The sequence below is a fragment of the Apium graveolens genome, chromosome 4 (genome assembly GCF_009905375.1).
Source record: "Apium graveolens cultivar Ventura chromosome 4, ASM990537v1, whole genome shotgun sequence".
In the NCBI taxonomy this organism is placed as follows: Eukaryota; Viridiplantae; Streptophyta; class Magnoliopsida; order Apiales; family Apiaceae; genus Apium; species Apium graveolens.
The window spans coordinates 88,581,023-88,653,111 of record NC_133650.1 but is presented as its reverse complement, the minus strand read 5'-3'; the positions used below and the strand labels follow the sequence as shown (position 1 = coordinate 88,653,111).

General features: G+C 36.6%; 1 non-coding gene across 1 annotated transcript; it reads left to right on the top strand.

The window, feature by feature from the left end:
* The first annotated feature begins 43,038 nt into the window (after positions 1-43,038).
* LOC141723018 (small nucleolar RNA R71) lies at positions 43,039-43,145 on the top strand. Its single transcript, XR_012576012.1, has one exon. It is a non-coding gene; the product is annotated as a small nucleolar RNA R71 (small nucleolar RNA).
* Positions 43,146-72,089: the final 28,944 nt, after the last annotated feature.

Sequence of the window (72,089 nt, the reverse complement as noted above, 5' to 3'; positions counted from 1 at the left end):
TTTCCACCATTAGTTAGAAATCTGAAACAAAATATCACGTATTCTTCTGCCAAGTACCCGTCTGTTATAGACCCTTCTAGTTTACTTCTATTTTGGACATATGACTTCAATTTACCTAGATATCTCTCAATACCAAACATCCATCTTAGATACACCGGTCCCCCAAATTCCACTTCCTTAAATAAGTGGACTGGAAGGTGAACCATGATGTCAAAACATGCAGGCGGGAAGTTAATTTCTAATTGTCAGAGTATTTCAATAACTTCCTCCTGCAAATTATGAACTTCTTCCAGCTCTAACACTTTTCCGCATATCCCCCAGAAAAATGCACCTAATATGACTAAAGGTATTACGACCTCTGGTTTTAAGTTCTTTATAACTGTAAATTGTAGTAGATACTGGAGTATAAAGTGCGCGTCATAACTTTTATACCCGACTATCTTTCTTTCAGCTACATTTACACATCGATTAATATTAGATGCAGTTCTGTAGGGCAACTTAGCATCCATGAATAATGTACAAAAGCTTTTTTTTTCTTTTTTCGTCATGTCGAAAGTTGTTGCCCTGATTTCATAGGAATTGCTATCTCCAATTTTAATGAGATGAAGAAGCTTTCGAATACCCATTTCTTACAAATCTTTTTGGGCACTGATATGGTCTTTCGTCTTGCTCCCAATATTCAACAAAGTCCCTTTTATTTTATCACAATTTTTTTTTCTATATGCATGACATCTAGATTATGTCTAATTAAATTATCTCTCCAATATGGTAATCGAAAGAATATAGACTTCTTTTTAAATGGAAAATCTGCACCCCTTTTCCTCTTCTTTGCATCTCATTTCCCAAAATAATTTTCATATCCATGCAATAATTCTTCAATATCCTTTCCAGATAATGGAGGGGGGCAAACATCAGTTTCAACCTTACCATTAAATCTTCTAGTATCAAACCTATGCTTATTGTCAGGAGGTAGGAATTTTCTATGGTTCTTATAACAGACTTTATGACAATGCTTGAAATACAAGGAAGTGGTACAGTAATGGCAATTCAGACAACCTAACTTACCATTCATGCTCCAGCCCAGTAATGTTACTCGAACGTAACATGAATGTTTCATCAACATAGGCATCATAGGTTTCTAAACCTACTTCCCATAATTCTTTCAACTCAGCGATGAGTGGCTGCATATGTACATCTATATCATTACCAGGGTACATGGGTCCAGGGACTAGGTTCGAAAGAATTAAGTTATCAGGTTTCATAATAAACCAATGAGGAAGATTATAATTCACTAGAACAATTGGCCAAGTGATGTGACTTATATTCATCGATCAATAAGGATTAATCCCATCTGCCGCTAAACCTAACCTGAGATTTCGAGGGTTCGCTGCAAAATTTTGATGGTTAGTATCCATCAACTTCCAGCCCTCTGTATCGGCCGAATGTCGTAGCTTTGCATCTTTTGTTCTTCCTAGTGCATGCCATATCATGAGTTTAGAGTAGTCTTTACACATGAATAAGCATTGTAGCCTTGGTTTCAACGTGAAACATCGTAAGACATTTGCAGGAACTTTCGACTTTTTTTCTTCTAAGTCAGAAGAAACGGGTGAAGGAGAAACATGTGCATCATTCCTCCTTCCATATTCAAGAAAATAAATCAACTTTTCACCAACTAGATTATTTACAATTTGAACTGATTTAATTTTATTCAAATCTTTAATCTTTGTGTTATCACCAATCTCTGTCAGATTTTTATGCTTCCTTAGAATCAAAGCTTCAGCAACAAAAGAATCATAATTTGAATATCCCAAGCCACTTGTTCTACTATCTCTTCTACACTGTAAATCTTCTTAATAGTCTCAGAAGAATCTCTTACTGGTGTTGGTGTCTTGCTTCCCCATAAAAGCTTCTTTTTTTCATCTAAAGATAATTCTGGCATATCAGAGTTTAAGTCCACTGAATCAGAATTTGTGATTTCTGCTTGCATTTTATTTGAAATTTCAACAACTTGAGTAGTATCAGAGGTTATGACCGGTTGAGCTCCAACATTTGTTCCTTCTACAACTTGAGCATTGTCAGAGGTTGTTATCAACTTCAATTTCTTGGCCCAATCAGCTCCAGGAATCATCTTTCTTCTTTTATGAGACTAATTGGCATTATCTTCTTGAGTCATTTGATCATCAACATCATCATGAGCTGCTACTACTGAATAGATTGAATCTATCAGTGTTTGTGATTTTGAACTTTTAGCTGTTGATTTCTTCTTGGACTTAGCTTTAAGCTTTGGCTTTATCTTCTCACCAATCTTTTCCTTTCCCTTATAACTCTTGTCAGCATTTAAAATTGCTTGAGACCTTAAAGGCCCTTCAACATCAGTTTTACTGACTTCCTTGATTACCACACCCTTGATAGGTCTGCTACCAGGAATATCTTCATAAGGTAAGATAGCATTAGTATTTTCTAACTTCAAAGATTTGTATTCTTCTTCCAAAATCCCTAGATGTTCCATATCAACTTTAGAATTTTCTCTTTCAAAAATTCTTCTACTTACCTCAGAATCAAAAATTTGAATCTTTGGATCCTTGTAGAATAAAGTTGTTTTCTTCCCTTTTACTTTCAGAGTCTGTAGATACTGACTTGCTTCAGCGCCATCTTCTATCTCCAGAAACTGTGGTTTTCAATAGCATTTATGACTTTCGGAGTTTAAGATTTAGCCACAGTCAGTTCTTTACTTTGCACAGTCTTTGAGACTTGCCTTCCGGATCTCCTCATTTCTCCACCTTGTCTAGATTGACTAGTGCTTTTAAATGTACCACTAGAACCAATTAGATCTCCACCTTATTTCTTCAAACCAAGCTCTTGCTTCTTACCATCACCACCAGGACCATCCTTGTCATCCGCATCTTTTAACTGGAGTTGTTTGCATTTAAATTTCAACACTTTTTCCCCCTTTTTGGCATCATCCCCAAGTATGAGAGAAACAATGAGCTCCATAGACTGTTATACCTCATCCAATTACCTAGAAATTTTATCTTGAGTAGTTTCCAACTTAACTTGGTTGGCTTCCAGTTTGTCCTGTCTAGCAAGAATGTGTGGCGCCCTCCAAACCCGGGTCAGAAATTTGGGGTCCACAACACACACACACCATATATATAAACCTGCTTATAACAATAATAAAGATAATAATATGCAGTGACCCTACTTACCTTCGTCCACGGATCGCAACAGGTTAAAGTATGCACACAAGCCATAAACACACACTTATATTACAAACGTCCAAATCCCAACTATTTAAACTTAAAACTGAATATTTAACATGTTTACAAACTTTCAAACATAGACTATCATAAAAGTCTTCAGCTAGCTTATTCCGCTCAACCTAGAATCCTAGCTCGCACACTTGATTGGGGATCCTTGCTACCAACAGGTTCCTTCTTAACTGGAAAAGAACATATACAGAATCGCACGAATGAGCTAACTAGCTCAGCAAGTCATATTTGACAATACTGAGATTAAACAGTGATCAAATGAAATGATTTAAGGTATCAAGTTTATGGATAAGCAATAATTAGAATTGGATATTTTTAATTTAAAAACCAAGGTTAGGATGCTGATCAGTCATGCACTAACCCCGAGCAAGGCACACGGCTCTGCTCTAATTACTGGATCCAAGGCACACATTGGCCTAACATAACCACCAATCTGGTCTGACCACGAATCTGGTCCACATTATATAAAACAATCCAATTCTATAAAAATAACAGAATAAACAATGTAAAACAATAAAAGAATCATAAACAACATTGGTTTTCAAGCATAAGGTGATTTGCAATCATTATAAGGGAACAACATGGTAAATACAAGGATTGGCTATCAGCCGGTAAAAGAATCAGATAAGAGAAGAATCAGAGTCTTGTGGTTATAAGGATTAGTCTTTGAATATATAAGGTATGAAGGTTTGTAGGTTAAACAATCCCGGTTCACTGATCGGTATTTAGTTTGTATGTATTTGTGAAGTAGTATCGTATATCGGTGGTTTGTATCTGGGTATTCAACAATCAATGGTTTACAAAGAATAAGGCCTACAACTCAAAGATCAATAACTGGAATCAAGATTTAGGATTCAGTGCTTCAAAGCACTTGCAATACAAAATATAACTATTCAATTACTCGTAATATATCATAAGAAGGTTCATAAATACTTGTCTTATCTTGTCTCGCTATCTCTTCACTGGCTTTCAATCACTAACTCTTATTCACCGACTGTTATGGATCAAAAACTAGGGTATATTAATTGTTGTATTTATTACTAGGGTTCGTGAGCTTTCAGGCTTGATTTGACTACTCTTGTGTCTCGTGACTCGATCTGCCTTAACAAGATGCCTACATACCTTGCTGATTGCCAAGGATCAAGTCAAAAAACGTAGTTCTGATTTGTGTGGTGAGGCCCCTTATATAGGTATTGGGAGTCCTTGAATTGGACTAGGGTTAGGAGAATTGGTGGACAAGTCTCAAAATTAGAATGGACTTTGGAGTTCTTGGAAGTAGGAGACTGAGTTCTTATCCTATAAGATCTCAGGGAGGCCAATCTCCAAAGAATTGTGTCCTTATTTGGACTTTATCATCAACTGATTTATCCCTTATTAATTAATTACGAAATTAATTAATATTCAGGGTTTTGGGTCTTTTCTAATGGGCTTAACTGTAAAACCAATTCTGGTAATATTAATCACACAATCAGGGTTTATTTTACTCCCTATCATTTTCACCCCAAATTTTGGGAAACCGTAAAAGATTTCGCAAAAGTTAAGTTTATTTGTTCGTTGATAGGGTATCGTTTTTGCGTAAAGTGTGGAGCGACCTACACATTTACAACGATTTGCCTTGTGCGTTGCTTCAGGGATATTTTAGAACCTCCCTACTACTCTTCTTTTGCTTTATTTCTATAATTTAGGAATTCTCTGGTATTTTTCCTTATTTCCAGGATTTTTCCATTAATTTCTGGGATTTTCCTTAATTTCCATGATTTTCCCATTAATTTCTGGGATTTTCCTTAATTTACATAAATTTTCCCTTAATTTCTGGGATATTTCCTTAATTTCTGAAAAATACTCATAATATTCAGGAATATTCCAAGGATTTACAAGATTTATTCCTAATTTCTAAAAAATATCCATAATTTTCAGGAATTTTCCAAGGAATTTCCTTAACTTACTAGAATTATTCAGGAATTTTATTCAAAATCCATTATTTTTTCTGAATTTTCTTGGAATTTATGCTCTCTCTTTTCTTCTTCTTCTTTTTTTTTTTTTAAATACCCCTTTTTCGACCAGGAATCCTTTCGACCAGGATCCTGGTCGAATAATGCTTCAATATGCTCTGGTCGACATCCATTTCGGTCAGGACCGTTTAACCAGGATTCCTGACCTATTTCGGTCAGGATTTTGACCCCAGTCCTTCAGTTCTGACTGACTTGCCCTCCTGTTTTTCCTGGTCGTGGCCTATTTCGACCAGGGTTGTTCGATCAGGATCCTGACCAAAATTTGGTCAGGATTTTGATGTTGATTCTTATTTTTCTGATCAAATAAAGGTCCCATAAAGTCTGCTCGTGCTCTGCTTTGATTAGGAGTATTCGACCAGAAATCCTGATCAAAATTCGGTCAGGACTCCTGATCAAAATTTGGTCAGGAATTGTCATGTTGACCTCAGTGTTGACGAAATTTTTTGATCAGGAATTGTCATGTTGACCTCAGTGTTGACGAAATTAAGGAGCCTTAAATCCTGATCGAAGCTTTATTCGACTAGGAGCTTTCAACCAAGATCTTGGTCCTAATTTTTGGTCAGAATTTCTTGTTTTTGACCGAATTAACGGCCAATCATTTCTAATCGAAGGTGATTTCAATTGGCACTATTAAATTAGAAACACTGACCTGTTTTAGTTCAGAAATTTTGATAATTAATATTATTTTGGCCCATTATTTTTTCGGGGTTTTTATTTTAGATCCATAAATGGGCCATATCACTGGGCTTAACTTGATCACGGGCCTCGTTGTGGGTTTATTTTTTGACAGGCTCATCAATTGGGCCTATAATACGGGCTTGTTATATTCCCAGGCCCAAAAAAAATGGGCTTCTTAGATTTTTCCAGAACTCTCTAGAACATAAACATATATACATATTTATATATGTTTTCTGTTTATTTTGTTCTGGATTTTTCCATGATTTGGGCTTTCTTATTGGGTCAGTCTTCATGGGTTTTAAAGCCCATGATCCAGCATATTCTAGAATCATCACAATACCACTGGAATTATTTGTATAATTCAATATATATATATATATATATATCCTCCAGAATTCTTTGGATCCTTCTAGAGTGTTCCAAGTTTTGGGCCCAATTGGGCTTTTGACCGGCTATAGCCGGTTAAACTTCCCTTTCTACCGGCCCAATGACCGGCTGGGAGTAGTATATATATGTAGGAGGGGAGTGTGATTATTTCACACTTCTGATTCACTCCATTTCTCATTTCTCATTTCCCCTCTCTAAAGCTCTCCCCTCTCTTCCAGTCTTCAATAATTTTCCGGTAAGGAAATAGCTCTTTTCCGGCATTCTTCTCCTCCTTTCAAGGTCTTCAAGTTCTTCTACAATCTTCATCAATGGCAGATAAGAGTTCTGAGAGGGTGGCTAAAATCGCTTCTGCTTCAAAATGAGGTAACGATATCGAAATCCGCTCTTCTTATATGTCCTTACTAGACATGATAAACACTACGAGGGATGAATACCCGTCTAATGCCCATCTAGATTCGTTTGATTACTACAATAAGTGGTACAACATAGATTTTGATATGCTTAACACACTTTATAATATTCGTCCCCCTCTTAGGCTAGTTCCCGCAGAAGGTGGTGATTGCACATGCCATTGGAAGCCCGACACTCTTTTCATTTATACATGATTTCATTCATGTCTTACTAGCAGACTTACAAATTAGCCCTTATCAGCTTCCCCCTAATGCTTGGAGAAATATTTTATATTTCATGGTCTTGTGTCATAGGAGCGGTTTCCCTTTGTCAGTAGCAGTCTTTAGGAAAATATTTCAAAGTTACAATATTTTTCAAAATACTTGTGGTTGGGTCTATATTAGACAAAGGCCCAAATGCAAACTCATCTTTAATGGTGCTTCCATCCCTGACAATAACCAACACTGGAGGTGCAGTTTTTTCGGGCTCAGGTGGGAGAATGGAGACTGGGGCACCCTCTTCAGATCTTCCTTCGGGAACACCTAACCCCCGAAGAGACTATTATTTATAATGAGCTCACCCGAGATGAAGGTTCCACCCCCAACTGGACTTTATTAGAGGAGTTTTCCCTGATCCATGTGGGGTTTTCCGCAGTTATTGCACATGGTATTTTTTCTTCCCTTCTTATTTTTACTTTCTTTGATGCATTATTGACACCACTTATTTTTGTTTCTCTTTTGTTTTTGCGGCTGCTAAAGAAATCAATGAAGATAACTTGCATGTCGTTGAAGACACATCGAGGATGAAAAAGGCCCAGCTCGCAAGGTTGGATACTCAGGGAAAGGTTTTGGAGCCTAGCTTCTTGAGGAAGCACAATGAGCCTATGGTTGAGGCTTCCTCAGGGGGAACTGAAGTCCCAGCTGCTCCTACTTCTGCTGTTGCTCCCACTTCTATCGCCACTGGTGCTTTCTAGTCTCTTTGGGGATTTCGGCGAGGGGACACCGTGGTTGGATCCACGAAGCATGCCTAGGATTGGTCCTACTACTGTGTGACCCCTAAGGACTTCACTGATATCGTGGCTGGTCCGGATTTGGAGAGGATAAAGCTCATGGGTGCTCAGTCTCTGGCCTCGGTATGAATTTTTCTTAAACTGCTTTTTCTAATATACTTGTAGCATTGTTTTGCCTTACATTTTTGTTTATTGTTTTGTTCCAGTCTAATACTTTTTTCCAAGCGGCTGTGAGGCAAGCCGAGTCGTGGAAGAAGGCTTCGGATAACACTGACAATGCCCTCCGGAGGCAGCAGATAAAGTACGCTTCTCTAGAGAGAAAGATGAAGCGCAAGGAGGAGGAGCTAGGATAGGCAAATACTGAGTTGGTCGTTCAGAGGGCTGAAAAGGACAGAGCGATTGATTCTTATCTGGACTCGGAGGAGTTTACTCAGTCCATGAGGGTGAGATACAACAGGGTGTTCCCTGGTTTTTTCAGGACTGGCTGGGACATGTCCCTTGGGACCGTGAACGAGGCTTGTCCTGATAATAACCCATCAGACTATGTGTGCCCTAATGACGAGGCTCTACTACAGAGGTTTCACACCCGTGTAACTGTCTCAGATCGTATCCCTCAGGACCCGCTTCTTCCTCCTCCCGAGTCATCTTCTAGGCCTATAGCAGATGATCACAGCTCTTCTTCCTCCGAGACCGGGACTGTTGAGACATCCAGTAAGAGCGGAGGGGATGATGACATGGATGCCGAGGGCACCTCCGCTCCTTAGAGTTTTACTAGCCATGCGTGGCTTATTTATCTTTATTTTATCCTTGATATTATATTAGTTTATTGAACTTTGTATCTCTTATTTGAACTCGATTTATTTATCAAACTTTACGCTTTTATTGGAATTCATGCATATTTGTCATGCCATATGGATTTTAACCATATTTCAGAAACTTTATAAATTTCATAAACTTTTTGGGGCTCATCTCTTACACAAGTCTTAATAAACCTCAAACTTGAAAGAGTAGTCTTATAAAACTAAAACATGAAATCCTATGCAAGCAAAGCTTCAAGGTGCTTTTCAACCTACTTGTCATTTTGACAAGTGAGAATCGTGCTCAACCATTTTACACATAGTAAATTTTCAGGTTCTGTGCGTGTCAGGTTCTTGGGACTTCAAACCATTTATAGTCTCCAACTTGTAGGATCCTCTTCCTTGAACACTTTTGACCTTGTATGGACCTTCCCAATTTTGAGGCAAGTTTTCCCTTCTGCCTAACGTCGGAAGCTTCCACCTTCCTCAGAACTAAGTCTCCTTGCTTCAAAAACCTTTCTTTTACCCTTAAGTTGAAGTAAAAAGAATCCTTTTTTATGATATTCCACTATATTGGCATGTGCCTCATCCCGTACTTCATCAATTAGATCCAGGGCTAGCCTTTGTCCTTCCTTATTTTCTTCAGCGTTGTATGCTTGGATCATGGGAGACCAGTGTGATATTTCCATAGGAACAACCGCTTCTGCCCCATATGCTAACATGAAGGGAGTTGCTCAAGTAGTGACTCTACAAGTAGTCCTATAAACCCAAAATATTGGGAGTATTTCATCCACCTAGTTATTCCTTGATTTCTCGATCCTCTTCTTCAGTCCATCCAGGATTATACGATTCGCCACTTCCACTTGCCCATGGGCTTGCGGGTGAGCTACGGAGGAAAACTGTAATTCAATCTCATTCTTATCGCAATACTTCTTGAATTCCTCATTGTTGAACTGTGTTCCATTATTAGTTACCGGGATACGGGGAATTCCATATCGGCACATGATATTTTCCCAAAGGATTTGTGCAACCTGCTTAGTTGTGATCTTAGCCAGAGGTTTGGCTTCAATCCACTTAGTGAAATAATCTATGGCTACAATCAAAAACTTCCTTTGAGCTGTGGCCATGGTAAAAGTCCCAAGTATATCCATTCCCCACATAGCAAAAGGGATGGGAGAATTAATGGAAGTTAGCATCTCAGGAGGTTGTCAAACAACTGGTGCATATTTCTGACAACGTTCACACTTCCTCACATAGTCTTTGGCATTGGCCATCATCTCTGGCCAATAAAAGCCTAAATGGGTTATCTTATGAGCCAGTGCCCTGCCCCCCAGGTGTTTTGCGCAGATACCTTCGTGTACTTCTTCAAGAGTCAAACGTGCCTCATCAGGTCTGAGACATCTTAAGTAAGGAACCACATAAGATCTTTTGTACAAAATCCCATCGATCAATGAGTATCTTAGTGCTCGAACAGTCAATTTTCGTGCTTCAGTCACATCATTTGGTAACCAACCATTTTGAATATGGACCTTAAAAAGATCTATCCATGATGTCCCCAGCCCTATAGGGGCTACAAGCTTAACATCAATGTTCCATGTTTTTAAAATGCGGAAGTATATCCTTCCTGAACTTTTCTCTATCTCTGATGAAGTGAACTTAGACAACGCATCCACCTTAGCATTTTCCTCCCTTGGAATGTGCTCAACGTGGTATTCATCGAACTGAATCATCACAGTCGTTACCAAGCGGACATACTTAGCCATTGTATCATCCCTTGCCTCAAACTCTCCCTTGACCCGGGATATGACCAGCTTCGAATCTCCACAGACTTTTAAGTTCTTGACCCTCAGTGTTCCTGCTAGGCCGAGGCCAGCTATCAGAGCTTCATATTATGCTTCATTATTCATAGTTGGGAAGTCTAGCTTCATAGCATATTCGATCAGGAACCCATCTGGGCTTCGTAAAACTAGCCCAACTCCGCTTGAAATTGTTTATAGTGCCCCATCAAAAGAAAGAACCTAATGTTCCTTTTCTTTAACGCCCTTTTCTTTGTCTCCTTTATCATCTTCTGTGTCTTGAGGTATAGTACCTTCCTGCCCTCGACTTCTTGGTTGGGTATGGTACATTCCAGCACGAAGTCAGCCAATGTATGGGCTTTTATTGTCGTTCGTGGCTTGTACTTGATATCAAATTCTCCTAATTTTATTTCCCACTTAATCAGCCTCCCAATAGATTTGGGACTATGAATGATATTTCTTAATGGCTGATTTGTTAGCACTTCAATTTTATGAGCCTGAAAGTAAGGACGCAACTTCCTTGAAGCCATCACCAAGGCTAAAGCATTCTCAATAGTTGAATAATATAACTCAGCTTCATGCAGAATTTTACTAACATAGTATACGGGTTTCTGGACTCTAAGTTCCTCCTTAACCAATACAGCACTCAAGGCATTTTCTGAAACGGCCAAATATAAGTACAAAGTTTCATTTAGAGCTGGCTTGGCCAACAACGGGGCTTGAGCCATATAGTTATTTAATCCTTCAAATGCCTCCTAGCTTTCCTTAGTCCATACAAAATCTTTAACCTTCTTGAGGGATTTAAAGAATGGCAAGCACTTGTCTCCAGATTTGGAGATGAAACGTCCTAGAGCTGCAACTTTTCCAGTGAGTTTCTGAACATCCTTTATGGAACGTGGTAGTTCCATATCTAGGATAGCCTTTATTTTATCAGGATTGGCTTCGTTTCCTCTCTTGGAGACCATCAGACCTAAAAACTTTCCAGATCCCACTCTGAAAGCACACTTTGCAGGATTTAGCATCATTTTGTGATATCTTAACACCTCAAAGGATTCCCTCAAATGGGTTATATGATCAACTTTTAACAAACTCTTGACTAACATGTCATCAACATAGACTTTCATAGTTTTGCCAATAATGTCCTTGAAAATCTTATTTACCAACCTTTGATAGGTGGCTCCTACATTCTTCAAACCAAATACCATTACAAGATAAAAAAACACCAAAGTCAGTAATGAATGATACCTTTGGGATGTCATCCTTATGCATCTTGATCTGATTGTATCCACTAAATCCATCCATGAAACTCAACATCTCATGACGAGCATGTAACACCCCCAAATCCGGAGTCGGGGATCGGGATTGTCACGAGTTCCATTTCCATTAATAACACCCAATCTTAATAAACAACCAACTACTGCGTATTGTGACCCCACAATAAACACACACACATCACTAGTTATAGTCTCAGAGATGAATACCAAAATAACACAAGTCATTTTATTCCACAATTATAAGTCATTACACCTCAAAAAGGGGTTCTGAATAAATTTACATTTCTTTGCCATTATTACAATTCATAATATACATAAGTCTGGTACATCAAAAGTTGAAAGCCTAGCCTATTGGTAGTTCCTACCTCAACTACAAAGGCATCAACGCCTACAAGAAACTGCGGAACATTTCCTATCCGCTCGTGAATTGGGACCTTGGTCTGTTCATCTTGTGTATCTATTGTTGTGTGATGAAAGAAGAAAGCAAGGGTGAGCAACAAGCCCACCGAAATAATATGTATAATAATTAACAATATATGAGTGTTCTCATAGTACTCATGAAAGTCTTGGTCAAGAAGAAATGAACTAAGTTTAATATCTTAAGACGAAGTTGCAAAATATTCAGTATATATATACATATATACTTTTCAAAATCTTTGAAATCCTCTATCATGCATAATATACACAGAGTTCCAGTTTATAACTGTATACAAATATCTTTGCAAGGTGATCTCATATATTTAACCTTGTCTCGACGTTTTTCTGAAAATCTTTGTCATACATAAGATAATAATTTACTAGATATAAGTTGAAAAGATGAAGTTACAAGATACTCCAATATACTTATATCTTTTACTAATACTTCTTGAACTACCACCGTTCAAGGTATAATCAGTTTCAAAGTTCATCATATATCGATGAACTTACAAGGTAAGACTTGTATATAACTCATTTTCGCAAATACTTTTGAGGGCTTTTATCCGCTCAAGGAAAATTAAATCTTTGATCCTTAAAAAAATATGAAGGTACGAGATACTTCAATTTATGGAAACATCATTTTGAAAACTCGACCCTGCCAACACTCAATAGTCGCCCAGCCGTAGCCTTTCAGTCGAAGAGCTATGGGTAGTGTTCCAGAAATATCCAAACTGGATGATGAACTCATTACGGGAGTTTGCCACGCCAGGAAGACCACTCGCGATGATCTGTCATAGTAATACAACCCCACCATTTTCTACATGTAGAGGAGAACATTCGAATTTACTTATCAACCGAACACTGGACTCCTAAGAAATGGACCATCTTAGCGGAACTTCTGGGCCATTTGGGCCAATATAATAAGGTTGGGTCGGCGCCACTCGACCACTTACGCCACTCCTAGTTCAGATGAAATCCATGACTCTGAAACGTAAAGTTCGTCCCCCCTTTCCCCAAGTAGAAACTTGTTGAAACGGCTCCACAAAGAAGTCGTATCTAGTTGGAAAGGAAAACTCTCCGATATTTCCCAGGCGATGCATGTTAATGGATTAACTTATTCCAAGAATTTTACTTCCCGAGTGTTGGGTAAGTAATCAAAAACTCTTTTATCAAAATAGCAACCTTGTTGTGACTATAAAAATACATCACGGAGCCGGATCCCTCAAATTTTTGAGCGAGTATTTAAATCCCCTTCGAAAGGAAGATCTTAAATTTAAAAACGAGTTTTGGGATCCGTTCTAACTTTCCAAAAATAATTTTGATAAAGTTTGAAAATAATCTCTGAAAATATTTAAAGTAGGAATGATTTGATAGTATCAAATATTTTCTGAATACTTGGTAAATATCGAAACATTATTCTTTAAGAAAATAAAGAATAGTATTTAATAAAATAAGCGGAGTCATAAGTCCTCGAATGAATATTCAAACTAATATTCATTTAATACAATAAGCGGAGTCATAAGTCCTCGAATGAATGTTCAAACTAATATTCATTTAATAAAATAAGATAGAATAAGTTTCATAAGTAAAAACTCTATCAAATACTTAAACTAGTCTTTGATCGTAATAGGAATCTTATATGAATATTCCAAAAATAATATTCACTTATAATATAAAACTATCGAATAAACCTTATTCGATTAATAGTTTTGAAAACAATATATATATATATATAAAATATACTCGGGAACATCGCCTCCCGATTTAGAAAAATGTTAACCTTTGGTTCCCCTATACTAAGGGTATACGCAACTACTGCTTATCTCTAGCATATGTATTATGCAGTTTATAAGCATTTGAATTGATAATAAAATATCAAGATTTCATAACATGCATATATATACCATATCAACATGCTCCAATATATCGCAAGATTTGCTAATAACAATCATGCACTTATCACAAGATAATGTATATATATATTTACATCACAACAACAGTATAACGGGTAGAAAACTTGTCTGAGTATTTCGGGGCAGACTTAAGCTTAGAGTGGGTCTGGTAACCTTTGAACAACAACATAAGTCGGAATTAGACCACGGTCGCTTAAGAAACTAGTCAAAACTCACTCATACCTTAACGGTCGCTTATACGCTTAACGATTTGCATTAATCGCTCGCGTACCCTCGGCTCCACTAATTTTAATAAATAACCATTACGAATTTTAAGGCGTCTATTTTGCAAATACTTTACCAAATTCCTAATCCACCTTACATAATTGTTTTATACTCCAATTAGTCATTTAAGGACCTTACCAAGGTTTCAAAGTAAAGCGAGGGGTAATGGTTCGCTCACGAAATGCTGTTACTTAAAACGGTCGTTTCTCCTAAACCGTACATCGGATCTAAGCGAACCACATACCAAAACAAATCTTACGACATGATCTAGCTAAACATGGCAAAGTTCAGAATCTTACAGTGATTTCACGGGTCCTAAAGTTAAGCACATAAACAGTTAAGGAAAATCGGGCATTACGGCGGGTATGTTTACGCGATTCCCAAAATAATTACCACTCTAAATCCTCATCAATTCACTCCCATCCTCCAACAATCAATAACACAACAAATACAACTTAAACCACTGAAAAATCAGTCCACACTCCAAGGTTTTACCAACTCATTCAATCACTACAAATTCACCATTCAAAATCAACACAACTTCACAAAAATCACTACTAAGCGTGGATCTAACTATACATTTACCAGTTCATCTAAAAACTCAAACAATCAAGCTTAGTACTAAAGGTCAAGAAGTTTTTATACCTTTATTTGTGAGTGAAAAGTTGCTAGGGATCCTTAAAACCTTGATCAATCCTTATACAAGCTTGGATCTCACAAACAATCAAGAAAACACAAGTTAGATTTTGAAGTTTCTAAAAGTATAATTTAAAGAACTGTAAATATAAAGGTCTTACCATGATTATTTGGACTGGACTTGTGAACAAGAGTTGTAGTCCATCTTAATACCTTTCCAACGAGCTATAGAACACAATGTTTGAGAGAGCATTGAAGGAGATATGGCAGTTTGAAGTTTCTGGTATCATTTTGGCCGAGAGCAAAATGATGAAATGAAAAAAATGAAAAAGCTTCTTTGATTTACTTGCATAAATATCTTCTCCCTTGATGACATCATCCATCATGCATCACTTTCTTGCCATATGTCAATCCCTCGTGGTTTGATGATGTCATAATCCTTGGCTTCTTGTACAAGGTTGTCTCTTGGTCGCTTATTTGTTTTACGGTTCGCTTAACTCTCGTTCTCGTTAATAGTTTGAGGGATCATATCTGGGATCTTATTACTTGGGCTTCCCTGAACCTTTATTAATATCTTATATTCCTTTAATGATCCTCTGCTATAATCCTTAAATAAAAATCTTTTTAATCATGTTACCTTATACTCAATTCTTTCGGTATCTGGTGGATTTTCCGGAAAAATCAAAGTGTACGGATTCGAATCATGACGACCTTTAACTACACTCATTTACTTTATGGACTACTAATACGATCTCAAAATTTCCATAACAGTACTCCTATATAGAGCGTGATCTGATAATTTTCCTTAATCAGCATAGTCAGAACAAAATTACTATTCATCAGGGTTTCAAAAATGTCCAAAAATTGGGATAATTACACAACAGTAGTATCTATCAATGTGTCTATCCTTGGAAATGGGAAACAATCCTTTTGGTATGCATCATTTAGATCAGTGAAATCTACACACATTCTCCATTTTTCATTGGCCTTCTTTACCATCACAGGGTTTTCTAACCATTCCGGGAACAGTATCTCCTCAATGAAAGCGGCTTCTAAGAGCTTCTCTACTTCTTGCTTAATAGCTTCTTGCCTTTCTGAAGCAAAGCTTCTTTTCTTTTGCTTCATAGTCTTTCAATTTGGATCCATGTTCAGCTTGTGAGTGATCAGTTTCGTGTCTATGCCTGGCATTTCAGCCGTCGACCATGCAAATATATCACTATTCTCTTGTAAAAACTTCACCAACTTCCCTTTAAGGGGCTCCTCTAGTGATGCTCCAATGAAAGTTACTTTCTCAGGATCCTCGGGAGCCAAAGGGATCGGAACCAAGTCTTCTGTTGGCTTCCCTCTTTTCTCATCATTCTCACGGATATCCAGATCTTCAATAGGCAGAACCTGCCCCCAACTCCATCAGCCCTAAGAGAGGCCATATAACAACTCTTTGCCATCTTTTGATCTCCTTTCTCTTCTCCAATCCCATTCCGGGTGGGAAACTTCATCACTGAATGGTAGGAAGAAGGGACTTCCTTGAAAGCATGTATTCCCGTTCTTCCCTGATTGCATTGTAAGTCGATCCAGCCTTTACCACTACAAAGTCCAACATATGTGTTGCTTGTCTTGGTTCCTGACCTATGGTCATTGGAAACTTAATTATCCCTTCCATGGGGCACTCCACTCCTGCGAATCCATATATCGGCATATCGGTCGGGGTTAATTGAGAATCATTATAACCCATCCTTAAAAACGTATCATAGAGCAAAATTTCCACCGAGGCACCATTATCTATAAGGACCCTCTTCACCGTGTTGTTCCCTATTACCGGTGTTATGATCAGCGGATCATCATGAGGAAATTTCACACCCTCCAAGTCAGAATCATCAAATGTCATTGCCACTCATGTCCTAGCCCTCTTCGGGGCTTCCCCAATGATATGCATAACTTCTCTAGTATATGCTTTCCTTGAGTTTTTGGATGAACTAGCAGCAGTTGGTCCTCCGAAGATTGTATTTATCACAGGCCCTCGGGGTCGTGGTCCCTCTTACAATCATCAAAATTCTTTCTTCCGTTGTTATTCTTATCTCCTCCATCTCCAGTGTACTTGCTCAACCTTCCTTTTCGAATGAGGAACTTTATTTCATCCTTCAATTATCTACACTCATCGGTATCATGGCCAGCATCCTTGTGAAATCTGCAATATTTGATATTATCCAGCTTGGTAGGATCAATCATTAGAGGCTTAGGCCAACGAACATCTCTGTCATTCACAATTTCCATCAAGACTCCTAGGAGCATTCAACTTAGCATATTCAGTGAACTTTTGTCCTGGTCCTCCCTTCTTCGGGGTTGAATCATTGTTTTGCTCAGTTTTAGGATACTTGTCCTTAGCAATATATTCCAGATCAGTTTTTTGCTTCTTGCCACCAGCGGGCTCGTTATTCACTACCGTCTTCCTCATGCTCTCCTCCACTTTTATGTACTTCCCAGCCCTATCTTGGAGCTGTAACATGCTTTCAGAGAGGCGCTTGGCTAATGACATCTTGAAGAACTCGTCCCCAGTTCCCTGTTGCAGTGCTATCATAGCTACCTTGTCATCAAGGTCTGGGACCTTCAAAGCTTCCTTGGTGAAATGATTCAGATAGTCTCTCAAGGACTCTTTTACTCCCTGCACAATGCTCATGAGGGATGCTGAACTTTTCTCATGCACTCTCCCACTGATGAATTGCTTAATAAAGGCTTGACTTAGCTCTTTGAAGGACCCAATAGAATTCGGAGGCAAACAGTTGTACCATCTTTGAGCCATTCTTGACAGGGTTTGAGGAATGGCTCGACACTTAATACCGTCATTCATGGGCTGCAGCAACAGTGCATTAGAGAATGTCCTGACATAATTAGCGGGGTCTCCGGTGCCATCATAAGCTTTGATGGTGGGCATCTTAAGCTTCCTTGAGATATGAGCATTCATTATCTCTTTAGTAAATGGGTGGAGTGGGATCGTCAAGATCTCCTAGGGGCAGAAGATCACTTGGATCAGCCTTTGGGACAACAACCCTTCTATGTTATGGACCATCCAGGTCTATGATTGGAGGAGGATTTCTCCTCCTTGGTGGTAGTCGAGGTCTGGGGGTCAGGTGCACTTCCAGGTCGCGCTTCAGCCTTTGAATCTCAGCCTCGTGAGCGCTGATTCTCTCATGCACTTCTTGGGGATTCGTCCCTCGGGTGCTCCTAGGATGCTGGCCACCATCAGGTATCAATTCTTTTCCAGCATGCCTCCTTCTTGGGGCCACATCATCATCCGAAAATTCAGAGTCTCTCTCAGTGTAATGGCCATAGAATTCTTGATCCTCCGGGATAAGAGCCAAACCACGTATATATTGGGGCATCTGCCCTTGTGCTTAACTCCGATTAGCATGTCCACTTCCTCCAATCTCGGGGTAAAGGGGCATCCCATAAGGGGGGTTAGTGGTCACAACATTTGAATACTCATACCCAACGGGTTAAGAATTCACGGGTTTATGTAACTGCTGAAGCTAGGAATTGATCCCTTGAGGAGCCAGGGGAATCGTCCCTTGTGGCTGAGGTTCAGTTGCCCCTACCAGGGTTCCTCCTTGGGCAGAGGCATAGGACAAATGTGGGGGTATCTCCACCGTTGATGAAATCTCTTGAGTTGTTGCAGTTGGAGTTCCTTCTGAGGCGCTATTTCCACTCTGTATTCTCGCCATGATTGTTGTTATGCTTTCCCATAGACGGTGCCAAATGTTATGGATTGAAAACTAGCGTATGTTAATTGTTGTATTTATTACTAGGGTTCGTGAACTTCGAGGCTCAATTTGACTGCTCTTGTGTCTCGTGACTCGATCTGCCTTAACAAAATGCCTACGTACCTTGCATATTGCCAAAGATCAAGTTAAAAAATGTAGTTCTGATTTATGGGGTGAGGCCCCTTATATAGGTATTGGGAGTACTTGAAATGGACTAGGGTTAGGAGACTTGGTGGACAACTCTCAGAATTAGAATGGACTTTGGAGTTCTAGAAAGTAGAAACTGGTTCCTTATCCTATAAGATCTCAGGGAGGCCAATCTCCAAGGAACTGTGTCCTTATTTCGACTTTATCATCAGCTGATTTATCTCTTATTAATTAATTACAAATTAATTAATATTCAGGGTTTTGGGCCTTTTCTAATGGGCTTAACTATCAAACCAATTCTGGTATAATTAATGCGATATTAATTACGCAATCAAGGTTTATTTTAATCCCTATGATCGACTACTTGCTTCCCTTCCCTATGCCTCACTTCTTCTGCTCAGACATCACAAGTCTATCAATACTTATTCTCACTTGATTCTATTCGTTATAAGCTTCTATCTACCCTTCATTTTACCCAAATCCGATTTACGGATTGAAAGTTACGTTTAAAACAGTCAAACGATACACATATGCGCATATAACAAATCAATCAGATCACATATAGCACATAACACGTAAGATATTTGATGAAAATACTTTTTTAAAGAAGATTCGGTGTTAAAATGATTTTTTGCATATTTAATACGAATTTTTAAACATTTTTCGAAATTAAAACGAGCTGTTGAATCATTTTAAAACAATAAACAGGGTTTGATTGCCCGAATATGGCTTTAAAATCATTTTATATTTAATTATCAAGCCTTGAAAACAATTTAAAATAATATTTTAAAGCTCGAAACTATTTTTCGGAATTTTTTAAATTAAAATAAATAATGAAATCTAATTAAATAATCAATTTGTTATGGATTAAAAACTAAGGTATATAATTGCTGTGTTTATTACTAAGGAACGTGAGTTTCGAGGCTCGATTTGACTGCTCTTGTGTTTCGTGACTCAATCTGCCTTAACAAGATGCATACGTACCTTGCTGATTGCCAAGGATCAAGTCAAAAAATGTAGTTTTGATTTGTGGGGTGAGGCCCCTTATATAGATGTTGGGAGTCCTTGAATTGGACTTTGTATAGGAGACTTGGTAGTCAATTCTCAGAATTAGAATGGACTTTGGAGTCCTAAGTGGTAGGAAACTGATTCCTTATCCTTCTAGGTCCCTTGGAGGCTAATCTGCAAGGATTTATGTCCTTATTGGGACTCTTCTTAATAGCTAATTTTTCCCGTATTAATTAATTACGAAATTAATTAATATTCAGGATTTTGGGCCTTCTTTGTTCCATTAGGCCTGATCTGATCCATCGGGCCTAATCAATTTGTTAACCTTTTTGGTTTGAATGTCATACATCTTCTTATTGGGCCTAGTAGCCCAAATCATGTGTAATTAATGTAATATCCTAATTATGTAATCATAATTTATTTATCCCTATCATTTTCCCCCCAATTTTTGGGAAATCGTATAAGATTTCGCAAAAGTTAAGTTCACTCATTCCCTTAGAGGGTATCGTTTTATGTAAAGTGTGGAGCGACCTACACATTTATAATGATTTACCTTGTACGTGGCTTCAGGGTTGTTTAAAAACTTCCCTATCATTTTCTTACCTTTTCATTCTTTTTTAGGAATTCTTTGGTATTTTTTAGGAATTTTCCCTTTACTTCCGAGATTTTCCAAATTTTCTGCAGTTTTTCAAAAACATTTTCTAATTTTCAGCCCTTTTTCGACCAAGTTTCTAGTCGAAAATTCGACCTGGATCCTAGTCGAATTTTGGGCCAACCTTTTAATCCTGGTCGAAGGATTTCGACTAGGTTCCACGACTGGATTTCGACCAGGATCCTAGTCGAACCTTCGACCTGGATTTTGGTCGAAATTTATGTCCTTGTTTGATTCCAGGTCGAAGGATTTCGACTAGGAATCACGACCAGGGTTTCGACCTGGATCCTAGTTGAACCTACGACCTGGATCTTAGTCGAAGGTTTGGTCCCTTTTTGACTCATATTCATAAGGTTTTGACTAAAAATCACGACCAGGGTTTCGACCTGGATCCTAGTTGAACCTACGACCTGGATCTTGGTACTCCTTCTCAAAAAGTTTCGTGCATGATTTATGACAAGAATTTTGACCTCAATCCTGGTTTTATTGATAAGTGCTTTTCTGGCTTCTGCTCAAAAGAATTCGAACTAGATCCACGACTTCAACTTTGACCTCCAACCTGGTCTTTTGAACCCGTATTTTTCAGGCGCCTGCTCGAAAGAATTCGAATAGGATATACGACCTCAAATTCGACCTCAATCCTAGTCTTTTTAACCCGTATTTTTCGGGCGCCTGTTCGAAAGAATTCAAATAGGATTTACGACCTAAATTTCGACCTTAATCCTGGTCTTTCTTTTCCTAATCCAACTTGGATTGGGCCTTTTTCCAAATTATTTTTGGATTCGGTCCTCGTTGGGGCCTTCACTTTTCCAAATCCTTTTTGGATTTGGGCCTTGTTTGGGCCTTCACTTTTCCAAATCCTTTCGGGATTTGGGCCTTCACTTTTCCAAATCCTTTTTGGATTTGGGCCTCGTTTGGGCCTGAAGATATTCTGGAAGGTTCCAGAACTTAATAACTCTAAAGATATTCTGTAACATTCCAGAATTTGGGCTTTTTCTTTGGGCTTTCAGCTTAATGGGCTTTTCTGCCTTCTCATCTTCCCTTTTCCGCCTTTATAAAGGAGTAACTAGGGTCACTCATTTCTCACTTTCTCATTTCTGAATTCCCTTCCTCTTTTCTTCTCCTAAAGATCTCAGAAAAATAATTGTAGGTCGGAGTTTTTAAGCCCTAAAACCTTCACTTAGTAAGCCAGCCCCGTTTTGCAGCGTTACTTCAGGTAAAATACCTTTCTCTCCTCTTTTCTTTTGCTCATTTTTGCATAGCTTGTGTTTTAAAATTGTCTTCTTTTGCGCCCTTTTTTCAGATGGCTGATAAGAGAATGACTCGTTTGGCCAAGATGAACGTGGCCAAAAAGTCTAATGAGTTCCCCCACTCGATCAAGGTACAGTTCCTTGATTGATATGATCAACACCCGAGGGAATGAGTACCCGTCTGACGTGCATCTGGACGCGCATGACCACATTAGTATCTTCTGGGATCCAAAGGAGCTGGACAAGTTGAGTACTTGTTTCAAAATCAAGGAACCCTTCAAGCTGGTTCTTGCGGGTCTGGCCGATAGGGCCTGTCAATGGAAGAAAGATACTTTATGCGTCTACAGGGACACTCTAAGGGCAGGTATCAGACTCCCCTTTCACCCATTTATCCCTGTTCTTCTAGCCGATGTGGGCATCAGCCCTTGCCAACTCCCTCCAAACTCTTGGAGGTTGATTCTTTGCTACTTGTCGCAATGCACCAAGCATAACGTCCCTACCTCGGTTGTTGTGTTCAGAAAGATCTTTCAGTTCAAGAACAACCCCGACAAGAATCCGGGATGGGTTTCTTTGAACCAACACCCCACTGTTCCCCATATAGTGAATGGGAAGTCCATCGCTGACAATAACTTGGGGTGGAAGAAGGATTTTCTATACATCCTTTGGGAGGGCGACGATTGAGGAACCCTCTTTCGTTCGTCTTTTGGGCTAGCTATGGATGGGAGCCCGAACGATATATTTTTATCTGAGAAGGAGACCAGAGCCTTCAACCTCCTTACTCAAGATAATGGGAATTCCCACTCTTGGGATCTTATCAGGGAGACCGTTCTTGTAGAACGTGGCCTTTCTCCCGTTCCTAAAAAAGTATGTTTCCTTCCTTCTCTAGTTGTCTTCATTTCTCCCACTTTTTACTTTTTCTAATTTCTTAATTCACTTATCTTATTCGTTGCAGTGGCTGAGAAGATCGAAGAGGCTACAAAGCCTAAAGACTTGGAAACGACCAGGATGAAACGTGCCGGGAAGATCTTCAAAGACCCGCACCTCGGGGATCGCTTCCCGGAGTTCCTACTCCAGGCGAAGGAAGCAGGCGAGGAAGGCCCTATCCAACCTTTACGTACAAAACAAAAACCAGGGGCTTTCTTCCAACCCGCATGGGGAATCCGGGGAAAGGATTCGATTTTTGGCAACACAGTGCTTGCTAAGGAATGGTCTATGCATTCCATTTCTCCTGTGGATTATCATGATCTTGTCCTTCAACAGAACTTGGAGGCTAACTAGCTTTTCGGAGCTCAGGCCTTGACTACGGTACGTCTTTTTCTTTTGATTTCTATAGCTTCCTGCCGTAATTTTTCTTGTTTCTCACTTTCCCTTTGTCTCTTGTAGGTGAACGTCCACTTCCAAGGGGCAATTCACCAAGCCAAGGCTTGGAAAGTTGGTCTGGAAGACACAAACAAGAAGCTGAAGGAGGCTAACCAGCGTATAGAGGCTCTTGAAGCCCAACTTGCCTCCTCAATTTCTGATCTTGAAACGACCAGGGCTGAGATTATTATTCTCAAGGCTCAAAAAGACAAAGCCTTTGACGGCTGGATGGATACTCAAGAATTCAAGGATTTATGGATACTCAAGAATTCAAGGATTTAATCTAATAGGTTAGATTAAGCCGAACGCTTTTTATTATGACTTGGTATTCTTGATACCTTACATGAGATGGGTTCAACCCTGATAAAATCTAAACATATCTTCTATTACTAAATACATAAAAATCCTAAGTAGTCAAAGCTTCAAGGTGCTTTTAAACTTACTTGTCACTCTGAAAAGTGAAAATCGTGCTTTAACTATTTTACACATAGTAAACCTTCAGGTTTTGCGCATGCCAAGTCCTCGGGACTTCATAACCATCCATAGTTTCAAGTTTATAGGTTCCTCTACCTTGAACACTCCTGACCTTGTATGGCCCTTCCCAATTTGGGGCAAGCTTCCCTTTCTGCCCTACACTAGAAGCTTCTACCTTTCTTAAGACTAAGTCACCCTGTTTGAAGAACCTTTCTTTAACCCTTAGTTGTAGTAGAATGAATCTTTTTTCTGATATTCCACTATCTTCACATGTGCCTCATCTTGCACTTCATCAATTAGATCCAGGGCTAACCTTTGCCTTAGCATTTTCCTCCCTCAGAATGTACTCAACATGGCATTCATCGAATTGGGTCATCACAGCCCTTACTAAGCGGACATACTTAGCCATCGTATCATCCCTTGCCTCAAACTTTCCCTTTACCTGGGATATGACCAGCTTCGAGTCTCCACAGACTTTTAAGTTCTTGACTCTAAGTGTCCCTACTAAGCCAAGACCAGCTCTCAGAGTTTCATATTGGAGCTACAAGCTTAACACCAATGCTTCGTGTCTTTAGAACGCGAAAGTATACACTTCCTGAGCTTTCCTCTATCTCAGATGAAGCAAACTTTGATAATGCATCTGCCTTAGCCTTTTCCTCCCTCGAAATGTGCTCAACATGGCATTCATCGAATTGGGTCATCACATCCCTTACTAGGCGGACATACTTAGCCATCGTATCATCCCTTGCCTCAAACTCTCCATTTACCTGGGATATGACCAGATTCGAGTCTCCACGGACTTTTAAGTTCTTGACTCTAAGTGTCCCTGCTAAGCCAAGACCAGCTATCAGAGCTTCATATTCTGCTTCATTGTTTGTGGTCGGGAAGTCTAACTTCATGGCATACTCAATCAAGAACCCATCAGGGCTTTATAAAACCAATCCTGCTCCACTTGAATTTATTTTTAATGCTCCATCAAAATAGAGCACCCAATATTCTTTCTCTTTATCATCATGTTCTTTGTCCCCCTTATCAACTTCCTTGTCTTGAGGTAAGGTATCTCCCTACCCCTCGACTTCTTGGTTGGGTATGGTACATTCCACCACAAAGTCAGCTAACGCCTGGGCTTTTATTGCCGTTCATGGTTTATACTTGATGTCGAATTCTCCCAGCTCTATTGCCCACTTGATCAACCTCCCACTAACCTTGAGACTGTGAATAATATTTCTCAAGGGCTGATTTGTTAGCACTTCAATCTTATGAGCCTGAAAGTAAGGACGCAACTTTCTCGAAGCCATTACCAAAGCTAAAGCAAACTTCTCAATAGTTGAATAATTCAGCTCATCTCCATGCAGAATTTTGCTGACATAGTATACGGGTTTCTGGATTTTCAGTTCCTCCTTAACCAATACAACGCTCAAGGAATTATCTGAAACAGCCAAGTATAAGTATAAAACTTCATTCAAAGTTGGTTTGGCCAACAACGGGGACTGGGCCATATATTTCTTTAATTCTTCAAATGCCTTCCGGCTTTCCACACTCCATTCAAAATCTTTGACCTTCTTTAAAGACTTGAAGATCGATGACCACTTGTCCCCTGACTTGGAGATGAATCGTCCCAGCGCATCAACCCTTCCTGTGAGCTTCTGAACATCTTTGATAGTTTTTGGTGGTTCCATGTCTAGGATTGCCTTTATTTTATCGGGATTGGCCTCGATTCCTCTCTTGGAGACCATTAATCCTAAAAACTTTCCAGACCCTACTCCGAAAGCACACTTCGTAGGATTTAACATCATCTTATGATACCCCAGGACCTCAAAAGCTTCCCTCAAATGGGTTATATGGTCAGTATTTACTAGACTCTTGACTAACATGTCATCAACATAGACTTCCATAGTCTTGCCAATAAGATCCTTAAAAATTTTATTTACCAACCTTTGATAGGTGGCTCTTGCATTCTTGAGACCAAATGCCATAACAAGATAACAATAAACACCAAAGTCAGTGATGAATTATACCTTTGGAATGTCGTCCTTGTGCATCTTGATCTGATTATATCCACTAAACCCATCCATAAAGCTCAACATCTCATGCCCAACAGTGGCATCAATCAAAGTATCAATCCTTGGTAACGGTAAATAGTCCTTAGGACAGGCATCATTCAGATCAGTGAAGTCTACACACATCCTCCATTTTCCATTGGCCTTCTTCACCATTACAGGGTTTGCTAACCATTCTGGAAATTGAATTTCCTCAATGAAACCAGCCTCTAAGAGCTTCTCTACATCCTATTTTATAGCTTCTTGCCTCTCTGGAGCAAAACTTCTTTTCTTTTGCTACACTGTCTTCTGATTTGGGTCCATATTCAGCTTGTGAGTAATCAGTTCCGGGTCTATGCCTGGCATATCAGCTGCTGACCATGCAAACACGTCACAATTTTTTGCAAAAATTTCACCAACTTCCCTCTAAGGGGCTCCTCGAGTGTGGCTTCAATAAAAGTCACCTTCTCAGGATCCTCGGGGGCTAAAGGAATCGAAACCAAGTCTTCTGCTGGCTTTCCTCTTTTCTCATCATTCTCTCAGATATCCAGATCTTCAATAGGAAGTACCTGCCGCCTAACTCCATCTGCCCTCAAAGAGGCCACATAACAAATTCTAGCCATTTTTTGATCTCCTCTCTCTTCTCCGATCCCATCCCGGGTGGGAAACTTCATAACTGAATGGTAGGAAGAAGGGACTGCCTTGAAGGCGTGTATCCCTGTTCTTCCCATGATAGCGTTGTAAGTTGAACTAGCCTTCACCATCACAAAGTCCAACATCTGAGTTTCTTGCCTTGGTTCATGTCATATTGTTGTTGGCAACTTGATTCTCCCTTCTACAGGGAACTCCACTCCCGCAAATCCATATATCGGCAAGTCAATTGGGGTAAAAAGGTGTCACGGAGCAAGATATCCACTGAAGCACCATTATCCACAAGGACCCTTCTCACCGGGTTGTTCCCTATTATCGAGGTTATGACCAGCGGGTTGTCATGGGCAAATTTTATACCCTCCAGATCAGAATCATCAAAAGACATTATTACTCCTGTCCTGGCCCTCTTCGGGACTTCCCCAATAATATGCATAACTTCTCGGGCATATGCTTTCCTGGAGTTCTTAGATAATCCAGCAGCAGTTGGTCCTCCAAAAATTGTGTTTATCACAGGCTTTCAGGGTCGCGGTCCTCCGAAGATTGTATTTATCACTGATCCCCTAGGTTGGGGATTTCTCCCCTGATCTTCTTGATCTCTTCTTCGATCATCAAAGTTTTTTCTCACGTTGTTGCTCCTGTCTCCTCCATCTCCAGTGTACTTGTTCAATCTCCCTTTTCTAATAAGGAACTCAATTTCCTCTTTCATCTTTCAGTTGCCTACACTCATCGGTGTCATGACCAACATCCTTGTGAAATCTACAATACTTGTTCTTTTCTAGCTTGGCAGGATCGGCCTTCAAGGGCTTAGGCCAACGAATATCTCGATCTTTCTCAATTTCCATTAAAATTTGGCTCCTTGGAGCATTCAGCTTAGCATACTCAGTGAACATTTATCCAGGTCCTCCTATCTTCGGAGTTGAGTCAGGGTTTTGCTCAGTTCTGGGATACTTGTCCTTAGCGATGTATTCCAGATCAGTCTTTTGTTTCTTGCCTCCAGCGGGCTCGTTGCTCACGACTGTCTTCCTCATACTCTCTTCCACTTTGATGTACTTCCATGCCCTATCTTGGAGCTACAACATGCTTTCAGGGGGGCGTTTGGCCAAGGACATCTTGAAAAATTCATCCCTAGTTCCCTGTTGCAGTGCTATCATGGCTACCTTGTCATCAAGGTCCGGAACTTTTAAAGCTTCCTTTGTGAAATGATTCAGGTAGTCTCGTAAGGATTCCTTCGCCCCCTGCACAATGCTCATGTGGGATGCTGAACTTTTCTCATGCACTCTCCCACTGATGAATTGCTTAATAAAATCCTGACTTAATTCTCTGAAGGACCCAATATAGTTTGGGGGTAAACGACTATACAACCTTTGAGCCATACCCGATAGGGTTTGAGGAAAGGCTCGACACTTAATAGCGTCATTCACGGGCTGTAGCAACAGTGCATTAGAGAATGTCCTGACATGATTGGAGGGATCTCCAGTGCCATCATAAGCTTTGATAGTGGGCATCTTGAACTTCCTTGAGATATGGACATTCATTATTTCTTCAGTGAATGGTGGGGTAGGATCATCAGGATCTTCGAGGGGAAGAAGATTGCTTGGATCAACGCTTGGGACAACAGCCCTTGTCTGTATCGGACCATCCAGGTCTATGATAGGGGGAGGATTCATCCCCCTTGGAGGTAATGGGGGTCTGGTGTTCTGGTGCGATTCCAAGTCGCGCTTCAGCCTTTGAATCTCAACCTCATGAGCCCTGATCCTTTCCTGCACTTCTTGGGAATTCGTCCCTTGGGTGCTCCTCGGACGTTGGCGACCATCAGCCATCGGCTCTTTTCCAGCATGCCTCCTTCTTGGGGCCACTTCATCATCTGAAGATTTGGAGTCTCTCTCAGTGTAAGGACCATAAAATTCCTGACCCTCAGGGATAGGAGCCAAACCTTGTATATAGGGGGCGATCGCCCTCGTGCTTCACTCCGCCCAGCATGTCCGCTTCCTTCAACCTCGGGGTAAAGGGGCATCCTACATGGGGGTTAGTAGTCACAATAGTCGAATATTCATACCCAATGGGTCGAGAATTCACATGTGCATGTAGTTGTTGAACTTGGGGATTAGTACCTTGAGTAGTTGAGGGAATCGTCCCTTATGGCTGAGATTCAGTTGCCCCTATCTGAGATTCTCCTTTTGTGGCTGCATAAGTTGAATGAGGAGGTACCTCCATGATTGACGAAATCACTTGGGCTGTCCCCGCTGGTGTTCCTCCTTCAAGGGCTCTAATTGTTCTCCATGTTCTTGCCATGATTGTTGTTGTGCTTTCCCACAGACGGTGCCAAATGTTATGGATTAAAAACTAAGGTATATAATTGCTGTGTTTATTACTAAGGATCGTGAGCTTTGAGGCTCGATTTGACTGCTCTTGTGTTTCGTGACTCAATCTGCCTTAATAAGATGCCTACGTACCTTGCTGATTGCCAAGGATCAAGTCAAAAAATGAAGTTCTGATTTGTGGGGTGAGGCCCTTATATAGATGTTCGGAGTCCTTGAATTGGACTTGGTATAGGAGACTTGGTAGTCAATTCTCAGAATTAGAATGGACTTTGAAGTCCTAAGTGGTAGGAAACTGATTCCTTATCCTTCTAGATCCCTTGGAGGCAAATCTGCAAGGATTTATGTCCTTATTGGGACTCTTGTTAATAGCTGATTTTTCCCTTATTAATTAATTATGAAATTAATTAATATTCAGGGTTTTGGGCCTTCTTTGTTCCATCAGGCCTGATCTGATCCATGGGGCCTGATCAATGTGTTAACCTTTTTGGTCTGAATGTCATACATCTTCTTATTGGGCCTAGCAGCCCAAATCATGTGTAATTAATGTAATATCCTAATTACATAATCTGGATTTATTTATCCCCTATCACAATTAAAATTAATTAGATCAATTAATATTTGAATTAATTGACCAATTAATAATTAATTATCAACTAAAATTAATTAACTAATTAATTCAGATTTATTTTTAAATTAAAAATAATTTTTGGAATTAAAATAATAATTTTTAGAATTTTGAATAATTAAAATCGAATTTCTTTAATTAAAATAAATAGAAAATATGATTTTTAAATAATTTTAAAACAGGAATCCAAAATATGTAAGTTTCTGAAACTATAGGGACTAAACTGTGTCTTCTTCAAAACTTCGGGGACGAATCTGCAATTTTTGCAGTGGTCGCTGTCGTTTTCGCATGAGGTCACCGGAAAACACGATTCCGGCCACCACATGCCACAAAACTCTCCAGAACTGATCTACTAGCTATCAGGAATTTGTACATGCTATCAAAACACAGAACCATTCACAGATTTGGCCGGAAAATGAACAAGAAACTAGCCGTCGCCGGTGAGTTTTATTTTCTTCGATTTGGTCGATCCAGGAATCGTCTGTTGTTAACCTATAAATGAATAGATTGCAAATTCTACCAGGAACATGATACAATAATCAAAAACAACTGATAACCCTCAGGGTAGAACGCCCAAATTCAATTGAAAATATTCATAGTTCATATAAACCCTAATTCATAATTTCGAAAATCAAACATCAATTTCAACATGTTATTAAACTCCAAATCAGTCATATAATATACCAAAATGACCAGGAAGAAAAGATCTACAAAATGCAAGCATCAAATCATGCAAACATCATCTCGAACTAAAATTCATAATTTAATTTAAAATAATTCAAAATTAAATAAAAATATAGAAAAATACCAGTTGTTTCTGCAGAAAAACAAGTCCTGGAATTTGAAAGTACTCTTCAAAACCTTTATTTTGTAAATACAGACTTGGTCTCAGCACTTTGGTTACACGTATTACGAGAAGATAATATAATAGTTTAATCAAAAGATCTCGTTTCTCGAAAGTACGGGTTTTATCAATTTACCGAAACTAATATTGTATCGAAAATTTTGCGCCGGGACCCGCACGGGGAAAACCGTACTCCGGATCGAAAACATCAAAACATGGAAATTGCTCGAAATATTGCAAATGGATTAGGAAGGAGTTTTCCCGAGACTTCTGGGTTGCAAAAATGTAAAAACGGTTGAAGTTGGTTGATTCTCGATTATACAAAATAGTTTATAAATACTCGGAAAAATAATTTATTAAATCCATAAATCTTTTATAAAATCATATAATAACATAAAAATTAATAGAAAAATATGACAATTATCTACACTTTATTTTGAACATATAAAATTTAAAATACTCAAATTTTATAATATTTAAATATCCAAATACATATACCACTTAACAAATAATTTGCAGAATAATCACAGGATAAATACAGAATATTATTTATTGACAAAAATAATTACACGATATATCCCAGATATTACATCATTCCCCCCTTGAAAGGATTCGGTCCTCAGAATCTCCTAAAAAAACAAATGAGGGTACTTTTCTCGCATATCTCTTTCTAACTCCTAGGTTGACTCTTCAACCTTTGGGTTTCTCCATAATACTCTTACTAACTTTACAACTTTATTCCTTAACGCTTTCTCTCTTTCTTCTAGAATCTCTATTGGACTCTCTACATAAGATAAATCTGCCTGAAGTTCTATTGGCTCGTACTCAATTATATGACTGGAATATGGATTATACTTCTTAAGCATCAATACGTGAAAAACATTATGAATGTGCTCCATGTGCGGGGGTAGTGCCAGTTCGTAGGTTACTTTGCGGACACGCTTCAAAATCTCAAAAGGTCCGATGTATCTAGGACTCTGCTTTTCTTTCTTTCTGAATCTCGTCAATCCTTTACACAGTGACACTTTCAACAATACTAAATCTCGTTCTTCAAATTCTATATCCTTTCTTGATTGATCTGTGTACTTTTTTTGACGGTCTTGGCCTGCAATTAACCTTTTCTGAATAACTTCAACAACTTCTTTTATCTGTTGCACCAATTCGGGTCCAAGTATCTTACGTTCTCCTATTTCATCCTAATATACTGGTGATCGACATTTACATCCGTAAAGAGCCTCATAGGGTGGCATCCCAATACTGGCATGGTAACTTTTATTGTAAGCAAATTCTACTAAAGGTAAATACTTGTTCCAACTTCCTTTGAAATCAATAGCACGAACGCGTAACATGTCATCAATTGTCTTAATCTTTCTTTCGCTTTGACCATCTGTTTGTGGATGGTAAGCTGTACTCATATTTAATCTGGTTCCCAAACATTCTTGAAAACTTCTCCAAAATCTCGAATTAAATCGTGGATCTCGATCAGATACGATAGATACAGGGACTCCATGACGAACTACTATCTCCTTCAGATACATATTAACCAACTTGTCTAGTGAAAACCTTTCATTTATAGGCGGAAAATGAGCTGACTTAGTAAGTTTTTCCACTATAAGCCAAATGGCATCGTGGTTTGCTTTTGTCCTTGGTAATCCAACTATAAAATCCATTGCAATATGCTCCCACTTCCATTCTAGAATCTCCAATGGCTGCAATAGTCCACTTGGTCTCTGGTGCTCTGTCTTGACCCTCTGACATGTATAACATTTGCTGACCCATTCCGTAATTTCTCTCTTCATATCTGGCCACCAATAATTTTTCTTTAAATCTCTGTACATCTTGGTACTTCCTGGATGGATTGAATACCTTGAATTATGAGCTTCCTGTACAATTTTATTCTTTAACCCTGTTACTGGTGGAATCCAAATTCTGGAAGAAAACCTGAGAATACCTTGATCATCCTTTTGAGTATACAATTCTTCACCTACAAACGATTGATGTCCTGATTCATTACTTCCTCTTGACACTTCTTCATCTTCTCTAACAATTCTTGTTGAAAGGTCATACTATACATTCTTTCTTTATCAAGCTTGCAAACTCTGATTTCCAATTCCAATTTATGAAATTCCTTGTATAATTCCTAGGTTACTGTCAACACATTCAACTTCTCTTTTCGACTCAACGCGTCTGCAACAACATTTACTTTACCTGGGTGATAATTAATCGTACAATCGTAGTCCTTGATCAACTCCAACCATCTTCTATGTCTTATGTTAAGTTCATTTTTTGTGAATATATACTTCAAACTTTTATGATCCATATAAATCTCACATTTTTCTCCATATAGGTAATGTCTCCAGATCTTCAAAGCGAATACTATGGCCGCTAGTTCCAAGTCATGAGTAGGATACTTCTGCTCATGAGGTTTCAGTTGTCTCGATGCATATGCAATAACCTTGGCGTGCTGCATCAGAACGCAACCTAATCCCTTATGAGAAACATCACTATAGATTACAAAATTTCCTTGATCATCTGGAAGTAACAAAACAGGTGCCGTGATTGGTCTCCTCTTCAATTCTTGAAAACTTTCTTCACACTTATCGTTCCATATAAACTTTTCATTCTTTCGGGTAAGCTTCGTCAAAGGCGTCACAATCTTCGAGAAATCTTGAACAAACTGTCGATAATATCCCGCTAATCCCGAGAAACTTCTCATTTTTGTTGGTGTTTTTTACCTTTCCCAATTTGTAATAGCTTCATTTGTCGGGTCCACTTTGATTGCTTCATTAATGACTATGTGCCCTAAAAATTGAACTTCCTCTAGCCAAAACTCACACTTTGAGAATTTAGCATACAACTTTTCCTTTCTCAAAATTTCCAAAGATATATTCAAATGCTCCGCATGGTCTTCTGCTAACCTCGAGTAAATCAAAATATCATCTATAAACACAATAACAAACTTATCCAAATACTCCTTAAAAATTCTATTCATCAAGTCCATAAACGTTGCTGGGGCATTGGTTAATTCAAAAGACATTACTAAGAATTCATAATGTACATACCTTGTTCTAAAAGCTGTCTTTGGTATATCTTCTGGTTTAATCTTCAATTGGTGATATCCCGATCTCAAATCAATCTTGTAGAAATACCTAGCTCCCTTCAACTGGTCGAATAAATAATCAATTCGAGGTAATGGGTACTTATTCATGATTGTAAGCTTATTGAGCTCCCGATAGTCGATGCATAATCCCATGCTTCCGTTTTTCTTCTTAACAAATAGTACGGGTGCACCCCATGGGGATACACTGGGTCTTATTACTCCTTTATCTAATAATTATTGCAACTGCTTTGATAACTCCTTTATTTCAATGGGCTCCATTCTATACGGGGCCTTGGATACTGGTTCCGTTCCAGGTGCTAAGTCGATTGCAAACTCAATTTCTCTATCTGGAGGAAGTCCTGGTAACTCATCAGGGAATACGTCTAGAAACTCACTAAATACTGGAATATCTTTAAGTTTTGCTGGCTCCTGATTTCTATCAATCACATAGGCAATAAAATGCTCACATCCTTGTCGTTGTAGATTCTTAGCTTGGATCATTGTTATGAACTTCTTCGCTTGCTTCTGACCTTTAAACATTACTACTTTCTCATCTGGCGTCTTCAAAATTACCTTCTTATCACGATAGTCTATCTGAGCATCGTGCTTAGATAACCAGTCCATTCCTAAAATAACTGCGAACTCTCCTAATTTAAATAGTATCAAATCCATACAAAACTTATTAACAGAAATCTCAATCTCACAGTTCACACAAACTCGATTAATAAATACATGTTCTTGATTTACTAATTCTACGATCATTATTTCATTTAACTATTCAACTGGACAATTTAACTTAACAAAGTCCTTAGAAATAAATGATCGAGTTGCTCCCAAATCGACGAATACTTTTGCATATAAAGAATTCACAATAAGCGTACCTGCCACAACATCAATGTCCTGGATAGCATCCTTCACAGACATGTCAAAAACTATGGCCCTTGGAGTCTCATTCACTACTGGAGTGGATCATATGATTCTCAATGCATTACTAACTAGGGCTGGCGTCTTGCAATCCCTTGCTACGTGTCCTAGCTTTTCACATTTAAAACATGTAAATCCAATTGCTTGAACTTTGACTACTGGATTCCGGATAGGCTGGTCCTTATTCACTGACTCTCTGGCTGGCTGGTTACGGCACTCCCTTGAATAGTGCCCTTCTGATTATACTAATAACATACCACATTCAACTTATTCCAAACACATCCATGTTTCTTCCCACATACTTGAGAATCTGGTAAAGTTAATCTCGGCTGATTTGGCCGGTTCATAGTGGTTGGACGGTTGCCTTGTCCCCCATCTCCTGCATTTTACTTCTTGAAATTAAAATTTCTCCCTGGCTGAAACTTGCCTTTCTTCTGATTAAAATTTGGAAACTTCCGTACGTGGTAAAACTTGCGAATTTTAATTTTTATATGTCTAAAATAAAGTATAGATTATTTTGATATTTTTCAGGCAATTTATATGACATTTTATGATTTTATAAATAATTTATAGATTTAATTAATTATTCTTCAAATTAAATATTAATTATTTTGAATAATCGAGAATCGTCCAACTTCAACAATTTTTACGTTTTTACTACCCGGAAGTCTCGGGAAAACTCCTTTCTAACCTAATTTGATTATTTTGAGCATTTTCCGTTTTTTGACTTTTTCGATCCAGAGTACGGTTTTACTTTTAAGATTCCCAGTACAAATTATACGATATTATTTTCATTTCTTTAAACTGATAAAACCCGTATTTTCAAAAAACGGGATATTTTGATTAAACTATTATATTATCTTCTCGTAATTCGTGTAACCAAAGCGCTGAGACCAAGACTATATTTGCAAAAAGCCCGGTTTTGATAATTATCCTAAAACCGGTACTGAATTGGATCAGTTTTATTAATATTTAATGATTATATATTTTATTTTTATATCAGATATGATCCAACAGAGTACCAATATTCCGTAAATATAAATAGCCAATACACTATCTTATTTTGTACAGATAAACACAAATAATCAGTATTATCTTATAATTATCCATAGAAAATACGTATAATCATCGTGTTCTTCATAATCAAACGAGGATTCGAAGGCATTATCGAACTCCGATTTGGGCGTGCAAGTAGTCAAATCGAAGCTCTTAACGAGTACAATCAAGTTCTACGATCTATACCACTGTAGAAACATCAAGTAATTTTCTATTTATTTTATTAAATTTGAATTTAATTGGTTTAAATTAGGGCTTTTTATTTTTCGATGTTGTTTATGTGATTTGATGATTGCATGTGGTAGAAAACTGAATTCTTGTCATTTTGATATATTATATGACTGATTTTGAGTTTCATAACATAAAGAAAATTGAGTTTAATTTTCGAATTTAAAAATTAGGGTTTGAATGTTCTTGAATATTCTTAATTGAAATTGGGATTTTAACTTCTGTTGATTATTTGATTGTTGTAATTATATGAATAGATTATAAGTGTTAAGGGCTTCATTTTGGTACCAGAAACGTTGAATATGGTTTAAAAACGATGAAAGTCGAAGGTTGGTCGGAGTTTCGCCAGCGTTGCTTCGATTTAGGACGGAGATGAAAGATTACGAGTTGGTTGTTGTTATTGATGTGTAAGGGTTTCTGGAGTAATTTAGAATAGAATACCGTTGAAAACAAAGCCGATTGATGCGTGTTTTTCCGGGAATAAGGTCGCCAGAAGTCGGTTGTACCGCTGGAATCTGGGAAATTACCAAAACCCGGCCGGATTCAACCCAACCCGATGCCTATTCTTGGTGACCCGCGTGGTGACCCGGGTATGACCCGCTTTTGATCTATTTTTCTCCAAAGATTCAATCTTAGTTCTGTTTCTGTGAATTATTTTTCAAAATAGTTCAAAAATTGTATCTTCAATTTCTAAAATTCATTTTTAATTTCTAAAATTCATTTTAATTATTTATAAATTCAGAAAAAAAAAATTGAATTATTTAATTAATTAACTTTAGTTAATAATTAATTTTTTAATTAGTCAATTAATTTAGATATTAATTGATTAATTAAATTAATTATTTATAAATTAATTTTAATTAATTATTTAATTGGATTTAATTATTCCTTTTTATTTAAAAATTATGAAAGATAGTTTTGAGCTTTAAAAAAATTATTTTCAAGGCTCGATAATTATTATTAAATTATTTTAAATCCAGTTTCGGGTATTTCAACCTTGTTATTTATTTGTAAAATGATTATGATACCCGTTTTAATGGAAAATGTTCAAAAATTCGTATTAAATACTAAAAAAATCATTTTAACCCAGAACCTTCTTTAAAAAATAATTTCTATCGAGTACCTTGCGTGATATGTGCTATGTGCTATCTGATTAATGTGTTATATGCCTATGTGTTTATTGTTTGATGATTTTAGTCTTAACTTTTAATCCGTACGTCGGATTTGGGTGAAATGAAGGGTAGAAAGAAGCTTGTAACATCTATGTGACGATTAGAAAAAGTTGAGAATTAGTATTAATAGATACTCGTAATGTCTAGCAGAGGAAGCGAGGCATAGAAAAGGAAAAAAGTGATCAGTGAATAGAATCGATAGACGAGTGCAAGTGAAGTGGAAGTCAATCGAGATAAGGCAAGTATTCCTTAGCCTTTTTGTGATTTGTTGTAAGTGTTCTGAAACTTTCTTGAGATATATCGTAAGTACCATAATCAGTTCATATTTTATATTACAAATTCTTTGAATATACCTGAAATATACCATATGTCAGCATGTGATAGTTGAGTTGCTTAACCCTAAACCCTGATCATATCATTTCTTACTTTAGCTGCAAGCCTTATTTCTTATAATTCCTCAATTGTTGATTTCCCAGATATTAAACCACACAAATACGATACTACTCCACAAATATATATACACCATACACCAAACACTAGGACAAAATTTCTTGAACATACATAGACTTATATATTCTCCAACACATTGTAACATCAAAGAACTAAACCCTGTACAACCATTGAACCATTGTTCATTTATTACCTGATTCTTCTACGGGCTTGAAGCCATTCTTTATACATACCTTGATATATCCTAGTGATACCCATGAATTACTTTATGATCTGAGACAAATGTTTTATCAATGTCAATTATGATTCTATTTTATTGAATTACAATGTTTATTATATTGAATTATTTTAGAATTGGATATTTTTTCTTAATGTGGACCATATTTATGGTCATATTAGGCCAATGTGTTCCTTGGATCCAGTATATAGAGTAGAGCTGTGTGCCTTGCTCTGGGTTAGCACGTGACTGATCAGCAGCCTGACCTTGGTGTTTCAAATTAAATGTGAATATCCAATTCTAATAATTTCTTAATAAAAAACTTGATTCATCTGAATCATTTTAATTAATCATTTTTTAACCCCAATTATTGATATTATGACTTTTATTTAACTAGTTAGCTCACTCTTGCGAATAAGTTTATGTTATTCAACAGTTAAAAATGAAATTGTTGGTAGCGAGGATCCCTAGTCCAGTGTGTGAGCTAGGATTCCAGGTTGAGTTGGATCGAGCTAGAAAGAGCTTTATATTGTAGTTTTGAGTTATGCAAGTTTGTAAGAATGATTTCATTATCAGTTGTAAGTTAAACTAGTTGGGATTTGGTATGATATAATAATAGTTTAGGTTGTAGCTTGTTTTCATACTTTAACCTGTTGCGATCCATGGTTGTGTAAATAAGGGTCATTGCATATATATTTCATATACAGGTTTATATATTTTGTGTGTGTGTATGTTGTGAACCCCAAACTTCTGACCCGGGTTTGGAGGGCATCACAGGTTTGGTAATAGAGCTACAGGTTATAAGTCACTAAAACAAGCCTAGATTTTCAGGATTGGGTAGAGGGTTCAGATTAGAGATAAGCGTTAGAAAGATAGAACGTCGAGAGGTTGAGTGCAACTTTATAATAGTTTTTTGGTACGATTCATGCGGTAATTCGAGATTTTTATTGTTAGGGAGAAAACACGCGCTAATATTCACGCAAGTATACGCGTTCGCAAGTAGTATAAGATATAAATCAGATTCGTTCCCACAGAGACTGGTTTAGGCTAAGTTCAATTTATGCACCTATGCAACAATGTATGGTTATCGCTCAATGCTAAGACAAATAACAAATTGGGTTTTGATTAAACTAAGAGATTATACTAAATAACATTAACTAAGAGAATTCAGGTTGAATTACTATATATGACAAACATGGGATCCTAACTTCATTAAATACTTCATTCAATTGCCTTATTGTTCTTATCCTTAGCATGTGATGGTGATGACACTAATCAGATAAGACGAAACTGATAAACGCCAACCTTCGTTGCACGAGTACCTTTCTACCAGACATCCACAAAAGAGAAAGAAGCTGAATAGGCACCAATTATATTGAGACCCTATATGTCTATAGAATTTGACAACATAACGGTTTAAGCACAAGTTATCTATCTTGATTACATAGGGCAAGTAAAACAGTTAGAGTTACCTACGAATCATGCATACAATACATGAACCTATGCTAGCATGGCAAGTTCTAAACTTTTATATTCACTGTCGCTTCAATTAAGATTAACACGCTATCTTATATGTTACCTATGCACATAAGACGAATAAGCACAACCAATACTAGGATATCAATCAATCACCACACACCAAGATATCGAAACAATTAACTATTGAAATCCATAAGTAAATCCGCTAGAACCCCAAGACAACGATTAGCCCATAATCGAACACATCGGCACCATGGGTTCTAATGAAAGCATGGTATAAAACAAGGTCTTAATAAACTGAATAATAATCAAAGTACGAATAAATGAGATCTAGGTTTAACAAGAACAAAAACGAGAATCCAAAGTTACAACTAATTCAAAGAACCACAAGTTGAAAACAAGATCTTCTTTTTCGGAGTTGTTCTATGCTTCTAGGTCTTCTCCTTGGTATCCCAATCTTCCCGGATGATGAAAACCCTTTTTTTAAGTATATATACGCCCCTAGTGGACCTGGACCCTTAAAATCGTCAAATTCCACTCAAAAAAGGCTTTTTCAGCGAAATCAGCGACCAGCCGCGCCCTGAGCGGGCGCTCATCTCTCCTGAGCGGGCGCTCAGCTCTCCTGAGCGGGCACTCAGCTCCTGGGCGGCCGCTCAGCTTTGCTGAGCGGGCGCTCAGCTACTGACTGGGAAAAATTTCTGATGAATCTTGTTTTGGCCATAACTTGAGTTCTACTCATCAGAATTAGGCGATTCTACTGCCCACACGAAGCTAACGAGATTCTCTACAGCTTGACAATGGACTTGGCTTCCAAATCTGAACACTTTCTATCATATTTCCTTTAAAAGCTCATTTCTTCATATAACCGATACCTGAAATGCAATAACACAAAAACACATCAAAATACCAACAACTTGAGTCCAAAACACCAATTTAAGCTTGTAAAAAAGCATTCCAAGTGGATATAAAATCCACTTATCACACCCCCAAACTTGAATCGATGCTTGTCCTCAAGCATAAACAAACTCAAAACTACAAAACAAACCTAATGCATGAATGCAACTACGTGAATGCAACTAAATGATAATGCAATCGATCCCCTCTGAATAACCATAACCAAATGAATAAGCCAATGCCTCTAAGAATGCAATAACTTGAAACAGAGTTCGAATAAATCCCATAAACCAACTCACAAACCAGAAACGTGCGTGTGTGGATGCTTAATAGATATACTCTCGATACTAGATCAATAACCATAACTTATCTATCATCGAAACAATCAAAAGTTAATAAACAGAATAGACAATAAACGCATTATGACTCACAACACCTCCTTTCTACTAGAGTTATACAAGGATTCACACTATTATTGAACACATAACAAAGATGCTTATTTGATCGTGTAATGAATGAGGTCCCAAAAGACTTATGAAATAATACCCATGTAGCGAGCGTTAGGTTAGCGGATCCCAGACTATAAAAGCCTTAGGTCACTAGGCACAAAGTCCCCTAGAACTTAATAACTCGAGTATTCAAGAGCTCACTCTTGATCAATTATGCATAAACCATACTTTTTCTTCTTCTTTTTTTTTTCTTTTTTTTCTTTTTTTTTCTTTTTTTTCAATAATTTCTGAATGAGTGTGTTTCGCTCCATCTCATTCAACCCTAGACTACTCATAAAAATATGAGTCGTCTACTAGCCATTTGACGCCTAGCCTTACAACAACTAGCAATGAAATCCAAGTTTTTCTCCAGATAAAAAAATTAGTGTTTTTACGTCATTACTAGAATATCACAAATTCTAAATATAACCAAGTGATTAAATCTCAACAACAAACAAGTATGATCATGATCTAGATCAAATGCATCCCTATAAGACTTTGTGAAAATATTTGTTTCTGGCATGCAAATCAATTCATTAGGTCATAAACATCCCTCTATTCGTCATCACCACACTCAAATCAACATCAACTTATCAAATATCATAGTTCATCTTAAGGGAGCATGCTAAATATGCATGCAAATGCAACTATATGAAATCACATAAAAATAAACAAATATATCATAAATGAACAATCATACAAAAATATAAATGAACTATAACTAAACATGCAACATGAATCTATATGAATCTATATGGACACACACACTACTAATCCTTACATTATCACCCCCAAACTTAAAATTTTCAATATCCTCATTGAAGGTAATAATAAGGATTTCAGGCATACCTAATTAGCGGGAGAATCACCCTCATCGGGTGGAGGATCAGGTGGCCAATCAACCTCGCCACTAGTGTCTCGAACAACAGTACCGAAAGCATGTGTCAAATCTTCAGCAAAATATCGGTGGATGACGTGCATGGCCTCCATACGCCTAGTCACTTGTCTGTACTCCTCATCACCAAGACTAAACCTATAAAATGTCTGTGGGGCATGAGAAGAACCCTCTATAGGCACTGAAAGATCCGTCCAGTCACTCTCTACATCATCAAAAATATATCCCAACCCATTATCATGGGGTGCACCTAAGAATGAATAACTCAAGTGATCTGGCTTTCGGTTGAGCTCAAGTATGGGAGCTTCTTGAATAAATGGTTCAAAACGCTCCTGAGAAATTTTCATCTCTGCTAACCCAAGAGAATCGCATGTAAATCCAACTTCCTCTTCCATGGAGGTGCATTCAAAACCTGCAGTTGCTCTGCTCCTTCCTTGTCATCAATAACTGATTTCTCCATTAAGGATCTCTCTAAGGTCTCTGACTCTGGCAATTGCTCAAGCTCTGAATTTACTACAGAGTCGACCCACTCTACTTTAAAGCACTCCTCTTTAGCTGTGGGTAACTTTATTTCCTTGAACACATTAAAAGTGACCTTTTGATCGTAAACCTTCATCGAAAGCTTTCCTTTTTGCACATCGATTATAGTTCGGCCTGTAGCCAAGAATGGTCTTCCCAAGATAATGGGAATCTTCTTATCTTCCTCAAAATCAAGAATTACAAAGTCAGCAGGAAAGATGAGTTTATCCACCTTGACCAAGACATCCTCCACTATACCTCGTGGATTAGCAAGGGAACGGTCAGCTAGTTGCAATGACATGTATATTGGTTTCGGATCAGGCAGACCAAGTTTCTTGAAGATAGATAAGGGCATCAGATTGATGCTAGCTCCTAAATCACATAAATATTTGTCGAATGACAAGTTTCCGATGGTGCAAGGAATAGTGAAGCTTCCAGGATCTTTAAGCTTCGGAGGCAACTTCTGTTGCAGCACAGCACTGCATTCCTCCGTTAGAGCAACGGTCTCTAAGTCATCGAGCTTCACTTTCCGAGAGAGAATACCTTTCATAAACCTCGCATAGCTAGGCATCTATTCATGAGCTTCAGCGAAAGGTATGTTGATATGAAGTTTCTTGAACACCTCCAAAAACTTCTCAAACTGCTTATCCGGCTTTTTCTTCTGCAGCCTCTTAGGAAAAGGAGTTGGAGGATAGATCTGTTTTTCCCCTATATTACCCTCGGGAGGAGTGTGTTCCACAATAGTCTTCCTTGGTTCCACCTTTGCTTCCTTATGCACACCTTCTTCAGCAACAACTGCATTTTCTAAAACTTGAGATTTTTCAGGCTCTTCGTCTTGCTGAATTTGGGGGATTACGACCTTTCCAGACCTTAAGGTGATGGCGTTCACATGTTCTTCAACTTCCTTCTTTCCTGGATTGGCTTCTGTATCACTAGGAAGCGTTCCTGGTGGTCGATTCAATAAGGCATTATCAATTTGCCCTATTTGGTTCCCCAGAGTCTTGATAGAAACAGGCTGGCTTTGGCATATAAGAGCCTGGTTTTTGCACATAAGCCTCAACTCCTCCAATTCAGATTTTTCATTCAAAGATAGACCTGCAACATGAGTTTGTTGTTGAAGTTGGAGTTGTTGCTGAAAACCAGGAGGGTTGAACAGCTTATTTCCAAACTGCTGGAATGGCTGTTGCATCGCATTCTGATTGTTGTTCCAGCTGAAGTTAGGATGATTCCAGTTGTCAGGATGATAAGTGTCTAGAACTGGTTGCTACGATCTCTGAAAGTTGCTGACAAACTGAGCTGAGTCACTAGATATAGCACATTGCTCCGTCGCATGCGGACCGGCACACAGCTCACAAACACTAATTATCTGTTTAACACCATAGTTAGCCAGAGAATCGATCTTCATAGACAACGCCTTTCGTTGAGCAGTGATAGCCGTAGCTGTATCCACCTCAAGAACTCCTGCTACCTTGCCCTGTGGACATCTCTGGGTTGGATACTGATATTCATTAGCAGTCATCAGTTCAATTAGATCATAAGCTTCCTTATAGCTCTTTGCCCATAATGCTCCGCCTGATGCTGCATCGAGCATGGGTCTGGACTGTGCTCCCAACCCATTGTAAAAACAAGTGATGATCATCCAATCAGGAATTCCATGATGAGGACACTTCCTAAGCATCTCCTTGTAGCGCTCCCAAGCTTCATATAAAGATTCTCCCATTTGCTGCGCAAATTGAGTAATAGTGTTTCTGAATGCAGCTGTCTTCGCCATAGGGAAGAATTTAGTGAGAAACTTTTGAGCAAGATCTTCCCAAGTAGCAATTGAACCAGCTGGTAGAGAGTGTAACCAGCTCTTAGCCTTGTCACTCAGAAAGAATGGGAATAGTCTCAACTTCACAGCATCTTCAGAAACACCGTTGAACTTGAAGGTGTCGCAGATCTCTATGAAATCCCTAATGTGTGTATTGGGATCTTCCGTTGGAGAACCCCCAAACTGGACTGAAGTCTGTACCCATTGAATTATGCCAGGCTTGATCTCAAAGGTATTAGCTGTGATAGCTGGCCGGACAATGCTAGATTGAATGTCATTGATCTTGGGTTGAGAAAAATCCATCAAGGCTTTCGTTCGTGTTGTTGGATCTCCCATTGTAATGAGTACCTGAAACACAAACAAATAAACCGTGAAAGTAAAAGAATCCGAGTCAGTGAACTTTAACGACCACTGATGACAAGCACATAAACTAAAAATTAACACCGAGTCCCCGGCAACAGCGCCAAAAACTTGTTAGGGCGAAAACGCGCGCTAATATTCACGCAAGTATACGCGTTCGCAAGTAGTATAAGATATAAATCAGATTTGTTCCCACAGAGACTGGTTTAGGGAAGTTAAATTTATGCACCTATGCAACAATGTATGGTTATCGCTCAATGCTAAGACAAATAACAAATTGGGTTTTGATTAAACTAAGAGATGATACTAAATAACATTAACTAAGAGAATTGAGGTTGAATTACTATATATGACAAACATGGGATCCTAACTTCATTAAATACTTCATTCAATAGCCTTATTGTTCTTAACCTTAGCATGTGATGGTGATGACACTAATCAGATAACACGAAACTAATAAACGCCAACTTTTGTTGCACGAGTACCATTCTACCAGACATCCACAAAAGAGATAGAAGCTGAATATGTACCAATTATATTGAGACCCTATATGTCTATAGAATTTGACAACATAACGGTTTAAGCACAAGTTATCTATCTTGATTACATAGGGCAAGTAAAACGGTTAGAGTTACCTGCGAATCATGCATACAATACATGAACCTATGCTAGCATGGCAAGTTCTAAACCTCTATATTCACTGTCGCTTCAATAGAGATTAACACACTATCTTATATGTTAGCTACGCATATAAGACGAATAAGCACAACCAATACTAAGATATCAATCAATCACCACACACCAAGATATCGAAACAATTAACTATTGAAATCCATAAGTAAATCCGCTAGAACCCCATGACAACGATTAGCCCATAATCGAACTCATCGTCACCATGTGTTCTAATGAAAGCATGGTATAAAACAAGGTCTTAATAAACTGAATAATAATCAAAGTACGAATAAACGAGATCTAGGTTCAACAAGAACGAAAACGAGCATCCAAAGTTACAACTAATTCAAAGAATCACAAGTTGAAAACAAGATCTTCTTTTTCGGAGTTGTTCTGTGCTTCTAGGTCTTCTCCTTGGTATCCCAATCTTCCCGGATGATGAAAACCCTTTTTTTTAAGTATATATACGCCCCTAGTGAACCTGGACCCTTAAAATCGTCAAATTCCACTCAAAAAAGACCTTTTCAGCGAAATCAGCGACCAACCGCGCCCTGAGCGGCCGCTCAGCTCTCCTGAGCGGGCGCTCAGCTCTCCTGAGCGGGCGCTCAGCTCCTGGGCGGCCGCTCAGCTCTGCTGAGCGGGCGCTTAGCTACTGACTGGGAAAAATTTCTGATGAATCTTGTTTTTGCCATAACTTGAGTTCTACTCGTCAGAATTAGGCGATTCATCTGCCCACGCGAAGCTAACGAGATTCTCTAAAACTTGACAATGGCCTTGGATTCCAAATCTGGTCATTTTTTTATCATATTTCCTTTAAAATCTCATTTCTTCATATAACTGATACCTGAAATGCAATAACACAAAAACACATCAAAATACCAACAACTTGAGTCCAAAACACCAATTAAACTTGTAAAAAAGCATTCCAAGTGGATATAAAGTCCACTTATCACTTATCTTGCGATATGATTTTCAAATAACGGCGATGACAGATCCTAATATCCCTGTACCATCTGATCATTCAGAGCCTTCTATTCGTGGACCATAATCCCCCTGCAGATCTGATCCACACCCTGTTCTTCCATCAGTATTAGTAGTATTACCTCCTTTTATGATAGTTGCACCTCTTCGACCTATTCCACCACCCCTGTTGTGAGACTACCTATTCGAGGACCCCTCACCTGCTGATTCTGGTTCTACTGGACATTCAGCTATTAGTGCATCTTCTCAGTTTACCCCACACCCTATTCCCTACTATCAGTTTGAGGTCTGTCTTATAGGGAAACAACATCTGCGAGGAAAGATTCGAGAGCTACAACATATTGTGAGTACTCGAGATACTGAGAAAGGTGGGAAGGAGCTTAGAGAGAAGATTCATGTATTCCTGAGGATAGCTGCTACCTAGTTATATGGAGTCACTAGTGAGCATGCCACCCTTGATTATATTATAGAGTGGGATAGATGGGTTTTGAAGGAGTTCGAGGAGATTGGAGATGCAGAGTTTCCTTGGAGTTTGATGTTGGTGTTGTGACAGATGTTATATGTATAGTAGTGATGTGGTGTGATATTAGCAGACTTTTGTTATATAGAATAGACTTGCTGACTATTGGATAGACCTGTTGTACTTAACGATATCAAAAATGATGATGGGAGTATCACCAGTAGTACTAGATGACAGCTTTGAAGTGAAGTTACGAATAAGATAATATGCAACAATAACTGAAGTTTTTATCGACTAATGAAGGCAAAATGGACCCAATAAGGGGTAAAAGATAGATTGAAGTTGATCGATTCTTATGTGATTATTTCCTTAATTTGGTACCTTATTATGGTTAAGAAGGGCAACAACCAACTCATATAGTAATAACGACCAGATGTGCGATTTTTAAAATTTTAAACATGTTTTTGAAAGAGATTTTCTTAACGAAATTTCTAAAAGTTCTTCATATAATTTTTTTTAAAAAAAAATTGGTTGTCAAATTACTACTTGAGTTTCTTGTTTGCTATAAGACTCAGATTACCTAGAAGAATACTTGTTCTAGACCTAGTTTTGTTAACTTAGAGGGCCAAGTGGAGCCGTTATTACGGAGAAGTTTCAAATTTTCCCGATAAAAGAGTGATAATCTTGTTTGATAGTATTAATAACATAATCAACATATGGAGACGTTACTTATCTAATTCTTGAGATTATTAAAGTTTAAAGAATTCGTTGATATAAAAGAAGCCCGAGTATGATCGAAGAAGATTGAGAAAATTTCTAGACTTCTCCAAAGGAAGAATATTATTATTAGCAAAAGAGTCGATATCTTGGATGATCAGTGGTTATTTTAAGTGGTATAGACAAAATTTGAAGTTATGATTGTAAATTTCGTAAGAACGTAATTATGGTCGAATTATTAAAATTAAACGTGGAATTATGAAGCTAAAGATACAAGACTTAATAAGTAAGAATCTATCATAGTGATCAAATTATGAAGGCATTTCAGAGGACTTAATAAGTAGGAATCTATCATAGTGATTAAATTACATAAGTGAAATATGGATGGTGACCATCGGTATCATTCTTTTTTACAACACTACAGTGTATATTCTTCTTGATTCTTGAAAAAGTTTGAACCTCTTTCATTAATAAGTTGTATGAGGCGATGAGAAAAAAGAAGATTATTGTATTCCTTTCAAAATCATTCTTCCCTTAATTTTTGCTTTTTGATGGAGACAAAAAGCAAAAATTAAGGGAAGAGTCTGGTGAGACGCCACCTAATCATGTGATGTATGCCATATGGTATGAAAGAATGGCCATCTTAAGTACCAATGTGGTTGTCTCATTCATATTCAAATCATTATCCATTCTTTCTTTTTAAACTATAAATTTATTGAATTATGGATCCTTCTAGTTATTTTGTTGCAATGTTGTTCTTTACAAAAGTTTTCCAAACAAAAATCAACCTACCAAGAATCAAGCGGGCAAAGTTCCAGCCATTGGATTAACATGTTTCAAGTGTGAGGAACCAGTGCATATAGCAAAGGATTGTAAATTACCAGTCTCGTCAGTAATGTGTTAAGAATTATGGGATCTACTCTGATAGTGAATAACTCTCCAAGAGTGAGAGTTTATAATATGTCTATGAAAGATGCTATCAGGATGTGATGTGATGGCAGGTATGCTTACTTTGAATTCCTTATGTGCTAAAGTATTAAAAGATTCGGGAGCAATTCGATCGTATATTTCCCAAGATTTTGTTAATAAGTTAAATTTCCCAGTTGAACTGTTAAATGATACCATGACTGTGAAACTAGAAAATCAAGAATGTGTATCTGTTAACCAAGTGTGTACCAATTATGAGATTGAGATTTATGGAAATAAGTTTTGTGCTAATTTGATATCATTTAAGTTAGGAGAATTTGACATTATTATAGGATTGGACGGGCTATCTGAGCATGATGCTCAGATAGACTGTCATAATAAGAAGGTAATTTTAAAGATGCCGAATGAGAAAGTGGTGACATTTAGAGGTCAAAGGCAAGTAAAGACGTTCTAACGATGAGCCAAGCTAAAAAATTTATTATGGCAAAGATGTGAGCATTATATTGCTAATGTGATAGATATAAGTCAGGAGTCGGCAAACCATGAAGATATTCTAATGGTCAATGAGTGTCTAGATGTGTTTCCAGACGAGTTACCAGGACTTCCTCAAGATAGAGAAATTGATTTTGTAATCCCCTTAGAACCTGGAACGGAACCTATATCTAAGGCCCCGTACAAACTGGCAATAGTTCAAATGAAGGAATTAGCAAAGCAATTACAAGAATTATTCTAAAAAGGAGTGATTAGACCCAGTGTATCCCCATGGGGTGGACCAGTGTTAGTTGTTAAGAAGAAAGATGGAAGCATGAGATTATGTATTGGCTATCGGGAGCTCAACAAGCTTACTATCAAGAACAAGTATCCATTATTACAAATTGATGATTTGTTTGACCAGTTAAAAGGAGCAAAGTACTTTTATAAGATTGATGTGAGATCCGGGTATCACCAGATGAAGATTAAACCCGAAGACGTACTGAAGACAGCTTTCAGAACTGGGTACGGTCATTATGAATTCATAGTGATGTCTTTTAGATTGACCAATTCTAGAAACATTTATGGACTTGATGAACAGGAATTTTAAGGAATATTTGGACTAGTTTGTAATCTTGTTTATAGATGATATTTTAATTTACTCGAAGTCAACGGAGGACCATGCGAAGCACTTAAGGATAGCTTTATGAATTTTGAGAATGGAGAAGTTGTATGCTAAGTTTTCAAAGTATGAGTTTTGGTTGCAAGAAGTTCAATTCTTAGGACACATAGTCAGTAACGAAGGGATCAAAATGGACCCAGCAAATATTAAAGCTATCATGAATTGGGAGAGACAAAAAACACCAACAGAAGTGAGAAGTTTCTTAGGATTGGCAGGATATTATCGAAGATTTGTTCAAGATTTATTGAAGCTTGCAACACCTCTGACGAAGCTTACCAGGAAGAATGAGAAGTTTATATGGAATGAGAAGTGTGGAGAAGGTTTTCAGGAGTTGAAGAAGAAATTGATCAAGACACCTGTTTTATCACTTCCAGGCGATCAAGGAGAGTTTATAATTTGTAGTGACGCTTCTCATAAGGGATTAGGTTGTGGATTGATACAGCATGATAAACTAAATGCCTATGCGTTTACATAACTAAAACCTCATGAGAAGAAGTATCCTACTCATGACTTGGAATTGGCAACAATAGTATTCTCCTTGAAGATTTGGAGACATTATCTATACGAAGAAAGGTGTAAGATTTATACGGATCATGGGAGTTTAAAATATATATTCACACAAAAGGAACTTAACATGAGACAATTAAAATGGTTGGAGTTGATCAAGGACTATGATTGTATGATTAACTATCACCCAGGAAAAGCAAATGTAGTGGCAGACGCATTAAGAGGAAAGGAGAAATTGAATGTGTTGATTATTCCAGAAGAGTTATATAAGGAATTTCATTAGTTGGAATTGGAAATCAGAATTTTTAATCCAAATGAAGCGAAGATGTATAGTATGACCTTTCACCCAGAGTTGTTAAGGAAGATAAAGAGATGTCAAAAGGAGATAATGGATCAGGATGTTAACAGTTTAGTAGGAGAAGAGTTATGTACTCAGAAGGATGATCAAGGTATTCTCAAATTTTCTTCCAGAATTTGGATTCCACCGGTGACAGAGTTTAAGAACGAAATTCTACAGGAAGCTCAAAATTCTAAGTATTCAATCCATCCAGGGAGTACCAAGATGTATAGAGATTTAAAGGAAAATTATTGGTGGCCAGATATGAAGAGAGAGATTGCGGAATAGGTTAGCAAATGTTATACATATCAAAGAGTTAAAGCGGAGCATTAAAGACCAAGTGGATAATTGTAACCGTTAGAGAATCCGGAGTCGAAATAGGAGCATATTGCTATGGATTTTATAGCTGGATTACCAAAGATGAAAGCGAACAACGACGCCATTTGGGTTATAGTGGACAGATTAACTAAGTCAGCTTATTTTCTACCTATTAATGAAAGGTTTTCATTGGACAAGTTGGTTTAGATGTATTTAAAGGAAATAGTAGTTCTTCATGGAGATCTTGTGTCTATTGTATTTGACCGAGACCCACGATTCAATTCAAGGTTCTGGAGTTGTTTTTAAGAATGATTGAGAATCAAGTTGAATATGAGTAAAACTTATATCTATAGACTAATGGCCAAAACGAAGGAACGATTCAGACTATCGAAGATATGTTACGTGTTTGTGCTATTGATTTTATAGGAAATTGGGATGAGCATTGCCTTTGGTAAAATTTTCTTACAACAACAGTTATCACGCCAGTATCGGAATGCCTCCCTGTGAAGCTCTTTACGGACGCAAATGTCGATCACTAGTATATTTGGATGAAGTTGGAGAACGTAAAATACTTGGACCGGGATTGGTGCAACAGGCAAAGAAAGTTGTCAAAAATATTCAGAAAAGATTAATTATAGCACATAATTGCCAAAGGAAATATACGAATCAAGCCAGAAAAGACATGAAGTTTGCAGATGGAGATCTGGTGTTGTTAAAAATGTCACCATGGAAGGGATTACCCATATTCGAAAAGGAATGAAAGCTGTGTCCTAGATATGTTGGACCTTTTGAGAATTTCGAAATGTGTCAGCAAAGTAGCATACGAATTGGCGTTATCCCCGCATATGGAGCACTTTCATAATGTCTTTCACGTGTTAATGCTTAAGAAGTATAATCCATACTCTCGGCATGTGATAGAGTATGAGCCGATAAAACTTCAGGCAGATTTGTCCTATGTTGAGAATCCAATAGAGATTCTAGAAAAGAGTGAGAAAGTGTTAAGGAATAAAGTTGTAAATTTAGTAAGAATATTGTAGAGAAACCCAAGGGTTGAAGAGTCAACCTGGGAATTAGAAAGTAATATGCGTGAAAAGTACCCCCATTTATTTGTTTAGCTGATTTTGAGGACATAATCCTTTTAAAGGGGAAATGATGTAATATCCGGGATATAACATGTAATTAATTTTGTCAATAAATAAATATTATGTAATTATTACATGAATTTTCGGTGAATTATGTGTTAATTGGTATTCGTGTTTGGTGTTTAAATATGGTAAAACTTGCGAATTTAAATTTTTATATCTCTAAAATAAAGTATAGATTATTTTGATATTTTTCAGGAAATTTATATGACATTATATGATTTTATAAATAATATATAGATTTAATTAATTATTCTTCAAATTAAATATTAATTATTTTGAATAATCAGGAATCGTCCAACTTTAACGAATTTTACGTTTTTATTACCCGGAAGTCTTGGGAAAACTACTTTCTAACCTAATTTGATTATTTTGAGAATTTTCCGTGTTTTGACTTTTTCGATCCAGAGTACGGTTTTACCTGTATGATTCTCGGTACAAATTTTACGATATTATTTTCGTTTCGGTAAACCGATAAAACCCGTATTTTTGAGAAACAGGAAATTTTGATTAAAATATTATATTATCTTCTCGTAATTCGTGTAACCAATGCGCTGAGACCAAGACTGTATTTGCAAAAAGCCCAGTTTTGATAATTATCCTAAAATTTGTACCGAATTGGATCAGTTTTATTAATACTTAACCAATTAAGTATTTTTTTATATCAAATATGATCCAACGGGGTACCAATATTCCGTAAATACAAATATCCAATACAGTATCTTATTTCGTACAGATAAACATAAATAATCATTAAAATCTTATAATTATCCAAAGAAAATACATATAATCATCGCGTTCTTCATAATCAAACGAGGATTCGAAGGCGTTATCGAACTCCGATTTGGGCATGTAATTAGTCGAATCGAAGCTCTTGACGAGTACAATAAAGTTCTCTAATCTATACCACTGCAGAAATATCAAGTAATTTTCTATTTATTTTATTAAATTTAAATTTAATTGATTTAAATTAGGGCTTTTTCATTTTTGATGTTGTTTATGTGATTCGATGATTGCATGTTGTAGAGACTAAATTCTGGTCATTTTGATATATTATATGACTAATTTTGAGTTCCATAACATAAAGAAATTGAGTTTAATTTTCGAATTTAGAAATTAGGGTTTAAATGTTCTTGAATATTCATTGAAATTGGGATTTTAACTTATGTTGATTATGTGATTGTTATAATTATATGAATAGATTATAGCTATTATGAGCTTCATTTTGGTAGCAGAAACGTTGAATATGGTTTTAAAACGATGAAAGTCGAAGGTTGGCCGGAGTTTCGCCGGCGTTGTTTCGATTTTGGACGGAGATGAAAGATTACGAGTTGATTGTTGTTGTTATTGATGTGGTTTTCTGGAGTGATTCGTTAAAAACAAAGTCGATTGATGCAAGTTTTTCCGGGAATAAGGTCGTTGGAAGTCGGTTGTACCGACAACCCGACCGGATTCAACCCGACCCGATGCCTCTTCTTGGTGACCCGCGTGGTGACTCGGGTTTGACCCGCTTTCATCTAATTTTCTCCAAAAATCCAATCTTAATTCTGTTTCTGTGATTTTTTTTCAAATTAGTTCAAAAATTGTATTTTCAATTTCTAAAATTCATTTTTATTTCTAAAATTCATTTTAATTATTTATAAATTTAGAAAAAAATCTGAATTAGTTAATTAATTAACTTTAGTTAATAATTAATTATTTAATCGGTCAATTAAGTTAAATATTAATTGATTAATTAAATTAATTATTTTAAATTAATTTTAATTGATTATTTAATTGGATTTAATTATTCCTTTTTATTTAAAAATTCTGAAAGATAGTTTCGAGCTTTAAAAAAAAATCTAAATTATGTCCAAAGTTCGATAATTATTATTAAATGATTTTAAATCTAGTTTCGGGTATTTCAACCTTGTTATTTATTTGTAAAATGATTATGATACCCGTTTTAATTTCGAAAAATGTTCAAAAATTCGTATTAAATACCAAAAAAATCATTTTAACCCGAAACCTTCATTGAAATTTTTTTTTATCGAATACCTTGCGTGTTGTGCTATGTGCTATCTAATTAATGTGTTATATGCCTATATGTTTATTGTTTGACGGTTTTAGTCTGGACTTTTAATCCGTACGTCGGATTTGGGTGAAACGAAGGGTAGATAGAAGCTTGTAACGTCATTAAATAAAATATTCATGGCCTTCGTATCCTTATGGACTTGCTTAATATCTGGATCAGACCATTCTACTCTAGGATTTGGGATAGATGGCTCATTCCTAGTAGAAGCTCTCATAGGGACATGAGGACCTTTCTCAATGCAGTCCACATATTCTTTATCCTAAGAGAGGAGATGCAAGTGCATCTTCACCTTCTAATGGTGATAGTTGTCTTTGTCCATAAATGGAATTTTTACTCCAACATCTTTTCTGCTCATCTTGTTAGTTGTTGTGATCTTTAAACTCTTTGTACTTCAAGAGATTGCTCCGATACCAATTGTTATTCCCAAACAATCTAACAAAGAATTACATAAGGGGGGGTTGAATGTAATTCTGGCTTCTTTTTCAATTTTAAGAAATGTTCTACCTTGAATATATAATTGTGTTTGATTTAGCAATGGTGTGGAATGAAAGTATTGAAGAAATAAATACACAAAGTAATCAAATAAAATTATTTAAAAACTTTCTGGTGGATTGAATTTATCTACCAGATATATATATTAATATGAGAACTCTGTGATGCAATGTCTTTGCACACTGATGCTTACAAGTTGAACTTACAAGAACAGAGAAATTCTTTACAGATATAGTTTTATCTATTTTTCTGGTAATTGTTTACTAACTTATATTCTTCTTCTTGTAATTTTACTTGCTACCCTTGGTTTAAATATCACCTGGTTACATGATAAAAAGATAAACAAATAAGACAAAATGTTTCTAGTCTAAATTCATGCTCCTTCATTTCTATATCCAACATCTTTGAATATCTTTAGTTTAGCATGGAAATGGAAATGCTTCTTTATTTTCTAAAACCTGTAAATAGCCTTCCACATTCCATTTGCATACAATCAACGCATGTGACTGTCAAGTCACCATCAACTGCTCTTTTGAATTTGTTCATCCGTTGAACTCAGTTAGATCATCCGTTGAAACTCAGTGGGATCATTCGTTGAGACTTTGTTTGTGACGGACCCACATTAATAACTAGCAGAAATATGCATAATATTGAATTAACAGTAAAGTACTGCAAATAGTTAAAATATTAAGCTACAAGCCTTAACCACGATCCCCGAATTCACAGGAATGAGTTTGAACAACATCTAACATCTTTTAATATTACAGACCAAAAATATCTTAATTCAAATTACTACCAAGTTTTAAACCCAAAGTTTATAACCCTTAGGGAACTACTAGTTCCCTACCTGCTCCAACATCTGACGGTATGCATACCCCGAGTCCCAAGAAGTCTTACGTGCGGTTTGCTTGAAACGAACCATCTTCGGGTTTCATTGAAGGGATAACATTAATAACAAAATTAATGAGCAAAATGCTCAGTAAATGTAAAACAGTGTATAACAATCCATCATAAGCTCGGTAAAACAATAACAGAAGGTAAATCAACAATGAGAAATTTCAAATAAAAGTTCAAGTGCTAAGTAAGTGCATGGAATTGGAAAATCTGCACGGCGCTATGAGCAATGAGGGATGATCAGCCTACATCAAGCTCCGAACCACATAGAAAGTGATTCATAACTATTGAGGATCCTCGGCACACATTGCCCTATAAACCATCAGGCTCCCCCTACTGAGGTTTTTAAAATTTTAACAGTGACTGGCGCCTCAGCCTTATTAGAAAAAAAAATACCATCCAATTCCTTTTATCAATTCATTTTATTTAAAAAGGTTCTTGATCAAGGACAAGATAAAAAATATATGTATTGTCAAAGTTCAAATGAGGGAATGTTATTAAGATCAGGGTTCCAAAAAGAAATATATTCAAATTTATGAGGGGTTTAGGATTCATTTAATATATTAAGGGACTAGTATAGGGAATTCATGTGGGTATGAGGTAATATGTGATGAAAAGGAATCAATTCAAGTATGAAAGCTATTAACTGAATTCAAGATCTAATCATCGGGTGATGTCAGGGACTATTTAATCTTGTTTACACTGTGGTCATGCATTCATAGGGTATTTAGTCACAGAAACAGAATTATATAGGTAAGTTGAGATTTCACTTCCCTGGACTATGCTTACTGAGTACATAAATGGAATCGTCTATGGGCTCCTTTCTTGGCCTCCTACTTGAACCTATAACAAATAGTATCCTCGTCACAACACTTGCTAACTACCCTTTCACGTAATATATATATATAGAGAGAGGGGGGAGAGAGAGAGATACGCACACATATATATATACACTTAAACACAAATAATTTCAAGTAATAAATGCTTCACATAATCCACATAACACTTAGCAAGTAATGGCATGGCAATAGTACACTTAGATTTTACTACCCTAGTCACTTAAGCAATTAACCATATAACATATAATTATCTTGACTAATACTCCTAATACTCCTTTATATGCCTCATCTCAACCTAAATTTAGTAAGGCACACTTGTGCCTCAATTCAAATGACTCACAATTGCAATGTACACTACTTAACTTACCCGAATGTACATCATGGCACCACTTGTGTGCCTTGGAAAAAATATGAATTTTTACCTTGGGCCTTTGCTATATTCTGACTCTTATGACTTTAAACTAACTTTTTCAATTGGTTTAACATCAAGGCCTCACTTAAAAGACTCATAAATGTGATGCACTCCTCTAGGGTTTTCCAAATGCAACTCTAATGGTTACTCTCGGGCATTTTGTAGAAATCGGGTATCTCCACCTTGGGCCTTCACTCCAAAACAACTCTCAAGGGTTACTAAGGCTCTAAATAGACTCTCAAAGTTGGAATGACTCAAACGCCTCACTCAGGCCTCCCTAGGCCTTAAGTGGAAGTTGACACAAAACTGCCTCCCCTAATTTCCAAACTGCCCTGTTTTTACCTACTTAAAACTCATTTAACTAGTTCAATTATTGGTTTTAATGATTCGTTAAGATTAAAAGACTTCATTACATCTATTTAGACCAAGGCCCCATGAAGGCCTAACCTAAAACATAGTTATTAATGACCAAAAGCCAAGTCTACCCAAATGTGCCCTGTTCTGAGCTGCTCTCGGGTTTGTGTGTGTGTGCCTAGCCAAATGCAAGTTTTTATTCAATATAAAGCTACTTGACTCAAGTATGAACCAAGTCCCAACTCCCTTGAGCTCAGGCCTACGAAGAACTTGCTAAAACTCACTTAAAATGACCTAAACTTCTAGTGCAAAAAATCTGCCCAACAATGACCAATATGACTCCTTCCACCTTAACTCCCTTTTTCATAACAAAACCAAATAACAATCGACAACCAACCAAGGCAAGTCTTAAAGTACACTAACACCTACTGGATAACCTACATATAAGGTCTATTTTCTATTTATTTAGCATGAAGATCAATTATAAAGACAAGCAAGGTAACACATCACAAGAAGAGCCATGACTTAGCATTATTAAGCAAAAATTCAAAGTAAATATGCATGGTAACTTCATGACACCTACTGACCTTCAGCTCATTTCATCATATATAACCTAAACTAGCATTTTACTAAAGGAATCATGACAGGCAACTCATAAAAATCAATTATCAAGAGGTTAAAAGATCATCTATAATAGCAATATCATATCTTCGAGTTTCTAAGCAAAATTCGAAGTATATATTCCAAAATAATCACTTGATATCTACTAAATCATCCGTGAAAAGATACACTTATTCTTATTAGTCAACTTGTTCAACTTCTAATAACCAACACCTAGTCTCAACCAACATTATCATAATCTTCTGAAAAAATTCATTTGGTTTTAAAACATCATATCTTAAAAATTGTTGCAGTCAAACCACCATACTTTCATCTCCCCTTATGTCCTTCTATACTGAACCTTCTTTGCTGACCTAGTCATCAGTATCAAATTTACGATAACCCACTTACTTGAGTGGGGAAAGCCCAACCATTCCTTAACGAACGCACTCAAAGTTTATTCGTAACTAGCATTTCTTCGATCTTGAATCTTCATGACAAATATCTCCCATATGATTGAGGTATGCTTCATTTTCACAACATGTTAATCGATTATATGGTTATTATTAAGAATTTCTCAATTCGCCTCCGTTGTCCAATCGATCATTTTCCTCATCTGATACATGCAACTTTACTTTCTTGTTTCTCTAGTTAATTTACCTCATACGGTTTGCTAATTACTCCAATTTACGCCAAAATATCATACTTGTAATGTGTCATTTATACAGATTTCCGCCTTTGATTTGATGTCCTCGCAACAATCCCGTTATCGGCATAATAATTCTTCTCTACACGTAAATTTCTACCATTCATCGGCTTGCAATTGTCCACACTTATTACGCAACTCCATCTGCTACACGGGTTCATTTCACTTACTTTTTAAAACATTCAAAGGATAGATCTTACACAAGAAGGAATTTTTGTATATGATTCTGATTGAAAACTTTCTGTAAGGGATAAGAGTACAAAGAAACAATTGGAGAAATTCATGAATCAACAAATCAGGATTTAAGAAGAGAGAATGAATAATGATTTAAATAGGAATGAGACAACCATATTAGTCTCAAGATGGCCAGTCTTTCATACTATATGGCATACAACACATGATTAGGTGGCGTCCCCCAGACTCTTTGTCATTTTGACAAAGCGTCACACCATAACACTGCTTATCCCAATTAGAAAATAATATTTTGAAGAATGAATGATTTGAAAGGGATTCAACAATCACCTTATAGAGCTGATCATGAAAGAAGTACCCACTTTACTCGATATTTGTAAGGATTATAGGAAATAATGACATCATTGGTCGTCATCCACATTTCATCTATTTACAGCTTCAACGCTGATTCGATCAATATATTTCAATCAATAGATCCCATTCTGAGTCATATATTAACTTTAGAAAGTTCTCTGAAATGCTTTCTTAAATCAATTATTATACTAATTTCCCATTTATTAAGTCTTGTATCTTTAGCGTCATGCTTCCACGTTCAATATTTTTATAATTCGACCCTATTTACACTTTTTATGAGATTTACAATCACAACTTCAAATTCCGCTTACACTACTGATCATTCAACATATCCACTCCTTTGCTAATAACATTCTTCCTTTAAAAAGTCTGAAGATTTCCTTAATCTTCTTTGCTCGTACTCGGCTTCTTGTGAATTGACGTATTCTTTGAACTAAAATAATCTCAGAAATTGGATGAACATTTTCTCCGTACATTAGTTCTGTCGTTAAATTTATCATACAAGATTTGAACTCTTCTGTTAGGAAAATCTTCTCTGTAATAGTGGGTCAACTTGGTCTTCTAAACGAACCATACTAACTTCTGGAACAAGTATTCTTCTGGATAATCTGAATCTTATAACAAACAAGAAACTCACGTAGTAGTTTGACAACCACGTTTTTAAAACTTGTTTTGTTCCAAGGAATTTTAGAATTTTTTTTTGAAGAAAATCTCTTTTGAAAACTATTTAAAATTTTGATAATCATACACCTGGTCGTCATTACTATATGAGTTGGTTATTGTCATTTTTAATAATTTCAAGGTATCAAATCAGGGAAGCAATCAAATAAGAGCCCATTCATTTCCATATATCTTCTACCCCTTATTGGGTCCATTTTTCCTTCATTGGTCAACAAAACTCCAGTTACCGTTGCATACTATCTTATTCGTAACTTCATTTCTAGTCTTCCATACTGGTAACATTCCCATCATCATCTCTTACGATTACTGAGTATAACAAATCTATATAGTAATCACCGGATTTATTTTATAACACGAGGTCGATTTATATCATATTACTTCTGTACGTATCATGTTTGGTCATAACATCATCATCTAATTCCCAAAAAACTCTCGATTTTCCAATTTTTTCAAATTTCTTTAAAGATCCATTTAGCTCACTCCACAAGATAATCGTGGGTGGCATACTCATTAGTAGCTCCATATAACCTGGTAGCAGCTATCCTTTGGAATAACTAAATTTTTTCTCTAGGTTCCTTCCCACTTTTCTTAATATCTCGTATACTCACCATATGCTGTAGCGCTCGAATCCATCCTCATAGGTGTTGTTACTACAATAGACAAGTTTTAAATGAATGTTATAGAACAGGGTGTAGAGTAGACAGAAAAGATGCTCGCACAACTGAATATCCAGTAGAACTAGAATTAGCGTGTGGGGGATTCTTGAATAGGTAGCCTCGCATCAGGGGATGAGATAATAGTTTTAAAAGATGCAATCGCCGCAACAGGATGTGATATGGCTAATACCGGTGGAAGAGCAAGGCATGGATCAGATGATGGTCCTCCGACTCAATGCTCCGATTGATGAGATGATACCGAAATAAAAGAATCTGTCATTGCCGCTATCTGAAAATCGTGTCGCTAGATAAGGATCTCGAATCTCATCACGAATCTCACTAAAACCTACTATTTGGTCGCACTCAACCTTTCAACGTTCTATTTTTTTCTATTTCCTAGTCCTAATCCTAACGCTCTATCCATTCCCGACAATCTAAGTTTATTTCAGTGACTTATAACCTGTAGCTCTAATACCAACTGTGATGCCCTCCAAACCCGGGTCGGAAGTTTGGGGCTCACAACACGCACCACAATATATAAACCTGTATATAAAGTATTATATGCATTGACCCTTCTTTACACAACCACGGATCGCAACAAGTTTAAGTATGAAAACAAGTCTCAACCTTAACTTTTATTACATTGCACCAAATCCCAACTAGTTCAACTTACAATTGATAATGATATCGTTCTTACAAGCTTGCATAATTCATCTGCAATATAAATCTCCTGCTAGCTCGATCCAACTTAACCTGGAATCCTAGCTCGCACACTGGACTGGGAATCCTCGTTGCCAACAAATTTCCTTTTCAACTGTTGAAAACATGAAAAGGTTTCCAAGAGTGAGCTAACTAGCTCAGCAAGTCACACTACAAGAAATATTGAATCAGACAATGATTTTCCACCGTTGTCTAAAAGATGAATTTTTCGTTGTCTATCCGGGGGCGGTGTGTTTGGCACTCATATAATGGTTACGCACCATTGTAACAAATACATCACACAACTGAATATAAAGCCTTTTTCTCTTTTTATTCACACAACGCATATGACCCTTTATAATATTCTACAAACAACAGTTTTTTAGCCGTTGTACCAATTTACAGGCACAATAGTTAAAAATAGTGTTATGAGAATTGACTCCTACAACAGTTTATGTATTTATTTCATCTAGTTACACAATGGTTTTTATTAAGAAACAAATGTATGAGATACTTTAGGTAACGGTTTTTTGTTTTTTGGGTATTGTGTTTTAGCTATCACTACAAGAAATTTACAAACACACAACAATTTTGCACCGCTGTTTGAAAGGTAGATTTTTCGTAGTCTACTCAGCATTTTTCAATACTTGTTAGAATCAAGAAGGCACAACTGGTATTCTATATTAACCATTGTTGGAACTTTTTTAGACAGCAGTTTTTTTATTTTTTTTAAAAAAATATATGCAGTGAGACATACAACGGTTTTTCATCATTTTTAAGAGGCTTTCACACAACTGTTTAGAAAATTAATCTCAATATTTCAAATAAACCAATTTTAAAATAAAATGGTATTATGGTACTCCAATTGTTATTTCACAATTGAAATTAAATTAACAATACAAAGGTTCTCTACAAGAATTACAACTATACCTTATAAAATTTATTTCTAAACATGCTTATTAAGGTACACAATAAATAGTTTGCATACGTATTTAGTCTATTTTTCCAAACAAGCAAGAGAATGTTCACTCCAATTAGCACACCAAGTCTTAGTTCTTGTTCTTGCCCACCAAGTTCTTGTTCCAAGTATCATATATACATGAAGGTTTGTTGCGTCAAGAATTAAATGTGAGAAGAATATATAGAACATCAAGAACAGTTAAAAAGAAGGCAGAAAAAAATAAAATTAAAGAGTAAAACCTATAATTAACAATATTATGCCTTCACTAATTTGTAGATACACCCAGTAGCATTACAAAGATAATAAACATCAACCACTACAAGAAATATCATGACCAAGAGGGTATCTAATATACAGATTTATAATAAAGATAGAAACATTCACTTAATAAAAGAACACTAATTTCTTGATATTTTTAATATATGGCTAACCCTAAGAGTTTATGTGTGCTTGTGTATAATTAATTATTTTCAACTAAAAGAGAGGCTGAGAAATATGAAAAATCTTACCCCAACACAATCGGTATTAATTCAATAACATGTTTTTATATCATGATAATTGCTATGGTCTTATATTAAAATATTTCTCACAAGAATGCAACTTAAATTGCACCATAAATCATAAAACAAAATTGAAAAATTGAGATGAAGCAAAATACATAGTATGCATAATAATACAATACATTGCACATCCCAGCACATTATAACAATATATAAACTCCAGGGCATGAGTAGTTAAATCACAAAAGGAAATGGTCAGGTTACTTCTGGTTTCCTCGCACTTCCTGTAAATCTATGAAACCAAGAAGTCCTCCCCACCTCTTTATCTCTTTTATCTTAATTTCAGAAAAGACATAGCAGTGATTCCATGTGATTTCTAGCAACAGAGTTACCTCTGAACGCCAGGGATTTGCCTCTAACAATCTTAAGAAACAACTTTGGATTAAACCTCGAAATTTGACAAGTATCAGGCTGCCATCTCCACTTGAGAAAATCTGTATCTACCCTTCCGTTCAAGAAATAATTCCTTGAATCACCTATTATAGGACAACTTTTACTTGTATATACAGGCTAAGCCTAGGGGCGTCAACTTCATAGCTACATAAGAAAGTTTGAAGGTCAGCAAATAGCAGTATCAAGGATTCAAGGTTATACGACCAAATACATTTTTCTATGGTGTTCTTCCTTAAATTAATATTATATCGAGAAGGGATCAATTCTAAGAGAAAATGTAACTTCAATTGTCTAGGTACACTGAGGGTAGCATCTCAAGAATATGAAGCAAAATTCTTACCAATTTCAGTACAAGAATCGAATGAAAACTCGAACAACATCATGCGGAACCCCATAAATTAATGTTTCTAAATACTGGGGAAGCTACGCCTTGGCAAGTTTCTAAACCAACATGAAGTAGACATCATTCTGAAACCAGCACTCATAATAGCCAAAATCACCACCCATAATCCAAACACTCAAAACTACCACGAAACACATTAAGTATCACGTAAATTCACATAACATACCAATTCAATTCATAGAAATTACAAAAACACAACAGAACACATATTCGGAAATGACAGATTTAGTAAAAGCAACCAAAATGAATCGAAGTTTCCATAAATTCAACTCCAAAACAATAAAAAAAGAACAATACAACTGACAAGAAATACAGACCAAATCAACGGGAGCCTCTGAAAGGAATATGTCCTAAGTCCAATCATGTATTAGGATTTAGGAATAACTTTTATGTAATCTGTTTTGATTTCATTGATATTAATAAAAGACTTGTTTTGTTTTTATTACGGGCTTTATCTATTTAAGTGTTTAAATAAGATATACCATAGTTTAGAGTAAAGCTTTTTATGGATTATGATGAGATCATAATAGTGAGACCTAAAAAGATGATAACTCTAAACTTAAATAGTTCCTGTTCATAGGATTACTAACTGGTAATTAATAATCCGCAAAGATCGATACATACTATGCTTGCTTCATTATGAAGGATGTCTGTTCTCATAGACATTTGTGTGGTGACACTATAGCTAGTATGTAGGTGCTTATTATAAAATAAGTTCACTGAACATGACTCGCACAGCTGAACAACTGATGGAGTTCACTCACGTGTCAGCAGTTGTTCACATAGTGATAGTTGTACAAGTATCCTTAGACTTGAGTTCATCATAGTCATCTTGTGTACACTGAAATATGATTTGGTTTAGTTCTTAGTCTCCAGGGACAATTATTAGGGCTCTACTGGGTATAGGAATTTGTACACGAAGATAGTGTATGATCAATATAGGATCTACCCCTTCCAGTAAAGGAAGCGAATGTTCAAGGCTGATCCACTTATGCTAGTTCAAGAAATCTTTGGCTAGAGTAAATGAAATTAGAAAGGAGTTTCTAATTTGCATAGAACTACGCATAGTAAATGGTAAGCAAGTGATTAAATTAGATAGGCTTGACACGAGATCCATGCCTTGTATTTAATCGGGACATTGTAGGGTAGAAGGAGTTTATTGTACGATAACTATTCACTGAATAGGTTCTTGGTATTCTAAGCAGTGAATTCATATTATCCGGATAGTCGCGATATGCAGAGAAGTATCCCTCACGATGTAGAATAAATGTGATTAATTAATTAATCATATTTAATAAATTAGAGAATTTATATAAATAATGATAAAATAGTTTTATTATTATTTATTTCTACTACCGGCTTAATATTGAACCTACAGGGTCACACCATAAAAAGAGAATGATTTAATGGTGGAGGAATTAATTAATAATGGCTAATAATTATTTATTTATGAAATAAATAATTAATTGGCAAATTTAATAATTGATTAAATGAGATTTAATTGATTATAAATTAATTAAGAAAAGTTCTTAATATTATTAATTAAGGATTTAATTTTTGGAAATTAAATCAAGAGAGAGAAATATTTCTAAAGTGTTTAGAAAAAGGATTAATAATTAAAAGGTGTTTTAATTATTAATGAGAATAATAAATGGGATAATAATAATAATATTTATGGGAAAATTTCAGCAGAAAATTTTGCCTATAAATATACTATTATAGACCCTATTTTTATTCGAACCCAAAAACCCAAAAGTTTTAGAAAACTATATTCTCTCCACCTCCTCCTCCTCCTTAACGTCGTATTTTTGGTGGATACCGGTGAGTGCTTCACGTTTGAGGAGCAGTTGCTAAGGATCTCCGAACGTTGCTTTTGGATCGCATATTAAAGGTTAGTAATCGATCCCTATGTTTTTACCATGATTTATATGCTTTTATTTGGATTTTATGTGTGTAAAAGTGTTTTACCATGCCCCGCTGCGATTAAAATCCATCAATGGTATCAGAGCATAGGTTGTATGCATATAGATTTGTGTTAAAAATTTCAGAATTTTATGTGCTTGTATGAATTAATTATGATTTTTACAAGTTATATTATGGATCAATTTTGTCTGATGAGAAATCGTTACGCAGAATAATTTTGAATGTTGATCTGGGTTCTACAAGTGTTGTAGATCGTCTGGGTATTTTTTTCATAATTTTATGATGTATGGATTATTTATTATGAATTTTTGAAGTTATTTTAATTAAATTTGTAATTAAATAAAGATATATAAATTTATATGAATTGTAAGTATATGTACATCTGTTGTATGTTGGTGCTGTGTTCAATGACTGTATGACGGAGAAAGTGAAGACAGACACAGCAGAATTGGACAGGCACGCTGCTCGAGAACGTCTGTCAGGCGGCGGAAGAAAAAAAAAAGAGGGGGTGTCGCGCATTCCGGGAATGCGTTACACCCTGTGGCGCATTCACGGAATGCGTTACACCTTTTAATGGCTGAAAAGGGTTGTAACGCATTACCGGAATGCGTTACAGGGCTTGTAACGCGTTCCTGTAATGCGTTACAGCCCGATTGTTTACATTAAAATTGATTTTCTGGGAGTTTCGTAACTCAGTTTTAGGCGTGCAATATACCGTTGGATTCGTTTTTCCGAGACGGATCTAATGGAGTGATCAATTTTAGTTTATATAAAAGTTTTGAACTTTTTATATTTCCGAAAGTGTTTTATAGCTATTTTTAACTATTTTAACTGCTTTTAAATGCTTCATGTGATACATAGAGATGTATAATGCTTAGACTAATGTGTTAGATGATATAACATGCCTACCTTGATGTTTATTCATGTTGATATATGTGATATATGCTTAGTTTATCATGCGATGATAGATTTAGGTGAACTTAAATGAACATAAGGCGTTTGTTAGACAACCTAGTATAGTGAAATTGTTTCATAACCTTAATAATAATATTATGAATACAGTCATGAGATTCTTGTGTTTATGAAACACGTAATTGAATATGAATTTTCGATCAACAGATTTCTATCTGTAAGAAAGGGTTATTAAGTGACGCCTCTTGACAATGCTCCACCCGATCTGGGAATCATCTGATTGTTGATTATTGATTTGAAATATTTAATTTAAAAGGAAGAATCTCTTTATAATATGATTATGATTGTAACGTAATATAATCCCTCTAAAATTAAATAATATCAAGTAGTAATTGGCCAATGACACAACGGGCTTGTGTCGGTCATAGCCTTCCAACATGATAGAAAAGTAGTTCTTATTTTTGAATCATTGTCGGTTCATGCTACAGCCGAGGGCTTTGATTTCGAAATAAGAAATGCTTGTCTATTACATAGAGATGTGTACATTGAATAAGAATCTAAAGGTCGGTACGTGCCACAGCCGTGGGCCTTTAGGGACTGATTCAACTGTACGGAATGTTGGATTAGACTTGACTTAGAATATTGAGTTTGTCGTGCCACAGCCGAGACTCAATTATTCAAGAGACTAAAGTTTTATTAGGGAATAACATAAGATGTAATTGACAAGAGTTGTCTGCCTATTGAACATTACATGGCGCTTCATGCTACAGCCGGGGTTGTGTAATGGAATGTAGGATCCCTATTCCCACTAGCATTATGAATGTTTAATTTTTCACGTAGGGGTTGAATAAATTAGATAAACTAGTGGGAGCCACTTATGAATAAAGACCTGATTCATATAGTATTTTGAAATGAAATCGAATATTTGCTAAGTGTTGTTATGTGTTTATCATTTACAGATTTACTTTGTATGTTATGTCTTCTGCACTATCACTCAGGAGTATACTGGATGCTCACAAGTTGACTGGTCCTAATTATGCTGACTGGCTTCGAAACTTGAGAATTGTTCTCAGGATTGAGAAGCTGGAATACGTGATTGACTCACCTAAGCCTACTGAACCTGCTAGTGATGCACATAATGATGAACATGTTGTGTATCGTAAGTGGATAGATGATGCAAATGTTGCTCAATGCATCATGCTAGCTTCCATGAACATTGAGCTACAGAAGCAACATGAGCATATGGATGCTCACACTATCCTCATGTATCTACAAGAGTTGTATGATGTGGCAGGGAGGACAGCTCGATATGAGATATCGAAGGAGTTGTTCGGTTGTAGGATGTCTGAGGGATCATCTGTGAATGACCATGTACTTAAGATGATCCATTTGATTGAACGTCTTGGACAACTTGGTTTTGCCATGGATGGGGAGCTGAGCCAAGACTTGGTCTTGCAATCGCTTCCGAGTTCATTCTCGCAGTTTGTTGTGAACTTTCACATGAATAAGTTGGATGTCAGCCTGCCTGAACTCCACATGTTGAAGACTGCGGAATCGAATTTTCCCCCTAAGAAGAGTTCTGTTCTTCTAATTGGTGAAGGTTCCAATCCTAAGAAAAGGAATAGGAACCCTTCCAAGAAGAAGAAAGTAGGTGAGAAAACGCCGGTTCCACCAAAAGCTGAAGACCCCAAGAGCAAAGTTGTTTGCTTTCACTGTAACAATGTGGGGCACTGGAAGAGGAACTGCAAGGTTTACCTTGCAAAATTGAAGAAGAAGAAGGGTAGTGAGACTACCGCTTCTGATTCAGGTATGTTCATGATAGAAGTGAATATGTCATTAAATCAAATTTCTACTTGGGTATTAGATGCCGCCTGTGGTTCTCATATCTGCAATTTGTTGCAGGGACCAAGGAGAAGTAGGACTCTTGAGGAAGATGAGGTGATTCTACTGATGGAAATGGAGCAAGAGTTGCTGCTGAAGATGTAGAATCATTTCATTTACATATGCCTATGGGCAAGACTATTGTTTGAAATAATTGTTATTTTGTTCCCTCAATTGTGAGGAATATTATTCCCATGTTAGACTTGGCTGGATTTTCATTTATTATTGAGAATAATGAATGTTCTATTATTAGAGATAATATTCTTTATGGACGTGGTGCTTTAAATAATGGTCTGTATAAATGTGACATAATTTAATTCAGATTGAACAAACTAATAAAAGAAAAGGGATGATGAAAATCTCACTTCATAGAGGCACTGCAGTCTCCATTTAGTAGACATGGAGAGAGGACTGCAAATTTGCTAGGAATGGTACACACAGATGTATGTGGACCAATGTCTACGCAAGCCATGGGTGGATTTTCATACTTCATTACTTTCATAGATGATAGATCTGGATTCGGATATGTGTTTGATGAAACACAAGTCTGAGGCCTTTGAAAAGTTCAAAGAATATAAGTATGAAGTGGAGAAACAACCAAACATAGTATTATAACTCTTCGATCAGATCGAGGTGGTGAATACTTTAATGGAGTGTTTCTAGATTATCTCAAAATAAATGGTATAGTCTCCCAGTGGACTCCTCCAGATTGGTATCTGAAAGGAGAAATCGAACTTTGTTAGACATAGTTCGGTCCATGATGAGCTATGCAAATCTTCCAGTATTCCTATGGGGTTATGCATTGGAAACCTCAGCATATTTACTGAATATGGTGCCTTCCAAAATCTGTTCCTCAAACTCCGTATGAGATATGGAAAGGAAAGGAAACCGAGTCTTAAACACATTAATATTTGGGGATGTCCAGCTTATGTCAAGTAAGTTGACCCAGATAAGCTGGAATATCGATCCGTAAAATGTAGTTTTGTGGGATATCCTAAAGAGACTTTAGGGTATTACTTTTACACCGATCATCGAGTGTTTGTCTCCAGACATGCTACCTTCTTGGAAAAGGAGTTTATCCTTGAAGGAAACAGTGGGAGCAAAATTGAACTTGATGAAGTTTGAGATGTACAAACTACTGCGGATCAAGTGGAAACACCTGTTCTGACTGAACAACCTTTTATGGAACAGCCCATTCATAGGTCAGGGAGAGTGTCTCGCCAACCTGAGAGGTAATATGGCCTTGTCATTAAGAATGACAATGAGTTGTCGATCATTGATGTTGACGACCCTGTGACCTATAATGAGGCTATGAGTAGTGTTGACTCAGAGAAATGGCATAGTGCATGAAATTCGAAAAGGAATCTATGTATACGGTATACGAAAGAATGATTGGAGCAGATGACCAGGTGGAGACCTATAAGGCCAGGCTTTTGGGAAAATGATTCAAACAAAGGCAATGGATTGACTTTGATGAAACCTTTTACCTATAGCCCTGTTAAAATCAGTTCGGATTTTGCTTGCGATTACTGCTTACTAGGACTATGAGATCTGGCAAATGGCCAGATGGTTTTCTTTCCAAGGGAAATGAAAACTTAGTGTGTAAGCTGCTGCGAACCATATGTGGTTTAAAGCAAGCTTCTCGAAAGATGGAACATTCGTTTTGATGAGACAATCAAAGAGTTTGATTTTATCAAAAACGAAGATGAACCATGCGTCTACAAAAGGGTAAGTGGGAGTGCGGTAACATTTCTTGTATTGTACTGAATTAGAGTTGACACACATAACAACATAGTAGACCCACTCACAAAGCTACTTTATGAAAGTCACTTTGATCGTCATAAAGATAAGATGGGTATTAGATACCAGAGTGATTGGCTTTAGTACAAGTGGGAGATTGAAAGGAATATGTCCTAAGTCCAATCATGTATTAGGATTTAGGAATAACTTTTATGTAATCTGTTTTGATTTCATTGATATCAATAAAAGACTTGTTTTGTTTTTATTACGGGCTTTATCTATTTAAGTGTTTAAATAAGATATACCATAGTTTAGAGTAAAGCTTTTTATGGATTATAATGAGATCATAATAGTGAGATCTAAAAAGATGATAACTCTAAACTTAAATAGTTCCTGGTCATAGGATTACTAACTGGTAATTAATAATCCGCAAAGATCGATATATACTATGTTGGCTTCATTATGAAGGATGTCTGTTCTCATAGACATTTGTGTGGTGACACTATAGCTAGTATGTAGGTGCTTATTATAGAATAAGTTCACTAAACATGATTCGCACAGCTGAACAACTGATGGAGTTCACTCACGTGTCAGCAGTTGTTCACATAGTGATAGTTGTACAAGTATCCTTAGACTTGAGGTCATCATAGTCATCTTGTGTACACTGAACTATGCTTTGCTTTAGTTCTTAGTCTCCAGGGACAATTATTAGGGCTCTATTGTGTATAGGAATTTGTACACGAAGATAGTGTATGATCAATATAGGATCTACCCCTTCCAGTGAAGGAAGCGAATGTTCAAGGCTGATCCACTTATGCTAGTTCAGGAATCTCTGGCCAGAGTGAATGAAATTAGAAAGGAGTTTCTAATTTGCATAGAACTACGCATAGTAAATGGTAAGCAAGTGATTAAATTAGATAGGCTTGACACGAGATCCATGCCTTGTATTTAATCGGGATATTGTAGGGTAGAAGGAGTTTATTGTACGATAACTATTCACTGAATAGTTTCTTGGTATTCTAAGCAGTGAATTCATATTATCCGGATAGTCGCGATATGCTGAGAAGTATCCCTCACGATATAGAATAAATGTGATTAATTAATTAATCATATTTAATAAATTAGGGAATTTATATAAATAATGATAAAATAATTTTATTATTATTTATTTCTACTACCGGCTTAATATTGAACCTACAGGGTCACACCATAAAAAGAGAATGATTTAATGGTGGAGGAATTAATTAATAATGGCTAATAATTATTTATTTATGAAATAAATAATTAATTGACAAATTTAATAATTGATTAAATGAGATTTAATTGATTATAAATTAATTAAGAAAAGTTCTTAATATTATTAATTAAGGATTTAATTTTTGGAAATTAAATCAAGAGAGAGAATTATTTCTAAAGTGTTTAGAAAAAGTATTAATAATTAAAAGGTGTTTTAATTATTAATGAGAATAATAAATGGGATAATAATAATAATATTTATGGGAAAATTCCAGCTGAATTTTTTTCCTATAAATATACTATTATAGACTGTTGGGTCCCAATGAGTTTGTAGAAGGGGGGGTTGAATACAAACAGCACCGAATAATCGAATTAAATGCGGAATAAAAAATGTGAAACAAAATTCAAGTTAAATAAAAATATTATTAAACTTGAAAGGTGTTACAACAACTGTATCGATTACAAGGGATTAATCTCAAATCAATTATTACAAATTTAGAATAAATTCGACATGAACTTTTTCTATTTTTGTAATTAAAAGATCAAATGCTAAAAGCGATTTGAGATTAAGTTCTAGGGATTTTGATCCGCTAGATTGTTACACAAGAACAAGATAAATAATTCTAGTGGTTTGGATTTAACTTTACAATCTAGAATTTTGATCTTGGATTAAACAGATGAAAAATGTAATATTTCAAGGCGGCTGCTTTTCTTGTTCTTTGTTCTTCTGTTTTAATGATAGATTCTAGAAAGAAGGTCTTCTGCTTCTTTTTAATCAACAAACCAATAGAATTGAATTGGCATGACAATCCTATAGCTGGCAAGACTTTCGGTAGGACAATTGAATGAACTAGCAAGACAATCTGAATGAACTAGCATGACAATCAGAATGAACTAGCAAGACAATTATCCTCCTAGAGTAACTTTCGGTATGACAATGGAAATGACTTGGCCAAAATAGCAGGGAGGAAGAAAAAGATCCTATATGTACACTACACCACACCATTGTTGTTTGTAACTACAGATCCTATTGTACGGGAGAGGTGGTAAACACAAGGTGATTTCCTAGTAAGGGAAGAAGCTGTTAGGGGAGTACCATTGGTTTTTATCTGCGGATCCTATTGTACGGGAGAGGTGGTAAAACGAAGGTCATCTTCTTTAATCAATTGATTCTCATAGGGGGAGAAGCAAGAGATATGGGCTTCTCAACAGGAAATGTAGTTGTACAAATGAAGATGGAACTACTTGAAGATATGTTCAGTCTAGAGGAACATCTACTTGGAATCTGGAAAATGTTAAATCTCATCCAGAACTTTTCTGCTATTTACTTTGCATTTCTGTTTATATCTTTTTCTTATTTGTTAGTTGAGTTATCCTCTAGGTATTTGTGTGTTATTGTCTAACAAACAAATAGGGGGAGATTGTAAGTCATATGTCATAGCCTATTTGTATATTCGAGGATTCAACTCAACTCAAATAAGAATGTAATAAGTAAATAGTGGAACTACCATCAGAGAGATCTCGCAAAGTAATATCTGTCAAAGGATTCATAGACAAGGTTCATCTACAGACTTGAGGAATTAATTCACTGGAAGAAGTTCAAGAAATTGATCATGCCTCAGTGATATAAGTCAAGATCGTGGATTTAATCAAGTGACAGAGATCTCGTCAGAGTATCAATTAATTACAAGGATTTAATCTGAAGAAAATCAAAGTGTCAGAGTCAAGACATGAAGAAACGTCACGGAAGTTAGTCACTCATGAACCAGACAGTACATCGAGTGTCAACGTTGAAGTGGTGGAATTGATTCATAATTTTCAGTGATTTTCAGAAGATTTGCAGAAGAATGGTTGCTGCTCAAGACTAGAATTAATTCTCTATTAATTAATTAATTCATCTAATTTAATTAAGAAAATAAATTATATCTGCAAATAATAATTTATTTATTAATTGAATTAATTGATTAATTAATTCTGAATTAATTTTAGGAATTTTCAGAAGTTTAATTGGATTAAATTCAAGTCTTAAATCAGCAAGACAAATGGAAATGACTTGGCATGACAATCGGTATGACAATCCAGATTGTCATGCTAGTTCATTTCCATTTGTCTTGCTGATTTAAGACTTGAATTTAATCCAATTAAACTTCTGAAAATTCCTAAAATTAATTCAGAATTAATTAATCAATTAATTCAATTAATAAATAAATTATTCTTTGCAGATATAATTTATTTTCTTAATTAAATTAGATGAATTAATTAATTAATAGAGAATTAATTCTAGTCTTGAGCAGCAACCATTCTTCTGCAAATCTTCTGAAAATCACTGAAAATTATGAATCAATTCCACCACT